At 33.8% G+C, this 70,689-nt stretch overlaps 10 protein-coding genes and 1 long non-coding RNA gene across 11 annotated transcripts; 5 read left to right on the top strand and 6 right to left on the bottom strand.

Annotated features, from left to right (window-relative positions):
* Positions 1-3,083: 3,083 nt before the first annotated feature.
* On the bottom strand, positions 3,084-4,721 carry LOC108212252 (serine/threonine-protein phosphatase 7 long form homolog). The gene is made up of 4 exons (XM_064090113.1): positions 4,626-4,721; positions 3,843-4,535; positions 3,674-3,753; positions 3,084-3,585 (listed from the first exon to the last, which is right to left on the bottom strand). Exons 1-4 carry the CDS (start codon positions 4,719-4,721, stop codon positions 3,084-3,086), a joined length of 1,371 nt encoding a protein of 456 aa, XP_063946183.1.
* Positions 4,722-14,346: 9,625 nt separating this feature from the next.
* On the top strand, positions 14,347-17,007 carry LOC108213347 (agamous-like MADS-box protein AGL12). The gene is made up of 7 exons (XM_017385130.2): positions 14,347-14,708; positions 14,840-14,933; positions 15,605-15,666; positions 15,764-15,863; positions 16,001-16,042; positions 16,604-16,645; positions 16,733-17,007. The coding sequence occupies exons 1-7, from the start codon at positions 14,527-14,529 to the stop codon at positions 16,826-16,828; spliced, it is 618 nt and encodes a 205-aa protein (XP_017240619.1). The 5' UTR covers positions 14,347-14,526; the 3' UTR covers positions 16,829-17,007.
* Positions 17,008-17,160: 153 nt separating this feature from the next.
* LOC108213480 (GDSL esterase/lipase At1g71691) lies at positions 17,161-19,053 on the bottom strand. The gene is made up of 5 exons (XM_017385280.2): positions 18,704-19,053; positions 18,414-18,538; positions 18,018-18,257; positions 17,621-17,870; positions 17,161-17,529 (listed from the first exon to the last, which is right to left on the bottom strand). The coding sequence occupies exons 1-5, from the start codon at positions 18,954-18,956 to the stop codon at positions 17,309-17,311; spliced, it is 1,089 nt and encodes a 362-aa protein (XP_017240769.1). The 5' UTR covers positions 18,957-19,053; the 3' UTR covers positions 17,161-17,308.
* A 12,158-nt stretch (positions 19,054-31,211) lies between these two features.
* Positions 31,212-33,204, top strand: LOC108214055 (GDSL esterase/lipase At1g71250). The gene is made up of 5 exons (XM_017385837.1): positions 31,212-31,527; positions 31,898-32,025; positions 32,213-32,455; positions 32,555-32,810; positions 32,885-33,204. The coding sequence occupies exons 1-5, from the start codon at positions 31,248-31,250 to the stop codon at positions 33,109-33,111; spliced, it is 1,134 nt and encodes a 377-aa protein (XP_017241326.1). The 5' UTR covers positions 31,212-31,247; the 3' UTR covers positions 33,112-33,204.
* Positions 33,205-38,110: 4,906 nt separating this feature from the next.
* On the bottom strand, positions 38,111-39,493 carry LOC108213897 (uncharacterized). Its single transcript, XM_017385682.1, has 3 exons — positions 39,106-39,493; positions 38,535-38,818; positions 38,111-38,450 (listed from the first exon to the last, which is right to left on the bottom strand). Exons 1-3 carry the CDS (start codon positions 39,472-39,474, stop codon positions 38,288-38,290), a joined length of 816 nt encoding a protein of 271 aa, XP_017241171.1. The 5' UTR covers positions 39,475-39,493; the 3' UTR covers positions 38,111-38,287.
* Positions 39,494-41,704: 2,211 nt separating this feature from the next.
* Positions 41,705-42,254, top strand: LOC135151063 (uncharacterized). Its single transcript, XR_010289531.1, has 3 exons — positions 41,705-41,808; positions 41,898-41,938; positions 42,046-42,254. It is a non-coding gene; the product is annotated as an uncharacterized LOC135151063 (long non-coding RNA).
* Positions 42,255-43,919: 1,665 nt separating this feature from the next.
* LOC108212655 (uncharacterized) lies at positions 43,920-45,423 on the bottom strand. The gene has a single exon (XM_017384377.2). The coding sequence runs from the start codon at positions 45,235-45,237 to the stop codon at positions 44,044-44,046; it is 1,194 nt and encodes a 397-aa protein (XP_017239866.2). The 5' UTR covers positions 45,238-45,423; the 3' UTR covers positions 43,920-44,043.
* A 4,213-nt stretch (positions 45,424-49,636) lies between these two features.
* Positions 49,637-51,537, top strand: LOC108213765 (succinate dehydrogenase [ubiquinone] iron-sulfur subunit 3, mitochondrial). The gene is made up of 4 exons (XM_017385556.2): positions 49,637-49,912; positions 50,277-50,515; positions 50,626-50,835; positions 51,143-51,537. Exons 1-4 carry the CDS (start codon positions 49,802-49,804, stop codon positions 51,360-51,362), a joined length of 780 nt encoding a protein of 259 aa, XP_017241045.1. The 5' UTR covers positions 49,637-49,801; the 3' UTR covers positions 51,363-51,537.
* A 2,573-nt stretch (positions 51,538-54,110) lies between these two features.
* LOC108210946 (PLAT domain-containing protein 3) lies at positions 54,111-55,140 on the bottom strand. The gene is made up of 2 exons (XM_064090112.1): positions 54,870-55,140; positions 54,111-54,310 (listed from the first exon to the last, which is right to left on the bottom strand). Exons 1-2 carry the CDS (start codon positions 55,138-55,140, stop codon positions 54,111-54,113), a joined length of 471 nt encoding a protein of 156 aa, XP_063946182.1.
* Positions 55,141-61,396: 6,256 nt separating this feature from the next.
* Positions 61,397-62,191, top strand: LOC108210945 (NDR1/HIN1-like protein 13). Its single transcript, XM_017382409.2, has one exon. It carries the CDS (start codon positions 61,397-61,399, stop codon positions 62,189-62,191), a length of 795 nt encoding a protein of 264 aa, XP_017237898.1.
* Positions 62,192-62,313: 122 nt separating this feature from the next.
* Positions 62,314-64,139, bottom strand: LOC108210944 (ethylene-responsive transcription factor ERF057). The gene has a single exon (XM_017382408.2). It carries the CDS (start codon positions 63,412-63,414, stop codon positions 62,455-62,457), a length of 960 nt encoding a protein of 319 aa, XP_017237897.1. The 5' UTR covers positions 63,415-64,139; the 3' UTR covers positions 62,314-62,454.
* Between the last annotated feature and the right edge of the window lie 6,550 nt (positions 64,140-70,689).

Below are 70,689 nucleotides of genomic sequence, written 5' to 3'. Positions count from 1 at the left end.
ACAGAGAGTAAATGACTGTAGCCATTTGAATATGTTTTGGACTTTGCAATGATAAAATGGTGCAGAGAGATTCGTCCTCTGTAGCCATGTGAAATTATTGTGGCCTTTTGCAATGATATTGTGGCCTTTTGCACTGTAGCCATGTGAAATTGTTGTGTTCTGCCCTTTGCACTGTAGCCATGTTAATGGTTCAGTACACCCATGTGAGTAAAGTGGTGGAGGTGTGTGAAATGCTTCCGGCCATGTGAAACTGCATAGATTCCCTTACTGTAACCATGATAAAAGTAAAGTAAATGGCATAGTGGGGGGTGCTGTAGCCATGTGAGGCACTACATTGGCAGAGATTCCATTATTTTCTTCAGCAATAATGCTGAGTGAACATGTGTATGAAGGGAGCCTACTTAGGAAATTGGGGTTATAAATAGTGGAAAACTTGTTCACACTTTTTAAACAAATCTTAATTACATGGAGCCAATAGGTGAGGTTGTTCAAGGGGATACGTGCTACTGTGAAAGGCTTGCCGTTCATAGTCATTATCGAGGGAAAGGGCCTAATGCTGGAAGAATGATGTCCCGGTGTCCACTATGGCCAAACGGGTGCGGATACATGTTCTGGATCGATGACCCACTTGAGCCGCGTGCTAGTGCAGTGCTTACTGAGATGACTAAGGAGATGAGTGACATGATATGGGATCATTACTTTGCGAAGGAGAGGATTAGAGAGAGGCATGATGAAGAACTTAAATCTGTGAAGGGGAAAAAAATGGGGGAGGGTTGTTCAAAAAAGGGATAAAAGTTGATGTCCTGGCAACGTGCATGTACTGTTGTTTTTCTTATTATGTTAATCAATAATACATTGTCCATGTCCTTTCCTACTTTGCGAACTCAGTCTTATATATTAAGTTATTTACATTTTAATATTTTAAAGTGACCTCTATGTAATTTTCGCCTATAAATAAGTTATCCCTCATCATCTCACTTTCATCACTAGCTCAAACACATTATATCATTTATGGATTCCGCTGCTGTCGATAAGTGCTACTGTGACAAAGTCCTTGTTAAGAGGGTTTGTCGGGACAACGGTCCCGACGTTGGTAGACGGATGTTGCAATGTCCTGACGGCGCAACTGGTTGTGGTTACTTACTATGGCTAGATGATCGACTAGACAACCGTTCAACTGTGGTCATCAACAAACTTGCTGAGGAAATAAGTGACCTCAAATGGTCGCAGGCAGCGGAAGTGGCAGAAATGGAGACGAAGCATGCCGAAAGAGTAAGAAGAATGAGGAAGACCATGAAAGGTGATGGATCTCGATGGGATGCTGAGGATGTGTGATGTTATTCATGTTATGTGTTTGTCTTCCAATGCTGTTTAACTTATGCACATCTGTCTATCTATCTTTATAACTGTTCCAATTGTTGTTTGCTCGTGTTACGTTTGTAAGTGCCCACTCGTATGTTTTAGTGGCATTTTAAGTGGTATGTTGATGCGTACTATGTTTGTGTGGCTTTGTTAGCAATGACAAACAATAAAATTCATGTTCGCCCCCCAGTCGGGCGAACATACAAGGGCTTGCCTCGTATCACTTGCGTTTACACTCCTCGCTTTTTTAATTACCACAAACTCAATTATCATACTACTTGACTTGCCCATTTGGATCTTGTGACTCACCGTTTTGGATGTTTAACACGCAACTACCTGTTCTATACGCTCGATTATCTGTTTTTTCTATCGTGATTATTTTGCTAGTATTTTAAAAAAAATTGATTTTTTTTTCAAATTTTATTTAATTGAAAATTTTAATTTATTATTTATAAATTAAATTTTTCCACACCATTTAAAATATATTTAAAAAATTTCTAAATAATTAAAAAGCTCTCGTGCCTTGCACGGGCTATAAGCTAGTATTTTAAAAAAAGGTGGTTAGTTTTGTAAAGAAGTTGTTTAGGGTGGTTAGAAATTTGAAGGAGCCTCATTTATTATGTTATGTCATTTGTTATGTTATCATGTAAACGGAAAGTGCTAACATTATACAACAATATGAGTGAACAAAATACATAAACATAATAAAAGTACATAAACCGTTCTACCCGAATAAAAGTACATAAAGATAAACATAATGCATTATCAAATGCATAATAAAAGTGCATACACATAAACAAAGTACATACGAGGGGAAGCCAAAAAGCCTACTTCTTCGTATGCCCGAAGAAGTGACTTCCAGTGTGACATCTACGACCCTTCCCCTTCGCAGCTCTAGGTGGCTGCTGTCTCTGCTCATGCTCGGATGGCTCCTCATGGTCAGACTCATCCTCAACCTCCGACGGCTGTGCTGCTGCTCTCGGTGGACGCACAGGTGCGTACGCCCAGGGGCTACTATCCCCCGCAAATGCAGCAAAAGCGGGTAAAGGTGTGGTAAAACCCTGGCCGCTGGTGGACATCATCGGAGTGAACGTGACAGGTGGACTCCCGAATCTGTATGTACTGCTCCCAAAGGACGGCTCCTGGGTGAATGGGGGAGGTGTGTGATCCTCTAAGAATGACATGTCAGGACGATATACATATGACTCTGACAAGTGATCCTGTGACGGACCCTCATCGTCCTGTGCCTCATCATCCCCTAATCTGCTCCTTTGGGGCCATGCACCCCCCTCAGATGTAGAAGGCTGAATGAATGGAGACCAACCACCAGCCTCAAAAGTACCTGCTCCATCATGACCTGCAGAATGTGAGGTGCCTGCAAGGTGTGAGCTACCCACATGGGTGTAGTAAGTGCCCTCTTCGGGCACTACCGGTGTGACTGGTGGTCGTCCCCTACGCCCTGCAGGAGCCCGTGCCCTAGGTCTGGCAGGGGCCTGTTCCGTAGGTCGACGCTGTACACGAGTAACCATTCCTGTAAAATATGGTTTGCCAGACCCAAATCAGGAGCATAAGGGTCAATGGCACGCTGCATAGCGGATAACTGCTCCTCCTGTTTACAAACATGTATATTTAAGTCAGAACAGTGTACAAAACAAGCTGAGAACATGTATATTTAAGCATGTATATTTAAGCTGTATATTTACCAGTTCCTGTGTCGAGAGCTATGTTCCCTGGAAGGCACCCTCCTGCTGTGGCCAGTGTAAGGGGTTAATGATGATTCGACGTGTGACCCTGTGGAACCATGGCAGGTATGAGGCAGTGCAACCCTTGCCATGCATAAGTGGAGGAGATGCGAGGGCACGCTCCATGCGCGTATCCCAAAGATCAACAAATGGCTCCCTCGCGTACATCCAATCAACCTGCTCGTTGTAGTGGTCGTGCAGCTGCTGATGATTAGGGTAGGGAGAGGAATATGGTACACCCTGCATAAAACCAAACTGCCTCGTCACCCTGTCCGTGTAGCACCACTCGACGTAGGACATGTACATCATGGGGGCGGGAGCCGTCCAACGCAAGTACACAGTGGCCTCCGGGTGATGATCTGCAGGTAAATCAGCATATGGCCTCCATCGAAACTGTCGGGGTGTCAACGCATCCAACTCATATTGTGTCATGCGGCTCTGCGCATGCGGCACCTGACAACGCCTAAGTGGCGCCTTCCACCTACAGTGGAAGTTGGCATAAGTGGTCAGAGGTTATACATGCAACAAATATGAATTGAAGGGAGTCAACAGAAGGAGTGACAACATACCTCAGCGCCAGCGGGTACTCGAACAAGGGTTGACCCCTGTGCCTAGGCGCTAGTGACGGAAAGCGCTCGTAAATCCACACCTAGCGGCAAGGTTAGTACAAGTGCACATGATGAATAAATAATGCAACAATAAAGACGAGAAAGAAAGTTGTGGTTGGTTTAGTATTACCTGTACCAATGTGGCGTAGCCACAGAAATCAGTACAGTTATCCCGGCTAGAAGAACATAGCTTCTGGTATAGGAAGCCAAGAACAGCACTACCCCAGCTATACCGACGCAGCTGGTCCATGTCCCTCAGTAACCATAGAAGGTCAAGCTGCACGCGGTTCCCGCTGCTGTGGGGGAACAATGATCCAATAACGCATAGTAGGTGCGCCCGAATATGGTAGGTAACCTGTACACCATAACCTATATCCTCTGGATCCAACTGCTCCAACCGCTCACAAGACCCGAAGTTATCCACAAGCCATTTGATCTTTAAACCACCTCGGTTAACATCGTCCTTGGCTTCTGGTAATAGCCCAAGAAATTCGCGTACTAGCACGCGCCTTTCCTCCACGGTGGTACTCGCTCCACGGAGGATGAGTGGATCACCCTCAGTGGGTAACCCGAGAATGTGATGAACATCCTCAAGAGTGATAGTGGCCTCTCCGAACGGCAGGTGGAAGGTGTGCGTCTCTCCACGCCATCTCTCGATAAAGGCTGTAATCAAACCCCTGTCGTGCTTGAACTGTCCCAGCCTAAATATGCAATCAAATCCTAAATCCCTGATTGCATCCATGATCATCTGATGCGGTCTGTGGGCTCGAACTTGCTTCCAATACTCCCCAAAGTTTATCCTCAATCTGAAATCAGGGGGTGGCTGAAATAATTGTAGTGCACAAAATATTTGTCCCTATAGGCTACAGACTCATACAAATGTAAAAAAAATTGCACTAAAGAAGGAGTTTACCTCTATGTTGTTCCACACAACCTGAGACCTGTGCACAGACTGTAATGTCAACAAACTCCCGTCTAAAGGTCCGGGACCAGAACGACCGACATCCATCTGCGAAATTAAATTCAAAATATTTGTTATTAAATTTGAAATTGTTTCATTAAATCCAATATTCGAAATAATTTTCATTTTAATTGTAATAATATAACATTGTGATTTTAATTTTAATTGTAATTATGTCTAACTAATTTTACAAATCTGATTTTTTTATTTTATATTATATTTTCATTTAAATTTAATATAATTAAATTTAATTTAAATTATATTATTTAATTTAATTTAATTAAATCTGAATTTTTTATTTTATATTATATTTTCAATTAATTTAATTAAATTTAATTAAATTTAATTTAAATTTAATTTCATTTCAATTTTTTTATTTTATATTATATTATTCGAATTAATTTAATTTAATTAAATTTATAAAAACTCAAATTATGTTGATTATATTTATAATATTAATTGTAATCCCAAAGATTGTACTATATTTATTATTTTACATTATTAATTAATTTTAAATTCGAAATAATTATCTCTAACTATTTTTACAAATCTGATTTTTTATATTTATTGGAATAATATAACATTGTATAATTTAAATTTTTATTCTAATAAAAAAAACGTATTTCCTAAATTTAAGGGAGTCGTTGAGTTTTATTCAAAGTCTTTCTTATCGAACTAACCTATTTAATTTAATGGTGTCAAGTTTACTTTTAAATTCGATAAAAGCTAAAATTAAATTGATTATATTTAATCTACTCTTAACGTAAATAATACAACAATCATCACCAACTACTAACCTAAACTAAAATTAGCACTACCACTACTAATCAACAACAATCATCACCAACTACTAATCTAAACTAAAATTATCACTAACATAAGCTACTACCAAATACCAACTAACAAAACCCATTATAAATTATCAAACAAATTACTAATCAAGCTTGTCATATAATTTGTATCTACTAGCAACTAAGATCAATCATTATCAAATTTATAAAAATACATGCATGCATTTAATTTAATGGAGTCAAGTTTACTTTTAAATTCGATTTAATTTAATTTCATTAAATTCAATAAAAGCTAAAATTAAATTGATTATATTTAATCTACTCTTAACGTAAATAATACAACAATCATCACCAACTACTAACCTAAACTAAAATTAGCACTACCACTACTAATCAACAACAATCATCACCAACTACTAATCTAAACTAAAATTATCACTAACATAAGCTACTACCAAATACCAACTAACAAAACCCATTATAAATTATCAAACAAATTACTAATCAAGCTTGTCATATAATTTGTATCTACTAGCAACTAAGATCAATCATTATCAAATTTATAAAAATACATGCATGCATTTAATTTAATGGAGTCAAGTTTACTTTTAAATTCGATTTAATTTAATTTCATTAAATTCAATAAAAGCTAAAATTAAATTGATTATATTTAATCTACTCTTAACGTAAATAATACAACAATCATCACCAACTACTAACCTATTTAATTTAATGGTGTCAAGTTTACTTTTAAATTCGATTTAATTTAATTTCATTAAATTCAATAAAAGCTAAAATTAAATTGATTATATTTAATCTACTCTTAACGTAAATAATACAACAATCATCACCAACTACTAACCTATTTAATTTAATGGTGTCAAGTTTACTTTTAAATTCGATTTAATTTAATTTCATTAAATTCAATAAAAGCTAAAATTAAATTGATTATATTTAATCTACTCTTAACGTAAATAATACAACAATCATCACCAACTACTAACCTATTTAATTTAATGGTGTCAAGTTTACTTTTAAATTCGATTTAATTTAATTTCATTAAATTCAATAAAAGCTAAAATTAAATTGATTATATTTAATCTACTCTTAACGGAAATAATACAACAATCATCACCAACTACTAACCTAAACTAAAATTAGCACTACCACTACTAATCAACAACAATCATCACCAACTACTAATCTAAACTAAAATTATCACTAACATAAGTTACTACCAAATACCAACTAACAAAACCCATTATAAATTATCAAACAAATTACTAATCAAGCTTGTCATATAATTTGTATCTACTAGCAACTAAGATCAATCATTATCAAATTTATAAAAATACATGCATGCATTTTAATGAGATTGAGAATGGTGGAAAAACCTTGAAAATGTGTGAAATTGATTAATTTGATCCGGTGAAAGTAGCAAAGCAAGCTCCTTTTTCCCCCCTTTTCTCTGTCCGGATCACCCTTTCTTCTACAAATTGAAGCTTGCGGTGTGTGAAAATCTGAAAATTCTTCACTTGCTGGTTGCTGCGGCGAAGATGAAGAAGAAACAAAGGGGTTGGGGTGTTTAAGGGGTAAAAGGGGACACGTGGCCGCCCCTGACTGGGCCGGACACGTCAATGCTTCACAGGTATGTTCGCCCGTGGCAGGGGCGAACACACTTGCCTGTTATTCTTCTGTTCGCCCGTAGCAAGATCTGGGCTGGAAAAAAATTTTCTGCTGTGTTCGCCCGAGAGGTGTTGAATTAGGGTGGTTAGAAATGTGAAGTGAAAAAAAAGGTGGTTATATTTGTAAAGATGATGTTCAAGGTGCCTAGAAATTGGAAGGAGCCGTTTACTGCATCTCAGTTCAGTGGCTAAACTGAATCAAATTCAAATCCATTGTGCTGTCGAAGAAGCAATGTTAAACTAGTATAAAAACGCGTGCGAGACACGATTCATGTTGTATTTTAAATAATACTAGCTTTTAACCCGTGCTTCGCACGGGCGGGTATATAGTTCGTAATTTATTATTTATAATTTAAATTTCAACATCATTTTATTAGTATTTTAGTATTAATGGATTGAATTTTAATTAAATTATATTTTTCAACTGACTATATTTTCTCCCGATTATTTGAAAAAGGACAAAACCTAATAAATATATGTGTGTGTGTCAGAATTTTAATACATTTAATCCGAATTTAGTACACGTAGATTTAAAAATAAAAAATCAGAAAATTCAAATCTTTTACAAATATAGCCGATCGTGTAATACCTTTGAATGATTATTAATTTAATCAATCGAATTTCAACGTAATTTTGTAATTTTGGTTTTTTTGACAACAATAACTTTTAAGATTATGTAATGATTCGTGTTTATATTGAAATAGAACACATTAACGTTAAAAAGATTTATATGAATGTTCTCGTTAAAAAAAGATATTCAAAATTGTATATTTATAATTTTATTTATAACATCATTATAATTTTTTTAATGAAATATTATATGATAATGATTTGTCAGGAGTGTTTTTAGTATTTGAAACTGTTTAACAATATAATACTAATAGATTTACATTTGTAGACTTGTAGTATCAAAAGGAGAGTACCAAATCAAAAAATATAACTAAAACCTTGCCCTACAAATTATACTCATGTTGGCTTATTATAATATAGTAATAGTATAGATTCATGTGTCATCATACTTAATCGAGCGTAAACATTATTTTTAACACATTATCACATTATCATGCACCTCGATCTAACAATCTCCAATTTAGGCCCCTACTTTCAAGACCTAAGTTCAGCCTTGCCTGCTGCACTTGTACACTTAAGTAACCGAATGGGGAAGACCAACAGTTCAAATGATGAATATTTATTAGCCGTATCCTATTACTAAAATAAAATATTAAAGTAAACAACTGATTTCATCATCTTTTGAGATCACATTTAAACAACTTTATTTATTACTCACAATTTTATGATTTCAATCGACGACGCTTCAAGCTAATCGGGACTTCAAACGATGTTAAGGTGGGCTCATAACTCACAGGTTGATGATCCAAATAGTTGAAGATATAGTCCGTGTTGTGCTATTGACTTCAAAGACAACTGGGATGAAGTAGGAAAATATAAACTACTTGGGCCAAATTTATTTTTTTCCGAGTCGCCTAGTTGCGAAGCAGTCTAAAATAATCTTTTTTGGACAAAATTCTCTTGGTCGAAAATAATCACCTCTTTTTAGTGAAAAGGAGAGAGATAGTGATGGAAGAGAAAGAACGATGATGTGATGACATGGGAGAGAAAGGAGCATCATGCACCTACTATTACCGTAACGCATCATTAATAATGGATAATTAATAGTTAAGATATATAGATTTTCGCAATTATGAAAAATAAAAATCACAGATTTTATTATATAAAATAATGATTAATGTAGTATAATCTAGTGATTGTTGTAGTTGTAAATATTGTTTTTGAAACAAGTTTTTTGTTTGTATTCGAGGTTTAATTTGTATTTGATCACTAATGTTTCTAAAAAAATGATCCTTTAATAATAATAATTATCATTACGATTCATTCCATTTTTACTTGTATGATCATAAAAAAGGAGATTATATGATTGCAATTCTCAATTTTTTCACACCTAGATATTACAAAACATTATCGAACTTGTAATTAGAGTCTTTATCAAAAAGAAATCACCTAATTGAGGACGTTAATTGTGCCTTATCTGAGAGCGTTAATTGTGTCTTAATTGAGAGCGTTAATTACTTAATTGTACCTCTTAATTAAGAGCGTTAATTGTGCCTTATAATTGAGGGCGTAAATTGTGCCTCCTAATTGAGAATGTTAATTGTGCCTTATTTGAGGGCGTTAATTGTGTCTTAATTGAGGGTATTAATATTTTATTAATTGTGCCTTAATTAAGAGTTTAGTTGTTTTAATTATGAGTTATCATAATTGTGTGAATATTTTGATCAGCACATGCATATACACGTGATTTTATTAATAATTAATTACTGGATATATTTTTTATTTTAATAATATATATAATCTGTTATATATATCGACTTATATTTTTCTTGTTTACTTTGTTTTATTTTCAGAATTCTTGGAAGAAGACGGGTTTTTCTTTTCGGACATTAAAATTTTATTGTCTAAATTTCCCCGGTCATCTTGCATGTCCGACGGTTAGATAATAAGCTATTTTGAATGAAAAAATTATTACGGTGAATTGCCGATTTATATTTGTGAGATTTTTCTCATTTTCAAAAAAAAATAAAATAATATTGCGCCCAGAAAAAGAAGTTCCTGGTGGGCCATCGAATTGTATCGCACCGAAAACCTCTCGCATAAAGTTCCTGCAATAATATGTTAAAGGGTCTTTCTAGTGTGTGCCCAAGGGCATACATTAAGCACTAAATTTGATGGGTTTAGTGGATTTTGATTGGTGGAGTTTGGTGTAAATGCAGGGGGGCCATCCATATTTATGATTACATGACCAATAAGAATGCACCAAACTCATAAAATTTAGTGCTCAGTGTGTGCCCTTGGGCACACCATAGAAAAACCGTATGTTAAAAGGTTAATATCTGCAACTTGCAAAAGAATAATGCTCTGGATATATGTACATGATGAAGAACAACCTGGTACTTATCCTTTTGTGGACATGATCAAAGCCACCTAGTTTAATACTACTGTATCCATTCCATTTTAAGTGTCCATTTTGCTAAAAAAAAAATCTCAAAATATGTGTCATACTCTTTAACCCATGCAAGTTTTTACTAGTCTCAATATAGTATTAAATACAACTAACTAGTTCCAATATAAAAAAAGTCAAATACATAGTAGGAGTGGTGCTACACGTAATTAATATTTATAAAAACAAGGTGAATAGGTGTGTGAAGATAATGATAAAAACATTACATTAATTGTTTTTTAAGATGTGTGAAATTTGCAAAGTGGACATTTAAAATGGGATGGAGGGAGTATCAAAAGCTTATGTTTTCTTTCAGCAGTTCCCAGCTAATTAAATAGCCCACTAAATAAAAAAGTTAGGTCTTCTCCGATAGCTTCATTTGATCAACTTTAGTCATTATACTGTTCATAACTAGTTCCATTGCTTCAAAAGATTTCCAGAATCTCCGCTTTATGATCAGCAAGCACAAGCACTTCCACGTGTTGAATTCATATGCCGCGCCTCTCCGCGCAGCAAATGATCTCGGGATGATATAGGGGTGTTTGGCCAGGCTTAAAAGCCCGGCTTCTACATTCATAAGTCAAAAGAACTTATTCGTATCGTTTGTGTAAAAGGTCAAAAAGTACTTATAATAAGTTGAGAATACTAGTTTTTGTTTCAGGACTTCTTTCTCAAACACATTAATCACTTATAAGTCTTAATTTGATTTTAACTTCTTTACTTTAAACAATAAACACTTATTTTAAACTCACCCAAACGGCCCCAAGTTTTCCTATTCTTTTTCGACCCAATCGAAATCGGTTCTGCCAATGTATTAGTGTGTGATTTGACAAGATTCTAGTCTTCATTGTTAAGATACGGTGGAATAGAGCAAAGCTGATTAGAACTTTCACTAATGAACCCTGCAACTACTATAAAGCTTGAAAAAATAGAAAACAACTCTCTGAGCCTGCAAACCATGAAAGTGTGCAGTTCATTGTTTAAGGAAAAGTATATAAAAGCAAACCCAACATGGTCACTTCATTGGTGGGTCGAACATGAAAATGCAGTTTGCAAAGCTGACTAGGCTGAAATTTCAGATGATTCTGAGTGCAGCTAACTCTGAGACTGTTTCTCTTGGCACCAATGAGATATCGCCATGTCAGAAACTCCGCGCAAAGTTGTCAGCTGATATACTCCCTCCATTCCTTTTTAAGTGTCGTATTTTGACCGAGTTTGAATTCCAAATTAAGTGTCACATTTATATTTTCAAGACAATTGCTTATGTTCTCAATACAAGTGGAGTATTCTTTTTACCTCAATACCCTTAGCTTTGAAACTCTCATTGAAATCTATTCATGATTGATGGACAAAATTGGAAAATAAAACTTACATTAATGATAGTATAACCTAATAATTGCACATCTTAATAGTTTGGTTATATCGGTCGGTTTGGAGGTAAAAACCGAAACCAAACCGAAAAAATTCGGTTTTTTAAATTTCAAACCGTTACCAAACCAAACCGTTAATAAACCATAAAAATCGGTTTGGACGGTTTAGATCGGCCGGTTTAGGTCGGTTTGGAGAATTCTTGCTCACCCCTACTTGGGTTGAAGACTTATTTGAGTTGCCAAGGCAAGGATATCCTAATTGAATTAAGAGTCTTTCTAGTGTATACCCGTATACCCATCTGCACACACTAATAACTGCTTTTTGTTTACGTGAAAGGTTTTTATTGGTAGAAACTTTTGTGCATTCAGGAGCCATCATTATTAATGAGATTGTAATCAATAGAAATCTAGAACCTATCTAAAATGTAGTTGCACAAGAAAATCTGTTGAATTAATATTCAACAATCGCTCTCACTCGTGTGAGTGAGTGAACAATCAGACTTAACTAATCAATTCTCTCAAAAACCTAAAATGGTGTTAGTAGGTAATACTAACCGGATGATCATATACTAAGTTTAACTCTAACCATGATTCGTATACTATGTTTAACACTCCGCCTCTCATGTAGTTGTACGATGAGCAATTAGACAGAGACAAACAAACTGAAAACACAAACACAAACAATTACTCCCTCCGTCCCCCTGAGTAGTATACATTAGGGGACGGGGACGCGGCACGGACTTTAATGCTCCTGTAGAGTGTAGTTGTGTAATTTATTTTTAAAATTTTCTTTTTCTGAATTAAAGTTTGGATGTTGTATTTTTATTTAGAAAAAAAAATCTCAAAAATAAGTTACGGAACTATATTTTATAAGAGCATTGAAATGCGTGTCGAGCAGTTGAAAAGAAACGTATACAATTAAATGGGACAGAGGGAGTATATTTAAACAATCAGGGTTGAGAGGACTCAAATCCTAGACTCTGCACATTCCTAGATTAAAAGGTAATCTTAATTAGATCATTATATTGATCAGCCAGATAAATTAAGAATTTTTGTGAATGTGCTTCTTCAAGGAACAGGATATATTTTTCTTTACTTTTGACTGTGACTATCATATTGTTGGCAATATACTAGCATCCTCCCCCTTGGGAGTTGAAAGACCCTAGAATGAGTGATTTTTCTGCTCCGAGACACAGTATCCTCCTACATTCACACAAAAATTTGTGATTAATGCCTTTGAGCGGGAAAAAACCGCTGGTAGTATACTGCAACAATCGCTTGTCAAGACCCAGACCCTTCATCTAATTGTTATATTTATATCCTCTATATGATATGGTCTCTTGCATCTCAGGATGTGTAATTTGAAAGCAAGAATCATTGCATAATATTAGTCGTTATATGATCAAATCTCCTAGCATCAACCTAGCTTAAACTCAGTGCATGGTTCTCGAGGGTTACTGTCAATCTTTGCAAGCCAAGATAGCGACTGATGAGCCAGGAACCTGCTTGTTTATAAAATTACTGCGGCGGCTAAGTAGGATATCTCAACAACAGTTGGTGTAGCTGAATTATATTATTCGACCTTGTAGACTAATAATTACCAAAGGCACCTACATCATCCTAGCACTACACAAAAGTGAGAACAACACTAGCATAATGTTTTTCAGATGTGAAAGTGAACTTTAATACTCTTGCTGTCTCCTCAAAACTTTGTAGAAATACATGCAGGCATGATGCCTAAGTATCATTTATTCAGATTAATATATCTCATTCTGTGGTTTGATGTATTATTAATTACTGTTTGTATATGTTATCTTCTACAGTATAATCAGCCTAGTTCAACTTTAATTTTGTTGGTTTTAAGGTTAACTTTGAAGTTCTTCAGTGTGCTCAGAATATACCTCAGCATCGGAGAGAATCAAAATTTCATGAATGTCAGATGTCACATGACTCGCAGATTATGTGATAAGCAGCGGAAATGTAATTTTCACGCCATTTGTCCAAATTGAAATTGTTCTGCTCCCTCTGTCATGTCCAATTCTTTACATTGAGGTTATACACAGAGGTTAATCAAAATGAGCTTTTAATATTTAATTGATAGATCGAGAATGGTGGATGAAAATAGTGGGTGAGAATAGTCTTTGTATAAAAGTTACTAGAAAGTTTCAGAATATAAAGAATTGAGAGGGACATCCCAAAATTTAAAGTGTAAAGAAATGAACAGGACTGAGATATGATTTAAGCATTGCAATGAATGATTAAGTTTCAGTATATTGCCTTCTGGCCCAGTTTTAGGGACAGAAGAAAATCATTATTGTTTTCTGGCTGCACAACTCGCAGGGAGACTAAATTTTTGTGTTTTGTTTTCATTTTGATTCTGCGTAACACATGAAAAATTCGGCTATTTGCATATGCCCGGTATTCATTAAAAGCTTTATCGTGCAGGGCTTCCTTGTTTGATAATATATGTTCTTTCAAGACGAGACTAGACATAAATATTAAACATAATAAAAGGTGATCTGAAAACAAAAGAATAGAATTTTGTTAGTATAAATCACAAGAAAATTGAAGGAGAACTTAGCACAGATTTGACAGCATCTATCCTCTTGGTTATCAGGGTCCCGACTATAAAAATAATGTACATTAATAATAAACAGGTATCTTAATATGATATGTAATGTAATTCTTTTCTATGTTTTAGCATATATGGACAGAGAAAGAAGAAGAGAATTTTGAATAAAGAAATGAAGGGGTAGATACTGCTATGATATGTAGTATATAAAGTCCTTTGTTGTGAACAAATGGTGAAATGAACTTGAAGCTAACATTGAGGAAGAATTAGAGTGAATGCAACAGCCTCGAAGCTAGTTCAAACTAGTGGGAGGTTGTCTGCAAGGGTTAAACACCTGGCAGATTCTTCATATCGTAGAGAGAAATAGTGTGAGAATTGTGAGATATTCATAGTTTTTGTAATTTTAAGATCGATTAAGCATGGTGCGTGGAAAGATTCAGATGAAGCGAATAGAGAATTCAGTGCATCGACAGGTGACTTTTTGTAAGCGGCGAGCAGGGTTTTTGAAGAAGGCCAAGGAGCTTTCAGTCCTGTGTGATGCTGAAATTGGTGTCTTTATTTTTTCAGCTCATGGAAAGCTCTATGACCTTGCTACTAAAGGGTAATTATGAGGCCACTACAAAGACATAATTGCAAACTGCACTATTTTTATTTACTTCTCAAGTTTCATTTTTATATATTGTACTATACATGTCAAGTTTTATTGATAAATCAACAATATTGTTACTTTAGAACCATGCAAGGGCTTGTGGACAAGTATTTGAGTTCTACCCAAGGAGCTGATCCTCAAGTTAAGGATCACCAAGCCACCCAAAAACAAGTTCAGGTCCCTCCCTCCCTCCCTTCTATTACGTTTAAACATATGTATGTTTTCAGATCCAAAGAAATTTAGTCTACAAAATATAGACCAGGTGAATTGCATTTAGATTTCTAGTGATTCATATTTGATTCTTTAACTGAACCAAATAGTTACGGATTCTAAACAATCTTTGTTCAAATTGTATACAATGAATTATGAATCTTGCAGGTTTATAGTATCGATGGTTTGTGGTAGAACATGACTGAAAACAGTTAGCTTGTTATCAAATTATGTTCCTTTCATTGGTACACTTGGAAAATTAATAATAGGCATGATATCGCTTAGTGATTTTTGTTAACGCCTAAGTTTATTGCCCGCCAATCTTTTCCAAAATGTAGAAATATGAGTTAGGAGAACAACTGACTGATGCAATAGATCTAGAGTTTATAATATGTATCTTGTTAACAGTGTCAAAACAGCCCCCTCATTCATCTCATATCTTTTCCCTTTAATAGGATGGGAATTAGGATTTGCAAGACTTACCTTTGGTTTAGTTTCTTTCAGCCATTGGACCCTTTCTAGATTTGGGTTGTGGCCTTTTATTTATATATGTTGAGCCAAGTCCTGATATTCATAGACTATCAGTAGTATCTGAAAAAGTAAATTGACCGAATGCAATTTGCAATACTTACTTCCAGGAAACTAAAATGGAGATTGATGTGCTGAAAAATGATATTGAAATACTGCAGAAAAGCCTCAGGTACCACTTTCAACATCATATAAAACCAGGCAGCTATTATCTTTTATTCGACTGTTTAATGAATAACAGTTACTAATAAGGAGGATGTAATGAATAGGTATATGTCTGGAGGGGGAACAGGAAAAATGACAATGGATGAACTGCAAATGCTTGAAAAGAATCTTGAAGTATGGATAGACCATATCAGATCTGTAAAGGTAAGAACACAGTTGTAGAGCTTATCTTAATCAATTTTTTGTGGTACCCAGGCCTCTGTATTTGGTTCTAGTATATAGTTTATGAAAGTTCTGTACTGATCTCCAATACTATACATTCCTAACACTGCAACATGCAGATGGATATCATGGTTCAAGAAATCCAGCTGCTGAAGAATAAGGTCAGTATCAATAAATACTACCTCCTCGTAGTTATATATATATGTAAACAGTACTGATTACATGCACAAGGATATCAAGTTTTAGTACCTTACTTGTTAAGGTTCCATGAATCGCCTAATTCTGCAAGAACCTTTACTTAACTTGCTCCCTTTAGTTTCTTCTCTTCAGACACTTTGCTAAGTTCATTATGTACTTCAGCAGATCTGATCCCCCAGTTTCTTTGTCTCTATCTCACCCTTCATGACATCTTCGTTCAATATACCTACTGTCTCAAAGGCGGACGGAGTAGGACTCCTGTACTTTGATGGCAGTAGCAGAAAACTTATCTAATATTTTCTTCTCAAGCACTGTACTGTAATTAGTATGTACCTGCTTAAACATCTTACATAAATAAATCAATCCATTAGCTAGTGCTTCCTTCTGTATAATCATGGTATTATGATTTTAGTTCGCTCCTCTTGTAAGACTTTAAGCACAACTAACTATCTCATTATTCTTGTATGACTGTTTCTGCTGATTGTTTTGTTTTAACAATTATCCCCATTTTTTCTTTCATGAAGGAGGAAATCCTCAGAGCTGCAAATCATTATCTCAATGACAAGGTAATGGAGCAAGGACACAATTGTTATAAATTTAAACTTTGAACCCTGTACTGAAATTTGAACTAACCTATTTACCTTCAATTGTAGATGATCAATCAGTATGGGTTTACAGACATGGATGCTTCAGTGATGAATAATATAGCTTATCCGCTGACAGTACAGAGCGAGACATATCAGTTCTGACATACAGATTATACAGACTCTGTAATATCTGTAAGGTTGTATAAAATAAAATCAGCCTAATATTATGTTCAGTGGCTACTTTCGAAAATTCAGGCCTTGTAAACCGAAGCATCATTTCAGTCTTCCTGTACATACAGTATATTTCGAATGAGATGCATCTACATTGTATAGTTATTAAACTAGCTAATCGTTAAATTTTAAATTAGTATAACGCTTTTGGCAGTTTAGAGGCAGGTTACATATCTGAAATTGGATCCAGATATATATTGAAACATCACACAGATGCAAGGAAAAAGTTTGATGTAGATGCATTTACTTTAAGTACCATACAGTAGGAGGAAACCAAAAGTTTTACCATAGAAACGAAGTGAGAACAAATTCTTACTGGTTAGGGAAACTTTCCAGAACTAATAGTAATTTCGAGGGAATCTCATTTTCCTCTCTACTAGAGATACTAATAGATTAGTTAAGGAGAGGTTATCAAAGATTAGCTAGTTGCTGAATGTTCATCGGGTAAGCAACGTCTTGATTTCCAGTAAATGCTTTCCTTCCCATCATGATGTTCACTGCTGCTGTCGGGTGAAATGCATCCCAGAATACGTACTGATTCCTGTTTCGACAGGGCTGCTGAAATGGTAGACATGTAATCTGCCCTCTGTTTCTTCCAATCCCGCAGCATCCTCGGTCTACAACTGAGAATCCTGTAACAAATTATAAATATAATTGAACCATCATGTACAATATAAACCTAAATTAAAAGTTAACAAATTAAGACAGGACAGATTTACTTACCATACAGTCTAGAGTTTCGGATAATATCCTGGAACATATTGTGTATATCAATATAAATAAACTTGGAACCAGGGAGATTAGTGTTGAGATTGTTGACCATTGTCTTGAGGTTAGTATTGAAAGGTAAAACCAATTGATTCACTTCTTCGGAACAGTGACCAGAGTTACTCTGGGACAGAATGCTGGGAATGCACCCCAATAATCCAAGCCCGCCAATAATGACTTTCCTTGCTCCAAGATTGTAGAGTCTCTGTAAAATTTGAACATATAAATCTAATTCACATCTAGTAGCAAATATACAGAGCAATAGTGAACGTGTCTCCGTACATCTTACCCTCACACGCTACAGGAAATTTATGTTACTGACGGAACAGAAACACAAAATTTAGAAACTTACAGTGAGTTGGCCTTTGTACTGCTGAATCAAGAGATCAGCGTACTGTTGAGCATTGAACTGGTTCCGGGTGGGGTAATTGGGCATGAGGTAGTTGTTCAAGTAGTCATTGCTGCCCATTCCCACGAAAAATATGCATTTGGCAAGGGCTTGTGCTACATCAGGTGCTCCCAGATTGTCTGTAATTCTATCAAGTGTGTTCTCGAAGTTCTTAAGCTGCTGATTAAACGGTATTCGACCAACCTATAAATGCATCAACAATAAGTCACTTTTACTATACCATCCTGACCCTATTTTCGAGTGAGACATACGACGTACACATTTATATTAAAATTCAACAGAAGCTTATTTTTATTGAAAAAGTTTTTAAAACTAGGGTCAAATTGTTGGGCTACTCACGAAGTTTCTTCCGGTGATATCGAGTATTCCAGCAGCAGCAGAAGCATAGTTGACACCATGAAGCATTTGATCTTCCTGGGAAGCTTGTGAGTATGCTGGTGTTAAAGGCAGTCCCAAGAGCTCAGCTGCATATTCAGTTGTTGAGAGCAAACAAATGTTACATCCTTTTTAAATTCACCCATTTTTTTCGTTTTTTTCACTAAATTACACATTTTCTTAACCTTCGTGACACACCACATACGTATACTACTCACCAGGACGGAGGGAGTAAGAGACAGAAAAGTTGTTACCTATTTCATCAACCATGGTGTAACCATTGGAAAAGCGACCAGTGGCACCGCCCCGGAAATCAATCCCATAAGGATAATAATTAGCCTTGGCCAGGGAAGCCAGATTATTATTGTTCCCATTGTCTATCAGAGAGTCTCCGAATACGAACATCGCCGGCACCATCTCTTTTCTTGAGGAAGCTACTTCACCAAGTGCAAGCCTCAGCATTATTAACACAAATAAGCAACACAGTTTCCTCATGTCTCTGACCATATTCACTTGGTTTCACTATGTGTTTTGGGAGTGTGAGAATGACTTGTAAATGTGGCATGGAAGATTAAATAGACAGAGGAGGAGTGAATGCACTCAACTGTAATTTTCCATTTGTGTAAACAGAGTGCTACATGCATATTTATGTTTGCCTGCAAGCTACGATTTCCAAGTTGGCGACCTTTGTAAGAATGAGGTTTTCTTTCTTTTAGTTTTTCGATGCATGTTGTTTGGTCTAAAAGAGTTTGACTTTCACCCTTTGCTATTAAATGGGTAATTCAACACGCTTGTATGAGGAACCAAAATCAAATAAAAAAAGAAATTTATATCCAAATCCGTATTTATAAAAATCCAATTTCCAGATCTGACTGATCATATTTGAAATTGAATACTATCCAAATTCATATTATTTTGGAGCAAATACTTTTCTTAAAGGTATTAAAGAAACAAGTTGGATCAATTTTTTTTTTTTTAATCAAACAAGATTTGAAATATGATATCAGGGGCCGTTTGAGTAAATTTAAAAAAAGTGCTTCTTGCTTAAAGTAAAGAAGCGGAGTAGAATGAAAAATAGATTAAAACTTATAAGTGATTAAATTATTTGAGAAAGAAATGGAAACAAAAGTTAGCATTCTCTGCTTTTTATATGTGCATATTAATTTAATAATATATATATAGGGATAAGATCAAATAAAAACTTTTTTAAGTTACAAACTTACAAACTTTTTTTTATTCTCCCATCGTGTTAATCCTTAGTTATATAAAGTATCCATGTTGAAAATTCGTCAAAAAACATCACAATTTTTAAAAATAACGCATAAATAAATCGCGTTTTCAACACATTTATAACTGGGGTTCAACATCGGGTGTTGAACACTAATTATCATTGTGTTGAATATATCTAAAAAGATGTTTAAACTATACCTCTGGGGTTTGGGTAGGGTCTAGAAACATAAATATTAGTTAAATAACATGTTTACCTTAGTTCTTACATTTAAAAATTGGTTTATGTACTTCTCCACCACTATTTTAATCGATGTTCAACAAAATATGTTAAAAAAATGTTGAACTCAAGTTATATATGTGTTGAACAAAAAAAGTTTGTAAGTTTGTATATATATATATATATATATATATATATATCGTTTTGAGTAAAGTTCTATGGAGACCACTTTTATTGGAGACCGTGGAGACCACTTATGTTCTGCAAGTGAAATATTGCATAAAAACATTGCAAAACGTATAGTTTTGCACATCATGTTGTACAAAATCATTATTTCACTTTAAAATCTTGAATATTATATAAGTTTCCCATATAGAACGTTACAAAATGTTATATTCTATGAAATATATTTAGTTTGCAGGACATTGTTCAACTTGCAGAACATACATTATATACTTATGAAACATAGATGATCTTCAACAATTTTAATGAATACATGATATTTGTTGAACATACTTCACAAAATAATGTATTTTATAATGTTTTGATTGCAGAACATAAATGGTCTCTACGGTCTCCAATAAAAGTGGTCTCCATAGAACTTTACTCAATAATATATAAAGTATGATACTCACTTAGTTATATCTCAAAATATCATACTTAATAATATATATATATATATATATATATATATATAAAGTACCTTGGATATGCATAATGGTATTACCTAATATATTAATAAATGTAATATATTAATATGTATCATGTTATTATCGTCGTATATACAATAAAGAAAAAGTCCAAAATGTAATTAATTTAAGCCAAATGGGCCTCAATGTCATCTTATAGAAAATGGCCCCAACTGTCACTTCAAAACACAACTTCAAGTTGAGTTTTAATTTTTGTGAGGAAAACACGACTTAAAAGTTGCGTTTTCAGCTGAAAATACGAAAACATGACTTGAAGTTGCATTTTTGTTAATACAACATGCCGAAGCTCAGATATAACCTGCAAATGAGAAGAATGCGAGGGATTGTCCCCCCGATTCACCTCCGGTGTGAGAATAAATTAGTGGTTCTAGGTAAATGAGAACTGCAAGCGTAAAATGGTATGTGTGTTTGAGGGTTTAGAATCAAGTGCCTGTTATCTATCACTGCCGGGGCTTATAAAGGAGGATCCCCCTTTTGTAACGCTCCCGCCCAATGTGGGAGGGAGGATTTAAGGCTGAGATCGTGGGATCATGCGCCCGTTGCAATCCTAACATTTGATACTAATTTAAATAGCTGGGGCTGAGCCGCCTGGGCCTTATTACTTGGGTCAGGGCGCCGGGCCTCCAACACAACACGAAATTGCATTTTAAAATGACAGTTGGGACATTTTTTCACAAAATGACAATAGAATTTTTGCTGCTAAATAGTGACACTTGGGGCCAACGCTCTATTGAATGCGAATATATTTATATCCCGAATTATTCTTAAAGTCATCATATTCGAAATACAAATTATATCCCATTTTTCTTTTTATAATCCTCATGAGCTTTTGAGTTCTTCAAAAGCGAGGAGCCTGAGTTTATTGAATACCCGATTTTCAAGATGTGAACAGGGAGATTCTTGCAACCTGCATTGAGGACGATGGCTTATACAGTGAACGAGGTCCGTTAAAATACGACAGTTCGTATATTTAGTTCTATATCAAGCTCAAAAGAAATAAATCCCATTTGAGTGATGAGAGATCAAACTCAAAAGATGATGCCCATTCAATAGAGAGGTCAACGAGATGGAGAGTCTTAGCTGACGAGGGAGAGGCCAACCAGATGGAGAGTCTTAGCTAAGGGTAAGAATGAGCAAAACCGAACAAGAAATCGAAACCGAAACAAAAAAAACGAATAAAATCGCACCATTAAAACGAACCATTTAATAACCAAACCGAATAAAAGCCGAACGAATAATATGGTTACAGTTTGGTATTAAAATTTTTTAAACCGAATATAACCACAACCGAACCAAATAAAATTATATATATATATATATATGTGTGTGTGTGTGTGTGTGTGTGTGTGACATTATATTATATAACAATAATAATAATATCTTAATTTAGTTTTGTAAATTGTATTATAATTTTTTCTACATGGCCCAAGTTTATTTGTAACCAAGCTCATAATTACTCATTTACTTGTTAGTAGTCCACTGCCTTTGGGCTTTGCAGACTCGGAGTTGGTCTATTACATATACAGAGTCTCAAAAATTTCTTAGTCGACTGCTTTCTACTTAATTAGCTATTCTGTTCTCTCTCGATTGCTCGAGCTGCTGACCTGCTGCTGTCATTCTGTGCAAACTAAATATATATGTTGAATGGAGCACACCGGAGACACTTTAAAAGTCACAAACGAAGAAAGTTTAGAAACTACAAAAGAAGTATATACTTATACTCTTATATAGTTGTATCATTTATGTATCCATATATTTTTCTTATGTTATGTTGAGATTTAATTGTTGAATATTTATAATTTTTAGAATCCACTAAACCTAAAGGATGATAAAGATGTAACAAAGCGGAAAAAGAGAACTTCACAAGCATGTGAGCACTTTGATGGAATATCAACTAAGGTAGCGGGTGGGGAGAAGTAAAAATGCAAGTACTTTACAACTATAATCTCTTGTAACGCACAAGCAAATGGTACGTCTTATATGATGGGTCATCTAAAGCATAGTTGTCCTCGATCTCCTTTACGTGTTGGTTTAGATAAAAATTAAAGAATTATGAACTTTTCAAAATTATCCAAGGAAGAGAGGGAGAAGGTTGGTAAGAGTCATAAAATTGAAGCCTCCACTTCTAATTAAGAAAGATTGAGAAAAAAAATTGCATTGATGTGCATTAAAGATAACATGTCCTTTAGTATTGTGCAACATGAGGGGTTTGTTGAATTAATGAATACCGTCCAAATTCATATTTATTTGGGACAAATACTTTTCTTAAAGGTATTAATGAAATAAGTTGGATTAGTATTTTTTTATTAAAGAAGATTTTAAATATGATATATATATATATATATATATATTGAAATGTCCTCACTTAGTTATATCTAAAAATCATACTTAATAAATAAAATATATATTAACTACCTTTGATATGCATAATGGTAATAAATAATAACTAATATATTATTAGTATTGATAAATATTTATATATTAATATGTATTATGTTATTATCGTCGTATATAGATATTATTGAATAAAGAAAAATTCCAAATAGTTACCATTTCAATCAAATGGGCTTCAATGTCATATTTTGAAAAAATTGCCAACTATCACTTTAACACCCGACTTAAAGTTGCGTTTTTAACTAAAAACACGACTTGAAGTTGCGTTTTCAACAGAAAACACGATTTAAAATTTCTTTTTGTTAACACAACACGAAGTTGCCAAGGAAGACCATACCATTAGCGGAAGGGTGGTTTTGCATTGAAACGGTGCAACGCCCATTCCAGACCTGCAATCTTTTAGGGCAACACTTGCTGATAGACACGAGACCAGCACGCGACCATAAGGATATTCTGCTTACAATAGCAATACTCAAGAAAAAGACAATGGGCTGATATGGGCTTGACTAATGATATTGGGCTGCTTGAATGGACAATGCTGCGTTGGGTGTAACAAAGCCCACCCCCCCTCCTACCTCAGGCGTTGAAATCAGGGTAGCGAGCCTCTGCGTCAACCCAAGTTGCATCTTCTGTTGGAAGGCCCACCCACTTGACAAGCAGGACCATTTCACGGGTATGTTCTTGCGTTTGGAAAGGCCTCTGTCCAGAATCTTCTCCGGAGTCCAAAACATCAGAACGTCCTAATTCGTTCTTCCGAGAGAGGTTCTGAAAGAATGATTTCCCCGCAGGAGTTGACCGGGGAGGGAAGACGTTTCAAATTGACAGTTGGAACCAATTTTTCTGAAAATGACAATACAACTTTTATTGATAAATAGTGACACTTGAGTTCAACACCCTATTGAATAAGGATATATCTATATCCCGAATTACTCTTAAAGTATCATATTCGAACTACAAATTATATATCCCATTTGTCTTGTTATAATCCTCATGAGCTTTTGAGTTCTTCAAAAGCGAGGCGCCTAACTTTGTTGAGCACACGATTTTTATGATGTGAACAAGGACATGCTTGTAACCTGCATCGAGGACTATGCCTTATATAATGAACGAGGTCTGTTAAAATATGACAGTTCGTATCTTTAGTTCTAGATCAAGCTCAAAAGAAATAAGGTCCATTTGAGTGAGAGATCAAACTCAAAAGAGATGATTCCCATTCGAGGGTGAGGTCAACCATATGGAGAGTCTTAGCTGACGCGAGAGAGGCCAACCAGATGGAGAGTCTTAATTAAGGGAGGTTTAAGCTGAGGAAAAAACCTAACTTACACAAAAGCTTGTTGATTAGATGGATAGGTTTAGAATTACCAGAGATATGGATAGGCTTAGCTGAATAAGACTATAAGAGGTTTATATCTAAGGATGAGACTGACTCCAAGAGATGCCAACACACAATTGGGGCACGGCTTAAGTCTGTTTGTCTTGGTTTAAGCATTTTCAAGTTTAATCTGAAAAATATTTGTTTGTGTAATAAGTCAGAAACCAACTTAAATCTAGAAAGAAGTCAAAAATTGACGTAAAGCCATAAGTTAGTTTGAGTTACTTTTTTCACTAAATTAATTTTTTGAAAATTTTTTTATATAAAAATTACTCATAAAAATTAAACTATTCAATAAAACACTTTTATTTCTATTATTATATTTTAAATAACTCATAAGCCATTAAAAATTTAAAATTATTTATTTATTTTTTTAAAATCCCAGCTCATCACATAACGCATGTTAAATATCACCAAAAATGTCATTAAACTCGTTCTCATCAGATCCAACTCTAGATAAACCCAATCATAACTAAACAAAAACATAACAAAACACTGCAAAAAGAGAGACAAAACACAAACTCCAAGAGAAGAGACGCACAAACACCCAAAAGATTGTGTTTTTATTAAGAGGAAATTAACGAGAGTAAAAGATGACGAAGGGGTTGGGGCTTTTCGCCAGAGAAAACCAGTGAAAGTCCCTCGATTTACTTGAAAATGATGTTTTAAGTAAACATGATTTAGTTAATAAAACTTTTGCAAATAGCCTTGCTAAATTTTCCTTTTTATTTAAAATCATTATTTCGATTCTTTAATTGCCAAACACTCACTCATTTTTGCAACAGCATATTACGTGTTATACAAACAGCAATGCTGGAAGACAGTAAATTAAGACGATTAAACAATTGTCAACTATGAATCTCATAAGTGTCTTGCCGTGTACTAGGAAGTGTTTTGTCACTGACCCATTTTTTTTTTGGTCATAGTTTTCGATTAAACTCGTGGGCTCTTTCCAAAGGATCTCGATCTACTCATCAGCATCTGCAAGAACATTTTTAAAGCAATGATCATATTTGAAAACGACTTATTTTGGGTGAATTAACTCCACAAAATTAAGGTGTACTTTTTCTTATTTACTGTCTTAATTGTTTATGTGATCCGTTCATATCTGTTGAAATTCATTCTCATTTTCAAAAAAAAAAAAACTTGTAGTGACCGGAGTATTTGACAATTAAAGCTATTATAACATCGGTTTTTCTATGATGCGCTGAGGGCACTTGCAAATCACCAAATTTAATAAATTTAATTCATTTTAGTTGGCTACTATTTATTAATAATGGAGCCCCTCTTGCATATATAAACCCTCCACCGATTAAAACAAGTTAAATATATCTTAACATGTGCTCGTTGACACATGGTAGCCAAACCTTTGCAACATCACGCATATTGAACTATGTATAAGTGATTCATTTGGTATGAAATATTATGAAAATTAATAACGTGTTGATGATAAAATGATATGATAATAATGTTTTAATTAATTAATAATGTTAATAATAAATAAAATTTCTCGTACTCAATATTATTAAGTTATCGAACTTTTAATATATATTTCAGACCGTTCTGCTTAACTTAAAAAAAATGATTTATTTGTTAAAATAAAAAATAAGATTATAAATGATAGATGAACTTAAGTTATAAGTTATTAAAAGTGTTTTTTCGCCTAAAATCCAAAAAAAGCATTTGTGCTTCCTTTGCTGAACGCTACATAAGAATAAAAGTAACTTAAAAGGCTAAAAAAAAGCGTAGAAACCGGTGTCAGGCTCTCCATGTTTAACCAAATCTGGTAGTAAGAACTAAGAAGCCATGGATATAAATGAATTTTTTTTTAAAGTTTTCATATCCTTCACGGCTTACGCGGTTCTTAATTTTCTCTTTTTTAAAGTTAATTTTCAGCAGGCAGTGGAAAGTGGAGTAGTCCACTGACCGCTGCATGTATATCTCTGCGACTCTGCCTCCTCCATGCACTTGATAAATGCCTCTCTTGGAATTAGGAAACAGAGAATTGTATTCGTAGTACTATTAGGTAGAAGTTGGTAGCTGAGGGGATGAGTAGAGTAGAGTATTATCTGAAGAGTGCAATGAGAATGGACAGGCAGTAGTAAAAACAATCTCTGCACTATCTTCTATGCACACCATGTATATGCAACTGTCCGTAAATTAATGTACCCATAGTTGACCTAGCTTCTGATCTTAAGCGAAGGCTCCTTTTGAAGCACTAGATTTGGATAAAAGGAAAAACAAAAAATAGGTTTAAGTTAATTTTTATTTTTAAGAAAACTTATAATCGGAAAGCTGTACTGCAAATTCATTGAAGGTTTAATCAAGGTGTTTTTTATGATTAAATTTATGTGCGATGTCACGTATTGGAAAAGAAAAAACATTCTTAAATCTTGAATCCTGGTGAAAAGATGATAAATATCTTAAAATTTTTATAATTAAAGATTACTCCTTCCATCCTTTTTTAGTTGTCACATTTATAAAAAACACATATATTAAGAAAAATTAAATATCGAAAGTTGTTTACATGTATGCCATTATTTATTGTATAAGTGCTAAGTCATAAGTGTATATATGATGGTAAAGTCAAATATTGGAACTAACAATCAAGGGAAAAATATGGAAAAATATGCATTGGAACAAGAATATTTTTTGTATAAATGCTAAGTCATAAGTGTATATATGACGGTAAAATCAAATATTAAAACTAGTAACAATCAAGGGAAAAATATAGAAAAATATGCATTGGAACAAGAATGAGGTACAAACATTAATATTTTTTGTGACAACTTAAAAAAGCAGAAGTATACAAGGGTTAAGTTCTATGGTTATGATTATTTATGTAATATAAAGTCCATAACGAAATCAAAAGAATTCATAATTAATATCAAATATTAGTTATCAAACTTTTTTAGTATGTGCCCATGAACACACAATAAACGCTCTACTTCCTATGTCCCTAAATATTTTTCTCATTTGTCTAATATTTTTGATTTTACATTAGTATTAAATATAAAACCTTCACTGTATTAAAGTACTCATAAATACGAATCCAACAAGATCACTCATGACTATATTTTATCTTATAGATTAGACGCAAATTAGTAATTTGTCTCGTGTTACGAACAGTGCCGACATTTCAAACGGGAAACGTTTTCAGAGACGGAAGGAGTAACTTTTATGAGTTTGATGAAATTTTATTGGTCTTCCAATCACAAATATGGATGGATCCGCCTGCATTCACACCAATTTCAATAAAAATCCACTAAACTCATCAATTTGATGTTTATTATGTGCCCTTTGACACAAATTAGAAAGACCTGGAGTGTGATCATGCAGGTTTGAGTATGTAATGTATTTTATCTACAATTCGATCACTTGCTACTTGTCCAGTTAGTTTTGACTTTTTTATAAAATATAAAAAAAAGAAAATTTTATTAAGATATTAGAATTACAAAATTATATATTAATTATATGATTAATATAGATGAATGATATGCATTAATATATTTATTGTGTTGTTATGTTCATACTAGATGACCTTTAGCTTTTCGTATGACTAACTTAATTATTAGCAATCTTCCCGTCTCTATTTTTTAAACTTACATTCTACTGGCCTATATAAAGTTTTCTTATATTTTGTTTAAAGAGATAGAAATAAGAAGATGTTCTTCCTCCTTATTAATTAGCTCTATCTCAAAATCTCTTATATATTATATATAACATATTATCAACACGAGCACCAAAGCTAGATAGTACTATTTCAATTAATTAATAACACTATTCATAAGGCGTGGCAACCAAGCAAGCTTACATACTTGCACCTAAAGTGAAACTTACAGCCACTATTTGTAATACTGGTTACTATATGGACTAGTTGTTATGTTTTGATACTACTCACAATTTTGTCTCCTTAATTGTAGAGACAATCTTTAAAATATCGCATGTAATATAAATGTTATATATATAGCATAATCAATTTTATGATTCTAATACAATGATCACTGGTTGCTTTATTTTTATTTTATTCATTTATATAATCGCATGCGCGCGTGAAAATGTGTTTGTAGAATATATTGTCCTGAGAATCATTATATTGATATATTATGTGGTACATGTGCATTTGTTGTTACAAGCCTTATATAGGCTAGCAGAATGTATGTTACAAGAAAATAGAGAGCTAAAAGTTGCTAATAATTAAGGTAGTCATATGAAAGGCTAAAGTTCATCTAGTATTACATAACACTCCTCTTTAGATGACTCATAAAACACCATGCCTTATTAAAACCTTACTAAGAAAAACCTTGTGGGAAAAACGCTAGTGAAGAAAAAAGAGTACATGTTTAATAAAACAAAGAATGCATTATATCTCCCCCTCATTATAACATGACTATGAAAATCAACATAGATCTCGAAATTTACGCATTCCACTCTTATATACCAACTTCTCGAATAAAGATGTAGGAAGTGCTTTTGTGAACAAGTCTGCTGGATTTTCACATGATCGAATTTGACAAACATCAATTTCACCTCTTTGTTGAGTTCATGGGTAAAGAAGAACTTTGAATCAATGTGCTTTGTATTATCACCTTCAATGTAACCTTCTCGAATATGAGTGATGCATGCTTCATTATCCTCAAATAAAATAGTAGGCCTTCCTTTATTGACTAAAAGACCACATGATTCTCGGATATGATGGACCAAAGACCTTAGCCACATGCATTCCCGACTAGTTTGATGTGGTACCAATTTAATTCAGCATGATTCGAATAAGTTGATGCAAGAGTCTAATTTGTAGATTGCCAAAATATTGTGGTATCAAAATATGTGAATACATAAGCCGTTTGAGATCTATACCTTTGTGGGGATTAGATCGATATTCAGTATATATCTGCATAACCAACTAATTTCATTTATGAGTCTTTAGAATAAATTAAACAAACCCATATCCATTATTCCTCAAAGAAATTTAAATATCTGTTTCACACATGTCCAATGTCTTTGAGTTGGAATAGAACTATGTCTTACCAACAAATTAACTGAAAATGCGATATCAGGACGTACGTGTACAATTGGCAAGATACATTAGCACACCAATGGCACTAAGGTATGGTACTTTAGGACCAAGCAGTTCTTCTCACTTTTCTCTTGGGCGGAATTGATCTTTTTTCTTTTCAAGTGAGGGAACAATATGTGTACTATCAAGATGTGTTATCCATACAAATCGCTTAAGGATCTTTTGAATATACGATGTCAGGTGGACAAAAATTTCCTTTGGATAGATGTTCTACTTGAAAATCAAGGCATAGTCTGGTTCTTCCCAAGTCTTTCATTTCAAATTCTTCCTATAAGTATGCAACCGTCTTATCAAGTTCAACACAGGAGTTCCAATGATGTTTAAATTATTAACATAAACTGCAATTGTGAATCTTTCTTTTCTCCTCTTAATAAAAGCATATGGACAAATGACATTATTAACATATCCTTCTTTTAGGAGGTGCTCACTGAGACCATTATACCACATTCGGCCACATTGCTTTAACCATACAAGGATCTATCAACTTGATTGAGTATAATATTCAGGGTTTTTAATTACATGATTCAGGCATTTTCAATACTTCAGGGAAATAATAACTCCATACATAAACCCAGCTTTATAACAAATATTCCCGGACTAAAGGGTCAAAACATGATAAAGAATTTAAAAAGTTCCAAAAATTATTAACTTTATTGGTAACAAACCCGAAACCCGAAATTGAGCTTCCTTTTCTGCCCTCAAGTTTTGCCACCTTTTATATTTTTTTGTGTTGCTTCGCATATTTATATTAAAAGATACAATCAACTCGGATGTGTGGTTCTGATGTAATGATAAACAACACACAAGCGAGATCGACAATTATAGTTGACCAAGAAAATGTCATTTGACGTTATTTGAGATGCTCGGTGGTGACCCGTTCATCAAACAATCGACATTCTCAAAAGGCGAAGATAACAAGCTGCGATCGTGAAATTTGGAGATCAAAGGCACGACCGTGTGTGAAAGTGAAAGGGCAATAGTGACGAGAAAGGATGATGATGACGATGATTGTTTCAGTATCGGTGAGAGTATGTGAGACGGTTTTGGAAAGGAAGGGCGTTAACCGTGACGCTAATTGAGCGTTCGTGTCTTAATTGAAGGTTTAGTTTTTAAAAAAAATATATATATATAATTGAAGGTTTAGTTGTTCCATCTATGAGTGACCCTTATTGTGGGAATATTTTGAGTCAGTCAATAATTCAAGTACCTATGGGCTTGCCTTTTTGTTTTAAATTTGTTTATATTTTATTTATTTATTTATTCCGATGTTTGTTAACATTGTTCATTTAATTATGTTAATGTTTTCGATCATCTAATATTTCTAAAAAACAGAAGTACAACGGCACTAAACAGAATAGGAGCAAGATATATATGAATTGTACATAGTCTACTTGGTTCAAATCTTGAAATGCGAAAATAAATGAAGAAATCTTGGTAGATATCTAGTCCGCATTATGATTTATGCATTATATAGAACACCACACTATTTTGGGCAAAATGCCTGATCCTTCACATGTATTGTGCTGTATTCTTACATTATTGAAACAACTTTCTCCACTAAAACGAGGCCAAAGCAGCAGTCTTATATAAGACTTCCACAATGGACTGACTCATTTTTCATGTCCTAGATCATTAAAGTAAAAGAACATACTAAAAAAAGCAACTTTTCCAGGTTTCTTTTGTTTGCATGAGGCTTGGCCGTTTGGAATGGATAATCTCTGGATTATAAACAACTCACCTCTTATGGACTATAAATCTTCATATCTCATAACAACTATTCTTCATCTTCAAAAATTAAATGTCAAGAAGAAACCAGAAGATGATGGCGGATTACGACAGAGTTGTGGGGGTGGCCGTGCTCATGTTATTTCTGCAGTTGTCGATTAGTGTTGATTTAGTAGGAGCTTCACCACAGGTTTCAGCACTGTTTGTTTTCGGAGATTCGATTGTTGATACTGGCAATAACAATTTTCTGAATTCTATTGCCAAAGCTAATTACTGGCCTTATGGCTGTGATTCTCCGTCGAAGTTTCCTAATGGCAGATTCTGTAATGGCCAAACAGTCGTCGATTTCTTGGGTAATATTAACTTCTTTCATATGCAAAGCAAATTACTACAATCTAATATACCGAAAAATTCATTTGGTAGCTAAGTAATGTCAGATCAAATTACTGTCCTTGATCCACATGATGGAGCTGGTCTGCCCTCATTATGTGAATACATCTTTTGTTTTCGTCATGTTCATTATGCAGAAAGAAAATTTATTACCAAGTAATGTTACATAATTATCAGTACTAGTCAATCCACAAGTGCTAGTTAAATTTGCTACAAAAGGCTGAGTTATTAATTGCACTATCAGTACTATTTGTTGCAATACTTTTCACTTGTTCCAGATATAGTGATTCTGTAATTCGCGAACCAATTATATGTATAATGGATTTGATGCAGGAGGCATGCTGGGAATCCCAGCACCTCCGCCTTTCGCAGATCCAGCAACAACGGGTGCCAGACTTAGTGGAGGAGTCAGTTATGCCTCAGCAGCCGCAGGCATCCTAGACGACACTGGAAGACACTATGTAATATTACTCTATACTTTCTGATGTTTTTTTTTTAAAATTCAAAATTCATCAATATATACAAGGCACTGTCTTAATTTAGTCTCAGAAATTTTACAAGCAAAACCGCTAACTTCACCGATCATTTCAGTATAAGAATGCTATAAAGAAAATAATTTTGTGGGGGTGAAATGATATGTAAATGCAGGGCGATCGCTTCACATTGAGCCAACAAGTAGTGAATTTTGAGACGACCCTAGACCAGCTTCGGACTATGATGACTCCAGCCAACCTCACTCGATACCTTGCAAAATCTGTAGCAATCATGGTGTTCGGCAGTAATGACTACATCAATAATTACCTCATGCCCTCCCTGTATCCTTCCAGCTTTCAGTACAGCCCCTCTGACTTTGGCAACCTTCTTCTTAATCACTATGCGCGGCAAATTGTTGTAAGCAAAACCACTTGATTACTTATTCTCACTCTTAGAGCTAGTAGCATAGCTATGCAGTAGGTTTATTGCTATAAATTTCAAAATTGAAATGTGCAGGCACTTCAGAGTGTAGGGCTACGTAAATTCTTCCTGGCAGGAGTTCCGCCTCTTGGATGCATCCCTAGCCAATTGGCCACAGGCCGAGCTCCCCCAGGAAGGTGTTTGGATTATGTTAATCAGATGCTTGGTACGTTTAACGAGGGTCTTCGGTCATTAGCAGGCTCACTAAACAGAGACCACCCTGGTTCAGTTTTTGTCTATGGCAACACCTATGGTGTGGTCGGTGACATGCTGAATAATCCCCCTAGATTCGGTAATAATTATATTATGCTCTTGAATTTTTTGTTTGGTAATATGATTTCACTAAAAAAAACATGTGCAACACAGGATTTCGGGTGGTAAATGCGAGTTGTTGTGGATCAGGGCGAAATCAAGGACAGATAACTTGTATGCCTATGGAGGCTCCATGTTCCAACAGGAACTGGTATCTGTTTTGGGATGCCTATCATACTACCGAAGCTGCGAATTATGTGATGGCTTTTAGGGCTTATAGCGGTCCACCATCAGATTGCTTTCCTATAAATATCCAGCAAATGGCTTCAATAAACCTTTAACTTGTTCTTTCAGCCTGCTACTTCAAAACATCAGTATCCAAGTTTTATCTTGGATGAAACTGGAATATAAATAAACTTTTGTATTCGTCTCAACTACTGATCCATATTACTGAAGCTCCCCTTACATTAAGCATCAAAAACTTGCCATTGCTTGTCAAATAGTTTATTTTTACTCTGATGCAACGACTTTCATAAATTAATACTAGCATGATTAAGAAGTGAACATATTGTCTCACGGTTCCAACGCGGATAATAAGTGATAACGTACTAAACCACCATCTTCAGAATATTTTCTAAGATCCTCAGCCTTTCTTTGTTAGCTTTGTCCAGCATGTACTTGTATAGAAAATCTATCGTGCTCAGCTTGATTCCTCTGGCCTCCAAATACTTTCCGAACTCAACTTTCAAATTCTCGTTAAATTCACTGAAATCAGAAGATAGTTTCATGTCAGGACTGATGAATTATATTCTCCAGAAGTGAAATTTATATTCATATTAGACTGAATACCTCATATGGACTCCTGCATTACAGTCTCCGTCTTGAGGGTCTTTCGCTGCATAAACGGTGATTCCATTTGGGCGTGCACCACATTTCAACTCAACTTTCTTCGATTGGGAGTTGATAGAACTGACCACAACAGTTAGATCCATACTAAATGAGCAGGACTTTCTTTCATTGTAGCCGTAGTAGCGGCTCTCTCCAAATATAGTAGGATTCTCCACTGTGACCTCGACAAGTTCACCTTCATACTCCTGGCTTAAAACTATTGAACTACTCCCAGGATAATCCTCTTTAATGGTAAAGGGAAAATCAACCGGAATAGTCACATCCTGCAAATAAAAAGTTCAACATATCAAATGGTTTTATATGAAAAAGCAATTCAAAGTACTCCCCCGTCCGTCTTGTTTGACTTTTTATGGTCAAATTGACCAAATTTTGATTGATAATTTATAATTATTTTTAATTCATTTTTAAAATCAAAAATATACATTTCAAAGTAGAATAAATTCAGATTCTAGTAATATATTTTTCATAATTTTTTCTAATTATTTTATATATGTAAATTTCAATCAAAGTATTGTGAATTTGACCATAAAATGTTAAACAAGACAAATATATTGAGACCGAGGAGGGAGTGATGGAAAATCATACTGAGGCAGAGAGTGCCATGAAGTTGTTAGCGAGGCGTATCTCCCTTTGGATTCCTTTGAGCAGTTGTTCATTTTCCTTCGACTTATCATCATCGTCACCTTCTTTGTCGCTGTTGTTGCCATCGGTTTCAGAAAGGGCCTCATCGTTGCTATGGTCATCATCATTAGTACCGCGGCCATCATCACTGCTATTGCTATCGTTTTCATTACTTTGAGAATCATTACTGTGGTCATGATCGCCTTTATCTCTTTCAGACGAGTCATCATCCTTGCCTTTGTTAATCGACTGTGACTCGTCCATGCCTTGACCTAATTCATAACCTGGAGGCTTACCATATGATTTACGAAGCGATTCGAGTTCCCTTTGAAGTATTTGGACTTGTGATATAAGATTATTCACCACTGATTCATCCAAAGGCCTCTTGGCATGAAACTCATTAACCTCTGAACTCAAACAAGGAGAAGAACAAAACTGACGAAGCCAAGGCACCGACGCACCGGGAACAATCAGCTTCCCATGAACTTGGTTTCCACCGTTAATGACTCGAGATGCTGACCTACGAAGGATGAGAAACAGAGCCATTTTCTTAGGGTTGAAGAACAAACAAGACTCGTAGATAGATACATCTCCAAACAAAATGGTTACGTGAATTTATATACTACTGTAAACACTCCTAATGCAACTTAAACAAACCTTGGTAACCAAGTAACATCCAAATTTGTGTGATTATCAATTATCCTCTGATTAGTTATTACTTATCGCTTTCAATAAATGGAGATTATATTTAGGCAGAAAGGAACAAATCAATTCTGATTATGACTTATTAGTGCACTGTTAGATTACTTAATTAATACTCACTCCGTCCCTTTTTATTTGTCCACTGTGCAAAAAACATATATATTAAGAAGCATATAAATTTGTTTCCATACTTGCCCATATTTATTGCATAGATAAGTGAGAGCAAGTTATAAAGTCAAACATGGGAATAGGGCTGTAAAATGATCCGGGTGATCCCGGGTACCCCTCTGCTCAAGTACCGGATCATATTATTTTTAGCTTGTCCAGATTTGGGTCCGGGATCATTTTATTCGGATATAAACCGATCCCGGGTATTTGAGATTCGGATCTGAACCGGATATGATCCAGTATCGTATTTTCAATTTTTTAACCGGGTAGTTTATGATCCATCGAATATGAGCCGGATATGATCCACTAACATCATATCATTATTATTTCAGTTGTTCAAATAATTATCATTTAGTCTAAGTAAACATAATATTATAAAGTATAATAATTTTAAATTAAAACCTATAGTTATATATTGGTATATATCATTTATTAAATATATATATGAAGATAATAAGCATGATCGCATTTGATAAATCATATTTTATGAAGATATAAACTTAAATAAGATATTACAATTTTATAAAATGATGACTTTATTTGCAAATATGATGGTGTTATAATAAAATATGTATATGAGTTTAAATCGAATATGAACCGTGGATCATATTCGGTTATTCGGGTAGGATCATATCATGAAAAATTATATGAGACCGAATCTGAGCGGGTATAGGTGTGCTCGTATCCGGGATCATATATTATACGGGCTTAATTTTTCCGCCATATTTGGATCGTTTTCAAAACGGATATGAGACATGTATCATTTATTCGAGCCGGATATGAGCCGAGACACCGGATAGTCCGTATCAGTTTACAGCCCTACATGGGAATTTGAAGTGCAGGGTAAGATTAGGAAAAATCTTTAGAAATATGATTTGAAATTTTAAATGTGACAACTATTTACGGACAAATTTTTTTACAAAATGGACAACTAAAAAAGACGGAGGGAGTATTAATTTACTGTGGCAAAAATTTTAATCAATTTACTTTAATATTTCCTCTAATTTATAACTTTCCCTACATTTTTTCCTCTTTGTTGTCTCTCTCCTTTTTATTCTCTCTTTGTTGTCTGTTTTTTTATATATTAAGATTAAGATTCCTGTTTTTTTTAACAAAACTAAAGATTCCTGTTAGAAAAATATATGCGTGTCAAACTCTTCCCCTAGGTAAGAGTTTATTAAATATGAGGAATCTTAATTTTTGTTAAGATTTTTGTAACTGAATACAACTACATGCAATCATATATGCAACTAAATTCCTGATTTCAAGTTCTATTTTTCAAATGTCATTTTCGACCTCATATTTGGAATCGATCGATTCCAAATATGAGGTCGAAAATGACATTTGAAAACTCAAAGATTCCAAATATGAGGTCGAAAATGACATTTGAAAACCGAAACTCGAAATCAGGAATTCAGTTGCATATGTGGTTGCATATGCAATCACCGTATTTTTGAAAATATTTTAGAGAATGTAGTATTTTTGAAAATAAGATTGAAAAAAATTGTATTTTTGAAAATAAAATTGAAAACTTGGTTATGAATAAAAAAAGCCTTTTATTTTAGTCGTGCGGATATACGACGGCTTAGTTTTCGTGAGATCGATTAAAACAATTTTTATTGTGTCTCCATTGTAGGGGGATGTTTCCTTTATTAAAAGAATCAGCCACAATAGTGTTCATATTAAAAGGCTTAATACAAAGTAACATTACTATCCCACAATTAATTTTTGTGTTGCGTAATATTGAGAGACAAACTATGTGGGTGTTTGTTTGAGACTTTTAAGTCCAGCTTCTGGATTATAAGTTATAAGCACTTATTCGTACCGTTTGTGTAATAAGTCAAAAAGCACTTATAAAAAGCTAGGAATGCTAGCTTTTGTTTCAGTACTTCTACTTATTTACCAAACACTTTAATCACTTATAAGTCTTATCCTGCTTCTAACTTCTATTCCACTTATTTATTTTAAGCAAGAATCACTTATTTTAAACTCACCCAAACGGCCCCTAAATGGGTGTTTGGGAGTCCTTGCTTCTTGCTTATTTTGACAAAAAACCAACTTCTGCATTTTGGTGACCGTTTGGAAAAGAACATGAGAGGGCTTATTCTTGGTTAAAGTTGAAGAAAAAAAGAATTTACATTCCCTATCTTTTTTTTCTCGTACTTCTCTTTTCACTTCTTTGTGGTCATTTATATCGTTTTATATTTTAAATTAATTTGTCAAGTGTCTATTTAATATTAATAATTCACATTATAATAAATCAAATTATCTTTTTGAAAAAACAGTCTTATAAATTAAAAAAGCGAACCAATAAATTATGTATTAGCTAAACACTTAACTAACTTATAATTCCGAATTTACTTATCACTTATAATCAACTTCTCCACTTTAAGCAATAAGGGGTGAGGTATCATTTCTGATATCATGTGTTTGGTTGAGTGCTGGAATGAATATGATTGAATTAAGATATGTTATGAACTATTAATTATAATTAATTTAAAATATTATTAAATTAATACTTATATATATTTTGAGTTATAAATTTATTTTGTATTAATAATTTACATGAAATAATATAAATATAGATGAAAATAAAAGAAAAATATTTGATTCCTGAAACCCATGTCTCGTACCCACCTCCCTCTTTGGGTATAAAAATCTCATACTTTATGGGTATGAGGAATGGGTTTGATGGAATAAATTTTGCAACCAAATACCAGGTAGGTATGAGTTTATAATGAACAAAACCCATACCAAAGCTCAAACCAAACGACCCCTAAGTAACTTCTTTTAAGCTAAGGCAAATACCCCTAAATATATTCTGTACTTGAAAGCCTTGCCAAGTTTTAGGTGGTAGAAAAAAAAGCTACTCTATCCATCTCATATTAATATTTCATTGACACAAATCACAGAAATTTCATACGTTGTTATTGTCGTGTATTGATTTTTTCTTAATAAACAAGACTATTAAAATGAGAAGGTGGGAGTAATTAATCAAAGACAAGGAGAGAAAGTGTAATGCATATTCAGTGCTTCAATGAAGAAACCATCAGAACCATAAACTAGTTTTAACTGAAGAAAATAAGCCTGTGCTTAATCGTCCTTGACCGGGCCAAGTTATGCGTCCTCTACAAACTTCTTAAATTTCCCCAAGCCCCTCATGTTCTCTCTTTTCATCTTGTCCACCATGTATTCATGAAGCATATCTGATGTGTCGTCGTCAATTCCCCGAGTGACCAAATACATGTAGAATTCCGTTTGCAGACCCAATGGCAATCGTCTGAAATGCAGAAGAGTTTTAGAGAACAAATGTCAGCGAATAATACATGAAATACAGCCACTGAGGAATGACACTGATACTTACTCAAAAATGACTCCTTCGCAATTAGGTCCGTCGCTAGGGTCCTTGATTTTATCAATTATCAGCTGGCCATTCGTTGCAGTACAGTGAAACTCGGATACTATACTGCTGAAAATCCGAGAGAAACTAACTTTGACGATTACTTTCAATTCGTACTCATCATCACAGTAACATGGGGAGAATACTTCGATCTTGATAGTTTCTTTCTTATAAGCCTTTTTCAGTGTGACTTTGGCCACGCCAGGTTTATCACATTCAACTTCGAATCCACCAGGAAGAATGTCAGCCTGAACTTGGAAAAAGATATAAACTATAAATCTCAAAGGAGGAATTCAAAAAGGATTTAGTAAGAACTTATTTTAAAAAAAGTCACTGAAGCAGTAGTATTATGTTGTTTAATAAATATTTTGTGATTTAACCACAAATTTAGAGGGGTCACATGCAAGTTGTATAAACGGTAGCATAGATAGTATGATCAAATATAGAATTATAAAACTTTACGGACTAGGTTTATCCTCGAATTTTATAAATCAAAAAAAAAAAAAATCTTTAAAATCCCAATTCAATAACTGACCCGGCTGCTAGTCTCATCTTTCGACATCGCCAATTCAATTTGTTTGAGTAGAGGATGTTTCTCCTTGACAACCACAGTTTTTTCTTCCCGAGGAGACTCCCTGCTCTCCTCCTTCGCTTTTCGAAGAAACTCGATTTCTTCCCTCATGGAACCGAGTTGTGAGAGTATGTCACTGACGAGTTTATCCTTATCAACTGCAGGCTGCTGGTTAATGTTACTGACATTGTTGACATCACAAGAGAACTGACGAAGCGAAGATATCGCAGTAGGAACAAGCAAGTATCTGCGCTTAGCAGCATTGGAGAACAAATGAGTTGCGCTAACAAGACACTTAGCAGATCGGCCAAGGAGGAGGGTTGCTGCGGCCATGGGAGAAGAGTAATGCAAATGGTTGCTAAGTAATGAAATACGGATAGGGATGGATTTCAGGGGTTTATATATTACTGTAGGAGTGATTTAGTAGAACTTGGTGACCAAGTAATTTAAAAATGTTTAAGATTGACTCCTTATACTTATCTCTAATCACTCTCATTTATCCTTTTAAAAGTTGAATAGTTGCATAATATTGCTTGATTTTATGGTATTTTTTTGGTCAAATTATTTCTCAACCTGTTTTTTAGGAATACGGATCTTCTGCTCAAAAATAAAATCAATATGAATAATAGACCCGCGGCTGTACAAATATGTAGACTAATTAATTTAATCAAATCATCATTTGAAAATAGTACTTTTTATATTTTTGGAATCTTTGGTTTATGAAATACTATTTATTATGGAATTTTTCATATATATAGGACCTTTTTTATTTCAGCTTTCCAGTTATCATCAAAACTTCTTCCAATTTTTTCGCAAAGACACGTACTCCCTCTGTTTTTTTTATATGACGCTTTGACTTTTGGCACACACTTTTAAGTGCTTTGACCGGGTAGTTAAAAATATTATTTTTTAAAATTTCTTTTTCTGAATAATAATATATGATCAAAACTTTTATTCAGAAAAAAAAAAATTTAAAAATAATATTTTTAACTACCCGGTCAAAGCACCTAAAAGTGTGTGCCAAAAGTCAAAGCGTCATATAAAAAAAAACAGAGGGAGTATCATCTATATAATCACTAATCATACTCCCTCCGTCCCCCTGAGTAGTATACATCGGGGGACGGGGACGCGGCACGGACTTTAATACTCCTGTAAAATGTAGTTGTGTAATTTATTTTTAAAATTTTGTTTTTCTGAATTAAAATTTGGATGTTATATTTTTATTCAGAAAAAGAAAATCTCAAAAATAAGTTACGGAACTATATTTTATAAGAGCATTGAAATGCGTATCGAGCAGTTTAAAAGAAACGTATACAATTAAATGGGAGAGGGATTATTAACCTGACAAGTACAATCCGGTGAAACACTGAGTATAAAAGTAAAAATTTAGCAAAGCTAAAAAAACATTTTAGTAAAAAACAGCTATAGAACAACACTTCAATTAGAATTTAGAAAATCAAGTAGTGGATCCTGCAAACGAACTCTTTCACAAACATACATACTAAGGGCCGTTTGGTTGGGCTTAAAATAAGTGCTTCTTGCTTAAAATAAATAAGTGGAGTAGAAGTTAGAAGCAAGTTAAGACTTATAAGTGATTAAAGTGTTTGGTAAATAAGTAAAAGCCCTGAGACAAAAGCTAGCATTCCTAACTTTTTATAAGTGCTTCTTGACTTTTTACACAAACGGTACGAAATAAGTGCTTCTAACTTATAAACTGAGAAGCTGGCTTAAAAGGTGTTGCCAAACAGTCCCTAAATATCACTAAATACAAATGATGGATGGTTTTAAGAAGAATATGGCTTTTTTTTTAGTTGTTTGAGGATAATGTCCCCAAACTATTTATTGCTAATGATGCGACTTAATAACATAAAAAATTATGGATATGACCCTTTATTTTAAAGTTAGAGGATACTTTCTCGAAAATGTGTATAACAAAACATTGTGATTAAGAAATTAGGGGATGCAAACTAGATTAAACTCTAAAAATTACTATGCAAAGACAAAATTACTTCACCGACTCTATCCAACCAAATTAGAGGAGTTCACAATTTGGCTCTATTAATTGCTTGAAGCGGATATATCATATTTTTATCGGTGCATCAGCTTCTACCAACGAAAATAGAATTTGAAAATAGATGACTCGTTTGTACGTTACCCCAATAATCTCGTAAAAATTGGACTCAAGTTAGACAATAAAATTTCAGGACTAGTTTTTCAGAGTGAGTCTGATTTGATCTCATGAACAGATATTGGAACTGTTAATTTTTCTTCAATCATGGCGAGCGCGTCCCTTCTCCGAACTGTTATATAAGAAATATTGATGACCAGAATAGATATTGAAGTTTTAAATTAGAGTGATTGACACTTTGCACCCCTTATGTTTAGGCGCTTTTTCGATTTGGTCTCAAACAATTTTTTTTGGCAGTATGCACCCTAAAATTTGAAAAGCGCTTCGCTTTGCACCCCTTTGACCACTCTCCGTTAATTGACCGTTAAAATTAACAGATTTTAGGTTTTCACTTTGCACCCCACAATTTTAATTTTTTTCATGAGTATTTACCAATTTGCAGCTCAGTAACTATTCCTCCTTCGAGGGAGTTCTATACTGCAAACCTCATTTTGATCAATTGTTCAAGATGAGTGGCAGCTTGGATAAGAGTTTCGAAGGTATTTTTTCACTTTCTTGTTACATGTTAGCATGTAATCCATTTAGCTTGATGTATCTTACGCTCATTTACCCCCTTGGATTTCACTAGGCACTCCAAAAACGACCAGAGTGAACAGATCTTCTGAACAGGTAGTCGAACTTCCAAGTCACCTCTCCAACACATTTTTAAATTGGTTTGCATGCATTTCAAAAATGTATCGATGTTTCCATTATTGATTACATTACACAATTCTCAGGGCCATAACAACAACAAAGTCTCGAGTATGTTTGGTGAGACTCAAGAAAAGTGTGTTGCTTGCAAGAAAACTGTTTACTCTTTAGAACAGGTATGAGTTTATATGTGATCAAAGAATTTTAAGCTCATAGTGGCTCATTATTTTTGGCTGTAAAATAATAGTTGGGAGCTCGGGAGTCTGAGCTCTTATACCATGTAAAGTGACTAATTCTCCTAAAAACCTACTGGAAAAAAAAAAATTCTCCTAAAAACCTCAAAGTGTTAGGAGGCGGCTTACCAGGATCATATTGTTATTCTAACGGTATTTCACGTCTAAACAAATAATTTTGCACTATTCACTTGCACATCGACAGTTCATTTTTTATGTTTGCAATATAATGTAATTCCTCTTGAAGATGCTGATGGCTGTTACTTCAGGTGGCCGTTGATGGCACTTGCACATCCGAAGTTTCCTTCAAACTTGAAGTATTTGCACATTTTAAACTTTTTACATGATTATAAAAGTCAAAATTCACCCTTTCTGAATGCCAAATTGTCCTGTATTAATGTTCTATATAGATTTCAGAATATAAGAGTCTTCAGGAAAATATTTTTTTTGAAAAAAAATATTTCAAAATAATCATGAAAATAAATTAAAATTGTAGGGTGCAAAGTGAAAACCTAAAATCTGTTAACTTTAACAGTCAATTAACGGAGAGTGATCAAAAGGGTGCAAAGCGAAACGCTTTTCAAACTTTAGGGTGCATACTGCCAGAAAAAATTGTTTGAGACCAAATCGAAAAAGCGCCTAAACATAAGGGGTGCAAAGTGTCAATCACTCTTTAAATTACTATAATTTAATGTTTGATATTAAATTTGAGGAATGAATTAAAATATTATTGGCGTTGTTTGGTTCATGGGTATGTGAAAATAGGTATAGGGTTTGTCCAGTCCAAACTGATACCTGATATTTGGATGGAAAAAAATAAAATTTGAAACTCCTACCTTAAACCCCCGAAGTATGGGTTTTTGATACCTAAGTAGGGAGGTGAGTATGAGCCGGAGGTAGATGAATTCATTTTTGTTTTTTTTTGTCTTTATTAAGTAATGAAATATTAATTTTTGATACAAAACTGAATCAATGATGCAAAAATATATAGCACTCATAATTTTATTAATATTTTTAATTAATATAAATTAATAACTTAGTTTTTACAAAAATTATATATGTTGATTCCAACACTCAACCAAACACACATGATATTAGATATTATAACTCAAACCCATACCCGATATTCCAACCTCATACCACTTCTCGAACCAAACGACAACTCAAGTTGCTACAAGTGTTGGATTATTTTGGTCTTCGGTTCTCTACATTGTAATTTTTATTTTTTGAATTCAAAGATGAAAATTTATTACAAGTTCAAATCTTTGACCAGTAGCACATCGATAAGAAAAGAAGGTGTACAGAACCACTCTTCTCACGACCAGCCATAAAATTGGCTACTCTAGCTACAGTATAAGCTGCTAAATTCGCTTCTCCTAACAAAATAAACAAAATAGAACTGCAAGTACTTTAAGATTTCCAAACAATCTGCTATTGTAGAAGTAAGAATCATCTTTGATCTTATTGCGAATGGCTTCGACCACATCGATTTTAAATAGGCAGGAAAACGCGAGTTGCACATCTAGAAGAGTGCACTTTAGTTTTTTTTACCTTAGTTTAGATTTTTAAATTTTATTTGGATTGTGTCCTAATTGTGATATTTTATTTAATTTCATTAATGTAAGTTCAATTTCTGAAACTTAAATATTTTCCTGAAATTATGGTGAATTATTAATTAAGTATACTCAAATTTGTTCTAATATTTGGACACTTCATAATCTGATATGTTAAAGGAAAAAAGAAAAACAAAATTCGAGGAACACGTTAGAATGACAAGAAAAAGGTCTGCTAAAAGGCAATTTTCGCCAATTTAACAAACTTTAAAAATGAAACAAAAAAATATATTTAAAATTAGCACTTTTTGCCCTCGGAACCATTTTCTTCGAGGTAAGCTTTCTTTCTTCTCTCAGCCCTGTCCAACAGACAAATGAGAAAGAAGCACGTGGCATAGACCGCTTGAACCTTCCAGCTAGTCTTCGGCAGTTGACGCAAAACAGCCCTGTGGGACACCGTCACATAATAATGCAACCCAACCGCAAAGCCCACAAACGTCTGGCCCAAGCTCAATACTTTCAAGCCCAGCCCAGTATCCATCGAAAACACCAAGACCACGTACATGAGCAATAGCACAATATACAACACGTATGCAAGTGTTTGCACCACCTGTATGTACACGTATATGGTCGGCGAAGCCACGTAAAAAAAACCGAGTGGCTCAAGACCGGTGATTAAACCGGAGATAGAGAGTATCGAAAAATAAATGTAGAGATATATTTGAATAAATATTAATAATTTTTGGAGCGAAAAATAAGATTTGAAACGGTTGAAAATTAGCGAGACTAAAATAAACGGGATTATTATGAATGCACAAGAAACTAATGAAGCGATGGCTGGTGCATATTTTTTACCCACTATGGGTTTGACTCCATTGGTGATTTCTTTGTTGGCCTTTTTGAGATACACTTTGGAGGTTGATGAGATTTTTTCCAAATCTGGTAATAATGTTTCTTGGAATCTTGAGGGTAGATCGGTAAATTCGGAGATTAGATCATCATCAGTGACTTGTACATCAACCCATATGGGTTGTATGGGTTTTTGGATGATGGGCTCTTCGTGGTGGACAATGGGTTTGGATTTGAGTGAAGTAGGTTTGGTTGAGTTTGATGGTTTTGAAGTGGAGTTGAGCTTCTTGGTCTGGGATTTTATAATGGGCAATGTGGAATTGGTGATGGGCTTGGTTTTGTTCTTGGGTGATGAGGTGGTGGTTGTGAGGTTTGGAAGAAGCTTAGTTTGGTTTAATTTTGAACTGAGTTTCATGATCGTTGGTTTGGTGGATTTTGTGGTTTGGTTTTTTTTCTTGAAAGGAAGATCATGAGCATTATTGTTTTCTTCTTGAACATTGCCAAGGAGTCTTCGACTACTCTGGCTAAAATGCGTTTTATAAAGAGTTTGAGCTTGAGCACTTGTGAGTTGAATATGAGAACAAGTGATGAAAACACAAGTTAGGGCAAGAAGATAAAGGATGGGTCTCAGAGATTGAGCCATGGGTAGGTGAATCTATACAAATTAGTTGCAGATGTGGATGTATTAAGAGAGGCTCAAGTGTGATGCAGATTTTATACAAGTGATCAGAGATGAAAGCATGTTGTAGCGTTGAGGACAATTGGTAGCATTATTAAACTACACTAAAGTTGGTACGTAGACGTAGTGGCGGAGATGTATGTGAATGGAGCAAGGAGAGTGAGTGGAGTTTGGAGAAGACTTTTAATGTCATCATATAGTTAACTAGTACAACCAAATCGACTTCTAATAGAAACAATTCTTGTTTATAGTTTTGTCAAAGGGCTCCCCAAATGACCTAGCTACGAGCATCTTTAAGATACTATAAGCGTGTTTGACAATAGCTTTTAAACCCGGTTTCTGGATTTATAAGTTAAAAATATTTATTTGTATTGTTTGTAGATAAAGTCAAGAAATACTTAAAACAAGTTAGTATTACTAGTTTTTGTTTCATTACTTCTACTTATTTCCCAAATATTTATTTCGAAATAAAAAGCAAAGATGAAATCCATATTGATAATAACTGAGTTGATAATATTGTTGGAGAAACTCATGTTGTTAAGTCGTATTGGAATTCAACTCATACACCAGAGTTTATGATACAATTTACAATAATGAAAAAGTGGGTGACATGCACCCCTGGATACCAGCAGTTTGACTTGTACGATGGTTCATTGAACTGCACAGCTTCTAATTCAAACGGCCACAACGTGTTAAATCTATTGTCCAAATAACTCTTTGTCAAACCTAAGCATGCATGCCTCTACATGTTTACGATGGAGATCTGGCGGAATAATATTTACCTAGCGATGGAGATCTGCCAGAATAATAATGAACTAAATGTGATGAGAAATTGAGATTATGAGATTCAGATCGAGTTTAAGTAGCGGTAGTTAAAATGGTTGACAAAGGTTGCACACCACTTAAATCCTCGTATCCCATTATCAAGCTTGGTAGTTGCATTAACAAAGTATTATATATAACCAAGAAGGTATTTGAATATTATTTGTTTATGAGTTAGTAAATGGCTGCACGCTGGATTGCAGACACCCGTTGCAAAACACTGATTTAATAAAAGGCCTTTCTAACGTGGTCATAATGTCTCAAAATTTTCGTTGTGCAAAATATTTGTATTTATATTTAAAATAGTATATTTATCATCATATATGAAATAAAAAATATTATTTGTATCCATCTTCAATATGAATACGGATTTAGATATATAATATATTTAATAATTTGTTAATAATACAATTTTTATGTATTATTAAATATATAATTCAATGTAAATATTTTAAATACATATATTACATGTATATTATATATACTATGTTATATTAAAAAAATTCATATTTAAACTCTTATGTTAAAAATAAAAAAATATTAAGTAATTTTTCTATTAAACTAAAAAAATTGGATAATTTAATATTATAAATGAGATCATTTGAATTGTATATGTAAGCTAAATTTTTTATAAACCACAGTTGAATAAGCTAGAAATTTTAATTTATTTTAATAACTTGTTTTTTTCAATATGACTATAAAAATTGCGTAGATACTTAAAAATAAGTTATAAATTCTTTTAATATATTAATAACTGGGCGAATAATCGCGCTTCGCGCGATGTACTAAAAATCTATTTTTATCAATTATAATAATATATAATTTGATGTAATAAGATTTTCTCTAGCGTCAGTATCGATCTTATAACTTTTTTTTTTTTTTGAGAGAAGTATCTTATAACTTTTGTTTGATATAATTTTAATTGAAAATGAAGAAGCTAATGACCATACAAATTTGAAATAATATATATGGAAGTTAACTAAAAGCTTCTTAACATAATCACATGAAGATATTAAACATCTTCAATCGTATAATTGTCTTGTTAAATGATACCTAAACAAAACTACATCTTGCATGCCAATAAAAACTAACTCATATTCTAACTAATTAATAATATTTTTATCGCAATTCATAAAACAATTTTTAAATTAAACACTCTAGATAAATTAAAATGATTCCATACAGAAAATCTTAAATAGTAACTTAAATCAACTTTTTTCTCGTAAAACTAATTACACCGCCCACTAATTTTCTTTGAACTAACTAATTAACTAAAACATGGAAATATGTTAAATGATTAAAATATTTTGACCAAAAAAAGACCAAGAAAAACACTATTATATTCTGTGGAAAACCAAAAGCTCGCAACTGATGGTAATTAATAAGCTATAAAAATAGAGAATAAATATAAAAAAAAAAAAACAAAAAACGTCATACATCCCAGGGAGCATAACTCTTCCTTGAATTGTGAACTCTTACCACCAAGCCAATCGTCAAACCTCTTTGTAAGGCTAAAATATGATTTACCTTACTGTAACATAGACCATAACCGAGCAAGTAAGAAAAATCAAGTAACCAATAGGACTTGCTGCAATTACACAACACTGCAACACCACATAAATGATAACAGGGCAAGCTGAGGCTGAAATCTGATATGATTTCTAGTAACCAATTCTGCGAAAATACCTGTAGAAGGGCTTATCAGGATAATTTTATATTCTAACATGACCCATTACAAAACCAGTTAAAGCTTTAAAACATGATATTGCTAAGAATAAAATTTACTCAGCAGTCACCGTGCGCCTGGGGAATATTCTCATAGTCTCCAGTAGTGTCACAACAATTGCACGATCCAGAGGGACACTATTTCTGCGCTGGTTTCCTTGATACGCTCGTAATCAGAATCGGAGAGGTATCTGCCAGCTGCTAAAACCTAGACATAACTGTAATGTTGTTGCTGTAATTATTCATTAAAATTAAAAATCACAGACATAAAAGTCCAATTATAGGAGGCATAGATTGTACTTCGATGATTGCAAATTTAAGCTCCTATACTTGTTTATTTGAAATAATGTTGCTTGCTCACCTCTATTGTCATGGAGGATTCCTCTTTAATTTGCAGTCTAATGCCATTCTCCGGAGCAAGCAATTACTTTGAGGACCTTCATCCTACTCTCCAGGTTTGGCTGTCTAGTTGACAGCTTTACGACTATCTACACATAGATCATAAAAAAACTAAGATCATATTGTTCGCTTGAGTGTAGAATGAATTATTTTAAATTTCAAATCTATCTTACTATTGACTTTACAATTGTTGCGTAATTCAGTACCACGAGCCACAAATTCCTTCCCAAAACGTGATGTGAACATTGTGCCCATTTATTGAAGTTCTGGAAACTCTCCGCATCTTGTAGAAGCATATATCAAGCTCGAAACCGCCTCCTCCAACTATTCGGAACACGAACATCCTCTGTAAATTCTATGAAACAAATAGGAGCGCAGGCATAATATTCTGAGGATATTCTATTAACAATCAAAGCCCAAGTGTTACTCAAGCTGCAAACCCTTCGGATTCCTTTTTGTTTGATTCCGCGACGGGCCTTAAGCGTGATGGAGGTTTTGCTGTTGAGTGGTCGGTTAAGGAGCAGTACAGGTTGGAGGAAGGACTTACCAAGCAGGTAGTTTTTCCAAATGCATCAACCTAAATCAGATTGCCAACAACTGATATGCATCAATCTCACAGGAAACAAAAAAGATTGTATAAATTTCTGCATGCATATGCTTCGAGCTAAAATTAAATATCCTAGTCACGGGCATTTTACACAACAAAGCTTATTTTTATATAGTATATGTAGCAGGCTGGCCCTTGAACTTCCTTGCATAATAAACTCATCAAATATGGAAGGGCTAAGGTTCCTAAAACGGTTGTAATTAAAATAGAGAAATTATAATAGTTGAGAACTCACAAGAGACATGAAGTTTAAGAGACTTTTTATTGTTTTTTCTTGTGGAGCTATGAGAAATGAGAGAAAATGGAAACATGATCTGAGAGGATGCCACGTAAACCGCCCTGGATTTTCCTTTATATATAGGTATATAGATAGATAGATATAGATAGATATAGATTATTAGACATAACAAGCTATAAATTTAAAAAATTATATAGTAAAAAAATTGGTCATAAATAACATTTTGTGCACTTGATTCTTTTAACTTGAACAAAGAGGTCATAAGATTGTCGGTGGTTTTAGCAACGCCTGCTTACCAGAGTACTGGAGTCTTTTGCATGTTTACAGAAGGAAGGGGAACAATTGCCAATTGCAGTCCAGGCCCAACTTAGAAAACAAATGAAGGCCCAAATCTCGTGGACATAGATGCAGATGAAAACAGAGGTGACAAGTCACAAGTAGGTTACTAAGCTCTCTTCTGATACTTACACGTGGAGCTTCATGCATGCAATACACCAACACGTGTCCATATACTCAACCTCCTTAAATCCCCGCCATATTTCCAATATATTATCATAAACCAGACTCCTAACCAAAAGATAATATGTTGAGGGAAGGATATATATGGGAAAGTTATCAAGTTGGTGAAGAAGAGCTTAAATCTCAAGAACAGAAACTTCCCCATACTGCAAGGACATCCAGCTTCGCAAGAGCATGCAGAAGCAGCGGTTGAATCACATCAAGATGTAACGGCCAAGATGAGATCTTTGAGAAAAGAGTTTAAGATTTATAGATGGAGCCCTGATTATCCTGATCGAAAGCCTTTTCTCCAATCTTACTTTGTGGACTTGTCTTCCTGTGGCCCCATGGTAAATCAACATTCTCTAATTTTATTTTTACTTCATTTCAAGTCCAAACTGATTCTGTTTCGTATGAAAATTAATTATATAGTCATACTGTCCCCAAAAAATCTCTCATAAACCTTGTATTTATTCAATTTTGAGTATAGAAACTGATTATAGAGTTCATTTGGTTCCTCACAAATTTTAATGTTCCCTTCAAATATATATAGAGATCTCATGTAAATTTTGGATTTTATACATACAAATTCATGAACTTGTCAATAAAATCTAGATTGCCGAAATATTTTTTGCGTAAAAAATTTTCGCCCCTCCAATTTTATTTTTTTGGTTACATCCCTGATTATACTTTTATATTTATGGAATTGTTTAGGTGTTGGATGCACTGCAGAAGATCAAAGCAGAGGAGGATTCAAGTCTGAGCTATAGAAGGTCATGCAGAGAGGGGATTTGTGGGTCTTGTTCGATGAACATAGATGGAACCAACACAGTGGCATGCCTCAAGCCTATTGATACAAACACTTCCACACCCACTTATATCACTCCTCTTCCCCACATGTTTGTTATCAAAGACTTGGTGGTTGATCTCACTAATTTCTACAACCAATATAAGTAAGACTTCATTTTGGACTCTGTCTTTTCTTTTTTTATTTTTTCCAATTAATTGAGATGTCAATTCTGGAAAAGGAATTTACGGATTTGATTATCACTATATCCATTAGGTCTATTGAGCCATGGCTGAAAACGAAAAAAGCCGCGCCAGATGGAAGGGAAAACAGGCAAACACCTGCAGAAAGGAGAAAATTAGATGGTCTTTATGAGTGCATTTTATGTGCTTGTTGCAGTACTGCTTGCCCTGCTTATTGGTGGAATCCTGAAGAGTTTCTTGGACCGGCCGCGTTGCTACATGCTTATCGTTGGGTCTCGGACAGGTTTGTTCATAATTAAGCTGCAATAATTCTCAATATTAAGCAGATATCAAGGGGCAGGTCGCCTAGTCATGACATTTCTCGATAAGTAGTCAGCTTCTACTTTTGTTGATTTGTTTATGTAAAAAGTGAAAAGCACTTATAAGAAAATGTTAGTTTTTGTTTCAGGACTTTTAAATAAACAGTTTAATCACTTATAAGTCTAAATTTACTTCTCAGCACTTTTTTAAACAAACTAGGCTCCGTTTTCTAGCTTGTATTAAGAACATGTTTGAGATTTCTGATTGTAGATTTTCGTATTGTTGTACAGCCGAGATGAGTATACAGATGAAAGATTGCAAGCGTTAACGGAGAATGAAAATCGGCTGTATCGATGCAGGACTATCCAGAACTGCACTGCCACGTGTCCCAAAAGCCTTAATCCGGCTAGAGCTATTAATAACATGAGAAAAATGCAAAAGCTTTCTGTTCCTCTTCTTCCTCTTCCAGCTGACAAGATTAAAGTTGCTTCCTCATCAGCTATGATATGAGAAATGCTAAAACATGTTCTTTACTCGATCGATAAGGGGAAACTAGCGTATGTGTAAAAACCCGTGCAGGGCTCTTGTTTGTAGTTTAAATTCTAGTCTAAATTTGTTATTTATTCTGTTTAATAATTTAGATATAAGTTTTGTTAATTTTTTTTATTTTTAAATATATTTATTATATCATCAATATTTTTTTTATAGTTCGAAACTGAAAATCAAGAATAAATATCTAAAATAGCTTATGTAATCAAGCAACAAAAAAAACAGAAAAGGAGGATTAAAAAAGTACCTGGCTTCCAAAAGCAAAGGAGTGCCGGACCATTTGGCCTTAAGAGCAACTTGTACATTTATAAGTCTTCGAGTTTGTACAGAAACATTAAAAGAAGATACACAAATAACAGTATAATAACGATAATTGTTATAAACCCAGATCTAAAATGAGTCTCCATTTACTAAAACTGGGTCGAATTTGATTGATTAATGGCGAACAAAGGTTGCCCATTTATCAAAAACTCGATAAAAGTTCATTTTATACACTTGGTTTGAAAAGATAACTAAAGCAACTTGCACAATTCTAATGATTTTAATTCTGTGATTATTTATTTGATCACAGTGAGTTGATGATTCAAACTACTCTCATATCAAACACTTTACATGCATGATTCATTCTTAGTTTCCGTAGACAGACACTTTACATGCATGATTCATTCTTAGTTTCCGTAGACAGAGCTCACTAAAAACAAAGATCAAATTAATCGATCTTTATAAGTAACTAAAAACAAAGATCAAATTAATCAATTCTTATAAATAACTAAATTACTGAATTTAAAATAAATAAACAATGGATAACAAAGAAAGCTAATTAATCAGAACAGAGACAACTCATATTCATATACATACATATATATATATATATATATATATATATATATGTATATGTATCAAGAACATACTTTCGGGGAGATGAAGTTCTTGAGTAATGGAATGAAAAGTAAAAAAAATGTCTAGCTACGGAGCTCGCCGAGATGGAGAGGAAAACATAGGGCGGTGGTTCAAGTGTCTGTTTTCTGTAGTGTTTGCTTTAGTTTGTAAAACCAATGTCCATTAGGAGATAGAATTCTAACAAAAGAGACCTTTTTTAAATAACAGTCATAGTAACGAAACAAAACTAACCAAACCAAAAAACATGAACAAAAACTACAAATTATACACAACAGTAACAGTCTAGTAACGAAACAAAATTGACCAAACTAATAAATATGAACAAAAACTAGAATTACAAATTATACATATGTTGGCTTATTATAATATAGTATACTCCCTCTGTCCCTCTCATTTCTTTACAGTTTTTTCACACTGCTCGACACGCATTTTAAGGCGCATATAAAACATAGTTCTATAACTTATTTTTGGAATTTTTTTTTCCTGTATAAAAATTTAAACATCAAATTTTTATTCAGAAGAAAAAAAAGCTCAAAATAATTTATCGAACTACGTTTTACGAGAGCATTAGAATGCGTGCCGAGCCCCCGTCCCCCAAATGTAAACAAATGAGGGGGACGGAGGGAATAGTATAGATACAACATGCCCTGTTGGCAGCTGACCTTTGTCCGCCCAAAAGGAGGGATATTTATTGTCATTGAGAATACAAATGTTGCACTCAAATTGGATATAAATTGAATAATGTAATTTATTTATCTCAATCTTTTATAAATAATATGATAAATAAATAGATAATTTTAATTGAGTGATTTATATGATTATAAGTGGTCTCATTATTAATAAAATGAGTGAAGGCAATCAAATATTAGCAATTAATATTGTGAAATTTTTTGAAAATTTTCGAGCACCTAATATTTTTATAACATTTGTTATAAAATGATATGGCAGTTTAAATGATTGGATTTATATAAACTCTATTTTAAAACGAGGTGACATCGATGCTTTGGTAGTTTTGAATTATTTAAATCGAAAAATAATGTAAATAGAATGGCCTGTTTTTGATATTTCATCTAGGGTGCATTCGGTTAACCAAAATCGAATTTTTTTTCCGATTAACCGACACTGAAATTTATCATAAATCTCTATCGAACAACGAACCGAATTAATATCGCTTTTATAAAATTTTCGGTTATTACCGAAAACCTAATTTAACTTGCTTGATTCGATTTTCGGTTAACCAAACCGAATGCTCACCCCTTATTTTACCTTTAAAAATATGATATTAACCTTTTATATTCGTTTTTATACCCAACTTCATATTCGTAACATTTTCTCCTTTCTACATAGGAGAAGCGAGGATATATTTACTCAAAATACACAACTCGTTGAATCGGAATAAGAAAAAAAAAAAAGCTTTGTTTCTGTTATGTTGTGTTTCTATTAATTACGTTGTGTTTCTTCTTAATTACTTGGCAAGAAATTTGAGGAAACTTGTTCCCCCTGTATTACAGACTATTCCATATTACAATCAACCAGTAGAAAACAGAGTATTAATATTATAATCAACCAACAGAAAACAGACATTTACACAACTTATACAATCATTTTATTCAACTAATCCCAAGGGTCCTTGTCCAAAACCCCATTATTCTCATTACTCAAACTTTTATCTATAATGTAAAAATTGACTAATGATGCACATAGAAGGATAAAATACAATGATACGACACAAAAACAACTTTCCAGTGAAATCCTAAGAACCACACACTCACGTATCTACCCTTCAAACCAAGAAAAGTCCAACCACACTCATACATCTGCAGTCTCACCAACATAAGTCCCCAAACCCTTCAACATTTCACGACCAACATCGCATAAATCTCGAATCGCCGTAAGTTGATAGGGTGATCTATCAAGAGCAATCCACTGCTCCACGGTGAACAATTGTTGAGCACAAGGAATATGTGCACCAGTAGTAGTCACCTCCAGGGGCGGAGCCACAGCCAAGGCTGGGGTGGGCTCCAGCCCAGGGCAAAATTTTTTCCCCCCAAATTTTAATATTACTCAGCCCAAATATTTTAAGGCCAGCCCACTACATTTTGTCCGAACCCATTTAATCTTTCTTGCAAAACTTTCAGTTAGGACGGAAAACTAGGTTTCAAGGAGGAGAAAAGAATCAACAAGAAGATCAATTCATATTTTTTTTATTTAAAATTTATATTCTTGCCATTTAGGTTTTATAGTTAAAATATATTTGAACTTTTTCCTCTATCCTTTACCGGATATATGTAATGACAAGTTTAGAAAAAAAGAGATGAAGACAGTTTATGGTAAAAGATGAATATTATTCTATTAAAAATTGAAGGTTTTAACTTAAATAATAACTAAGAATTACTCAAATTTGGTAGTTAGTTTTTGAGAGAACACTATCTTGTATATATTATAAACTGGGTCTTATTTTAAATTTGTTTTTGTTTGATCGTGTTTAAATTTTATAATTATGTTGTGAGATAAGTTTTTATTACTATGATAATGTTGCTAGCCTAAAAAACAAGTAAAAAAAAAAACCTTCAGAAAGTAGCCCAGGTAAAGTATAATTTCTGGCTCCGCCATTGGTCACCTCAACATAGTTACAGTACCAACCGTGACCTGATCCACTTCCATCTGAAGTTATGTTCATCAAACAAGCTGGTCCCGAAAGACACGGACCTTTGCCGCTGAAAATGTCCAGGTTGCCTCGCTCGAAGTAATCGTGGTCCGGACCCATCAAGCCTCCCCATGTCTCCAGATTGTTGATACGGACTCCGTACCCGTCTGCTGCGTAGAGGGTCAGCGTCATTTTTGAATCGGTGCCGCCTTTGATCGTTGAGCCTGTACGGATATACACAGTGTACACGCATTCGTCGTCCTGTCATGCATATTTTTTAAATTAATTTCAGTTCATTCGCAGCCAGCTTAATTATGGAAGCAAGATAAATTCTTAAACATGGTAAGACATATAAACACAGATATCAATACTACCGATTTCCGAAGATAATTTAACTTACGGATCGAACGACGGAAGCCATGGCCAAGAAGATGAAGAGATAGGTGCAGAGATGTATAGTTTGTTCCATGATTTTTTCTGTATTTCTGTTTCTCTCTTTATGTTGTAGTGTGGTCTATCTTGCTGTCTGATTTGTAACATATGTTGTGAAATAGGATGAAGTTTGGGAATATGCCATTTAGGGGTGAAAATGGGTTGGGTTGGGCGGGTTTTTAAAAAAAAATGACCCAACCCAATTAGTGCGGGTTAATAAAAATTTAACCCATTAACCGGAAAAAATTTATATAACCCAACCTTACCCAACCCAATTAATTCGGTTTGGGTCGGATTGGTTTGGGTTAAACTTGCGAAAATAATAATTAATAAAAATTTAGTCATTCATCGGGATAGGAAAAAAAAATATACTCACTCGCACGTCGATAGTTAGTAACAGTCGGCATACATATATTTATAGTTACTCAGTTTCTATGAATCATTCACTAATATTAGTCGATGCGTAAGTTTTTAATTGAAGAGAGAAGCCTATTACATTAGTGAAATATTTGAACAATAGTGAAATAATAAGAAATTGTTGTATACACCCTCAGTTACGGACTCTTATTTATAAGTTGTACATCAGTTCATTAACAGATCATTAACCATGTTCAAATTCCAAAAGTCATCATTTACATTTTATAGTTATCGAGATATTTAAAATTATTCATATTATTATTGTAAATGTATAGACACACCCTAGATAAATCAAATTTAGGTTATAGATTGATCGGGATAAACTTAAGAATGTAAGATAGATATGTAAATATTATACACACGTATATATATAATCGGGTTGGGTTGGGTTAGTTAGGGTTAAAATCTGTAAAACTCTGACCCAACCCAACTTTATCGGGTTTTTTAAAAATTAACCCATTTATTTTTCGGTTTTGAACGGGTCGGGTTAATCGGCCTAAAAAAGGGTTGGTTTGGGTTGGGTTAGCGGGTTGAACGGGTTTATGTTCACCCCTAATGCCATTTATCAAAAGTTGTTAGGTAGTGACTAGTGATAATTGTACCATTTCTTAAATTATATCGAGAAAACAAAAATGAATAAAATTTATAGATTCTGTAAACATCAGCACAATTCATAAAGTATACGGTTGGTTCGAACTACAAAGATCTCTAACGGCTTGCGGAGAGCGCATTAAAATCCGAAAATTCGATTATTCGATATTTCAATTAAAAAAATCTGAAAATCCGAATATTGTATCCAAAAACCCGGAGTAAATATTCGATCCGGATTTTTTTTAAAATCCGGATTCGGATCTGGGTCAGGATCATTATTTTTTATAAAACCGCATATTCAGATTCAATCCGTTTGTTGACTTCTTTTCCAAAATATAAAATTTCCATGATTAATATACTTATTAAAAATATATAGTGCAATACATGTTAATGATCCCAATTATTATGACTGATAATACTAGTATATATATATAAAATGATTCATTACGTTTGATTAAATTTAGTCAATATGATAATCACAAATATCATTTATAAGAATTATTATAAAAGTTGAATTATATATTCTACTAAATTTAAATAAAGTACAAGAAAAATTAGTTTATAGAGGTTAAAATTTAAATTTTTGATTTTTAAGTTGCTTCTAATCATTTATAATTTTATTTCAAAAAACAAATCCATTTATAAATATTAGACACTCTTAAAAAAAATTCAGCCTTTACTGGTAGCCAAGATGACCCCTTAGTTGATTGCATTTAGCTCATCCAATAACATATTAGGTGCAAATGACATAAACTTAGTGGATGCATCGATAAGTTTACCATCATGATCACGAGCCACCACGCCAACCCCTCGTGTATTATTACAAATTAAAAAGCTGACATCAGCATTCAACATAATGCTATCACTATTTGGAGGAGAACACCGATCTTCAGTTTTAGTTACTCGAATGACAAGTTTCTTTGAAGTCCTTAACTAATGAACAACACCATTCAAGCAATGAAGATCCCATAGGCAGTACGTTGCAATGAATTCATCTAATTCTGACATTCCAAATCTATCATGAAATGATAATAAACAACTCAAACTTCTGAATAGATAATATATGAGCAAACTTGATTAAAAAATCTCTAACATTTGGAGTTAAACAATATTTAATTTTATGCTATAAGCCACATAGATTCCACCTTATGTTATATAAAGATAGACTTTGTTGTATGATACCTTCAATTCTTTTACTATTTTCTTCTCCCTATAATAAGTAGATAGTAATGTGTGCTTTGGTGGAAGAACATCGCCTATAATCTCAAGTAACAAATTAAAAGATTTCTCACTATAATGGGATTCATTTTTAAAGCGCAACAACTTTGTGGTGAAAGATAGTTTTTTGTTGTTGGTGCTTTCCGGATATATTGGTGTTCCACATCACTAATTTCTTTGTAAAATTCGAAAGCATTCGCATTAGGTGGTTCTTCTACTCTATTAGTACAAGTATGGGTGTAACTAGTACTAAAAGGTTGGGATCCAACATCTCTTAGCATCTACCGGTTTTTCAACTTCTACTTGAACACCATTTTTTTTTTTCGTAATGATTCTCCATGAGGTGTCCAAATTTTATAACCCACACAAATTTCATTAGCTATCAAATGATATCTAACATTTTCAATAGTCTCCCATATTCCATTTTTACAATTAACAAATGGACACTTCATCAAACCTCAACTACACCTTTATTCCCAATAGCAAATTTTATAAATTGCTCAACACCCAATTTATATTCGGGAGTAAGTTTATTCGGTTACTTTCTAATTGATGATGCACCCAACTACTAGTGGCGGATCCAAGAATATATTTCAGTGGGTTTCTGATATAATGTATATATCATTTTTGTACTAGTGAGTCATACTCCAATAGAAACTACGAGAATAGAAACTAAATAGAAACCAATGCGATTAAGTAGAATGATGCGGGTTTTGAGACCGGGGATGGACCCCGAGATGGGCCTAGACGGGGTCTAAGTGAGGCCTAGTAGGGCCGGGTCGGGGCCTAGTGGGACCATGGTGGGGCCAAGGTTTGGCTCTTCAAGACTGTTTGGAGCCTGTCCAGGACCTGTGGGGAGCCTTGGCGAGGCCCTAGCGGGCCCGGGTGGATTGAGTGGGGGTGAGGATGGGCCCTAGGTGGGTGATGACATATAGGGGGTGGGTGAGGTCATTTAGGTATAGTTTACTTGGTTTCCATTTTGGTTTTTATTTTAGTTGTTTCTATTTGAGCAATTGCATATATATATATATATATATATATATATATATATATATATATATATATATAAATTATATGTATGTATATGTATTAATACTTAACAAAATATGTGACTGTGAGTCACCAAGCAGGAATAGAACATTGCCATTGAAGCTTTAGTCACAGTCAGTTTTTTTCCAATTTAGGGGAAAACATCATTTGTTTGTTTAATTATTTCTATGTTAACAATTAGTTTTGAGTTTGGGCTTAAAAATGCAATGAATTGTGAACTTTTAATTTTCTTTCAGGGGTTCAAGTCCAAGCTGGGTAGGGTCCTGTCTATCCACTCAAGCTAGTGTGCATCCGCCCTGCTAACTACGAGCATTGGTCGACATCTATATATAAGTATGCACAAGCAACTTAAAACAATATACACACATATATACACACATAAACATTTTATACATCCAAGTTCGCCCTCCACTTCAATTTCAACTGCACCTTTAATTTCAAAATTACACATTTTATACCTTAAAAATTAGAAAATATATTAAAAAAGGAGTAGTTAGTCTATACCTTAGCTTAAAAATATTTTCTCTTCCACAAATGTTGGTGAAAGACCAAATATATACATAATTATGTTATATAAGACTTGGTGAGAGACTATAACAATTTAAAAAGTAACATAGTCATTTCCAACAGACGTCGGTCGGAAATGAAGATACGGCTCCACCTCATCCCACTCAGTCAATCACCAGTCGACAACAGGCTAAAATCTGGCCAATTGTTATAAACGCAGCCGATACGGTCAGAAATGACCAAAGGCGGTCGGAAATATGTTTGGCGGATTAGTGACGCGGGGTCCATGTCACCTGAAAAACGTTAGTAAACGGGACCCACACCCACTTATAACCGATCGACCGATATAGGCCAGTCAGTTACGGGGGTCGTAATTGACCTACTCTTTTCTGACTGACCTCGTTTGATCGGTAAGTCGGTCGGAAATGACTGTTTTTTTCCCGACCATAGTGATCGGTTGGTTTTGACCGTCGAAAATGTCCGTTTTTATTGTAGTGTCTATAACTTTCGCACATTCTATAAATCTATACTATACTATAATAAGCCAACATGGGTATAATTTGTAGTCGTACAAATTTTTGGTTTGGTCATGTTCTTTTTGGTTTAGCAATCTTTTTATACAACTAGAAGTCATATGGATATGGAGGTCTATTACTCTTTTTTTATTAAACAATTTCAATTACTAAAAACACTCATCATGTATTACAAGACAAAAACTTTATTATTATCCTCTTAAATATAATTTATAATTAGTTGAAACTACTATTAATAACATATATTAATACAAAAAACACTTATAAATAGATATTTGATCAATTCATTAATACTAAGATAATTTTAAAATTTAAATTATAAACAATAAATTATGAATTATATACTCGTCCGTGCTTCGCACGGGTTAAAGGCTAGTACTTCATAAATCTGCAACCAATATCTATGTTTTGATTTGGTTCTCAAAAATAATTTGAAATATATAGGCAACTTGCAAGGACATATATAGTCTGATAAAGCAGTGTAAGTCAAAAAATTTCCTCTAAAACACACGCTTGACTTTTGATTTAACAAGAGTAAAGTGCATTTTGTGTACTTGCACTTTAAACGATACACCATTTACAATACTATACTTCTAAAATCATTACATGCAATGTCACAGCTCACAACCCGATATAGTTTATGCAGTCCCGTTTATAATTCTTAACGCCGTTAACAGACGAAAGGGTATTTGTGTAATTTCACCTCCATAACGATTCTTTTATGCTTCTTTTGCCTATTTAACGAAGCTGCAAACAACACTCCCCCCCCCCCCCCACACACAAAAAAAATCATTTTACAGCCTCACGCAACCTTAATTTTCCAATAGTTCTCTCATATGCTACCTGGAAAATTAGGATTACGTTAGGTTGTAGAATGATTTTTTTTTTTTTGGGGAGGGGGGTTGCAACTTCGTTAAATAGCGAAAAGAAGCATAAAAGAGCCGTTATAGAGCTGAAATTACACAAATACCCCTTTGTCTGTTATAATTATAGACGAGATTGCATAAACTGTATCGGGTTATGAACTGTGATATTGCATGTGGTGGTTTTAAAGTGCAGTATTGCAAGTGGCGTCTTGCTTAAAGTGCAGGTACACATTATGCATTTTACTCATTTAACAATTGACAAGTAGATTTAATTGAAATAACTGTTTGATCATAAAAAAAAAGGAAAATAAACATTGAAAAGGATATAAACAAGAGGGTATTTATGTATGTAATTAATAAATTTAAATATTATGCTAAATCTGAGTACATGGTGTCGACCAAATCTAAAAAAAGAGTAAAATATACTTTATAAATGACTCATGACTTAAACTTGGATAAATTTGTTTAGAAATTATATTCGAAAGCTGATTAATTTTCACTACAATTTGCTACATGTACCTGTTTATATTATAGATAGATTTGAAGCCTCTCGACAATTTTAAATAAATTTTGACACTTTTTTTGATATATATTATGGTTAAACGACCAAAGTTTACAGAAGGGGAGGATATATATAACATGAAGGGAAAGGAAATGGGATTTGCTTCATTGTTGGGAAACGGACAATTACATGGAAGAATGTAATTTCCAAACCAACCTGGGAGCCAGATCTCCTATTCTCCTGCATGCAACCTGAACCACCACCTCCATCTACCAAATTTTATGTTCTTATTCGCTAACTTTCTTCATTATCTGCACCGCTCCTAATCTTCCATGGAGGAGCGAGTCCCGTCTGCAGAATGCAGCACGGAATATTTTGCTCCTCCGCCTCATTCTCCACCACACTCTCCACCCTCATCACCACCTTCTCATCATAACAGCATTATACAACCATTACCCATTCCTCCTGGATTGAAAACATTTGTGATTCGAACCCCAAGAGACCAAGTTTATCGCGTGCCCCCACCAGAGAATTCCAAGATTGTCGAAAGCTATATAAAGAAAAATCAGGAGAAAAAGGGCCCTGGTAACTGCATTTGGATTTTACTTGGCCTTGTCATATTAGGTGTTTCCTTGGGTCTGTTCTTCGGGGTCGTTGCTGCACTTTACAAGCCTGAAATCCCAGAATTCGAAATCACTGATTTCAAGGTTACTCAGAAGCACCCCAAGCAAGAGTATGAAATCACATTGAATGTCAAGAACCCAAATGCCAGGATGGAGGTTTCCTACGGAGGAGATCGATATGGATTACTCTCATTCGATCAGAAGAAAGTTGCAGATGGAAAATTCGAGCCATTTTCTCAGGAAGCCGAAAAATCTAGCAACCTAACCATAAACCTTAAAGAACGTGCACAAGGGCAACTGCCAAGTGAGATGGAAAGTAGCATGAATAGCAACAAAACGAAGAAGGCGGAGTCTTTAGGGTTTAAAATGTTTGTCACTGCAACGATTTCGAGCTGGGCCAAAACAAGTCACAGGGAAATCACAGTCCCATGTACTTTCAAGGTAAATACCTTGGCCAAAGATACGCGAATTATTTATCAAGATTGCAGTACGGAGGTCCAGTAATATACATGCTAGCGGAGATCATTCTATTTGCATGCCATTATGCTGTAATGGAGTTGCCTAATAGATTTATTGCATTTTATATGATTTTGCTATCCCAGTTATGCATCAGGACTATTGGATGGTTACTTTATGTAAGAATTTAACTTTTTAATGATTCAAGAAAACAAAAACAAAAAAAACTTAATACTAGACCTCTGGGAATGACAAAAATTCCATTGCAGAGGCCACTAAACTATGCAGAGAAAAATTAAAAACATATTTTACTACAATAAAGAATACAGAGCTTCCCAATCAATTTCCATGGATGGAATCTCCTGTGACTTAAAATTCTCCAACTCATCAAATCTTGGCTCAGCGAAATCCAAGTATGTCAATTCGGATTCCGGGGATGACCCACCTGACAAATCTTGACCTGAAAATATTAAATTTTGATTGCTTGTATCATCTACCTTAGGAATGTCAGCTTCAGCTGGGACTGAATCCACAGCAGCTTTAAGGGGCGTTTTTGATTTCTTGTCCTGAGGTACATCGGTTAAATTTTTACAAATGGCCTCAAGCTTAGCATCAATACAAGAATGGAGTGATTTGTAATGTGGGTCCAACTTTAGAGTGGGAAAATTTAGTCTAGCAAAGTCACCCCTCAGCTTATAAGCAGCTCTATCATAAGCTAAAGCGGCTTCTTCAGCCGTGTCATAGGTGCCAAGCCAAAGCCTGGTTCTGTTTCTTGGTAAACGAATTTCAGCAACCCATTTACCCCAGTGTCTTTGCCTAACTCCCCTGTAAAGCTTTTTGGGCTTTGCTGGAGTCTGACCTTGTTTCATTGCCACAGGCTTGAGCCCAAGAAAATTTAGGGGCTTTTGGGCTGATGAAGAATTTGAAGCCCAGTAGTTTTGGTGTTGCTGGAGGTGGAGTTGAGATTGGATTTGGAGGATCTGAGATGGAGTGAGTTGGTTTAGTCCTAGTGAACCAGTTTGATCAAAGTTCATTTGGGTGGAAGTTGAAAAATCTTGAGAAAAGATTTGGGCTGGGCTTAAAGAAGGGTCTAAATTACAGGGCTGTGAAGAGAAAGGAGAAAAAGAATTTGAGGTAGAAGGTGCAGTAGTATTAGTAGGAGGTGGTGATGGTAAAGGAGCACTCTTCATAAAAGGTTCAAGTGCTTTCATAAGCTGATCTTCACTAGATAAGTCTGGGCTGCTATTGTAAAAATTCATAGCTGCTGCCATCAGTACTTCTAAATAATAAACCTATATAATATGCAAAGGTAAAAACACAACTGAAAAGAAAAATGTCAGAGGTAACAAGTATAAAATTGTGTACAAAGATGTTATAACCTTAGAACCTAGAAAAAGAAAAAAGTGGAGATAAAGAACCTGTTTCTCTTGTAAAAATTAAGGAAACGGGTTTTGCATAAAGATAAAGAAGGATCAAAGAGGTTTGTTGTAAAATTAAAACCTTTTTGTTATCCTCGTGCAGAAGAAAACTATTTATAGCCAACTTGAGGGATACAAAAAATAACCCCTCCTAGCTGCTATCATGAAAGTAAGAAATGATTTTACGAATATGCAATTATGCATGAAGAAAGGAAAATTATCTTTTATATTTCTGAAACTCCTGGCTTTCAAGTAACTCTTTGTGGGTTGTATTTGATTCTACAGAGAGAGAAAGGGAGAGGGATGGAGGGAGAGGGAGAGAGACAGAGAGAGAGAGAGAGAGAGGGGGGGGAGAGAGAGAGAGAGAGAGAGATGTAGAGAGGGAGGGAGGGGAGAGAGAGAGAGAGAGTGCGTGTGTGTTGTGGTAAAAATCAAGAACATAAACCCATAAATATTCAACAATGAAAGACAGACAATTACAGAAAGGGAACTAAGAAACGGGGAAACAGGGGAGGGAGGGAAGAGAGAATGAAATAGAAACACTCAGATATAGAAGTGGCCTCACTTTGTTTGTTTCACTCTTGCAGAAATTGTGATGTTAGCTTTCTCTTATAAAGGCCCAAAGGCTTTGACTTTCTTGCCTGCAGTGTTGACATTTTAATTAAAGGACCCCAAAGCTTAGCTGGCTGCTGGAGGATGGCTGTGTTAGATGGCAAGGTGTCTTGTAGGGGTGATCACGGTTCGGTTTGGTTCGGATTGGAGGTAGAACCGGAACCAAACCGTACATTAGCGGTTTTTTAAAATCTCAAACCAACCCGTGACCCGCAAACCAATTAACCCGGACCAAGCGGTGCGGTTTTTGATGGTTCGGTTAAGCGGATTGATCGGTTTATGACTAAGACTTATAATCAGATGAGGATTCATGAATAATACTAGAAAATAAAGTATCATTTTCTCTCCATTTGCACAATTTTATATAGTTAAATTAAAATACAAACTTTAGTCTAATAAAATGCATAAGCTTGAATCGAAATCGAAGTCGTGGATCACTGAATTGATATGACTTGTAGAGTTGTAGTTGGTATTGACAAGATAAGTAACTAAACAACAAACCAACAAGTATAAATTAAAAAATTAATATATTTATATAAAATTAATATTATATATATATATATAATATTAAATATTTATATTGTATATATATAAATATGCGGTTCGGTTTTATAACGGGTTGGTTTAATATAAAACCGAAACCAACCCACAAACCACAGTTTTTTAAATTAGTCGAACCGAAACCGTAAACCTCATTTGGTTTGGATCGGATTAACATCGGATTGGTTTATGCGGATTTTGCGGTTTAAACCGGACCGTGATCACCCCTAGTGTCTTGTGTCAAATTTCAGGAAATTATCGACTTTGGAAAATGCTAATTACTCTTGTCCCACAATATATGTTACTTTGATTTTTTTACGTAATTTGAGTTGCAAATAAATTATATGTTTATATATTATTTTTCAATTTTTTTTTCTGAATAAAAATATGGATGTTATATTTTTATTCAAAAAAAAAGTTTGAAAAAAAATGTATAGAAATATGTTTTATTTGCACATCAAATTAAGTGCAAAAATTCAAAGTGACACATATTTTGGGAGAGAGAGTAAAGAAAAACGTATTGGATCTATATAGTTTTAATACCGCTGGAAAACAATAACTAGACCAGAAATAACCGAACTAGACTTAAGTTGCGACGTACTTCATTTTATTTTACTTTACAGGAGGTTTGATTTTTTAGCCTTAGATTTCAGTGTTTTCATTATATTAATAAAATTAAATTTTTAATAACTTTTAAGAAAAATATATCATAAATATAATTATCAGAGAAAAATTGAGGATATAAATTTTGTACATTCAGTCAAAAGACACATAAAATTAAAATGTATTATGTTTCCACTGCTAGTTTGTTTCCTCTTAAAAGATTTACACGGAAATTAAGTACATATTCTTCCAAAATAAATAAAGTAAATGTAAGAAACCAAACAAATTATATGAAGGAACTATAATGCAGATAAGCATTTAATATTTCTGAGTATTTGGATGTTGACAATTACAGTAAACATAAAAAATTAATGAAAATATATTAATAGGGTTTGAAGTTTTAAAAATCACGGTATAAAACTAAAACTATTTTATCAGTATAATATTTTTATTAGAGTGGTCTATAATCATTATGTGATAGATAGTCCGATCCAACGAATTATGTCAGAATGTTGTACTAAAATTTTCTTTGGACAATAAATTGTAGAGTATTAATTTTTTCATGAAAATACTTTTTTTTTTTATATAATTTTTATCGTGGAGATTGATCTATTACTTTTTGATTTAAATGATGATCCAAAAGATTAAATCATTTGAAAATTTGTATATATGTATTTAGTCTTATTAGATATATAGGATGTACGGTTGAATTTTTAATTAGATTTATAAATATTGTGAATTTGAGGTTCTACCGTGTGACTTTTAGATTTATCTTTTTTCCTATAAATTTTATCCAACTATCATTAACTTATATAATGATATTATTACATATTTTTAATTTTAAATGATATCATTATATGGACGGTTTGTCTTTAAATTTATCATTCGTCATTGAAATTTTAATAAAACGTTAACTAAAACATAACTATTTACTAAATTATTTGCGGTACCATTTTAGTGTTGATTTTAGAAATGGCACCCGATCATCTTTATTAGATATTAATATTTTTATTATTATTAGATATATATTATATAGTAAAAGAATATAAATACACTTCGAAACTTATCATAATTTTGGACACAATATTACATGTGCGTTGATTACATAGTTGTATAATTTATTAATATTTTTTTAAAAAGATATATGTAAGTATAAAACTTTAATTAACAAAATAATTAAAAATTAAGTTAAGAAAATAAGTGGTCAAAAATTTAAATTGTGTACTCAAAATCAAGTACCTCATTCAATTTGAGATGTGATGAATATTAAGTAAGCTAACAATTAATTATTACAATTTTTCAGTATATATAATTATCTGTAAAATTTTGATCAATTTAAATATTAAAATTTAAAATCGAATAACTAAAGAGGGAGGGAGGGAAAGGGAGGAGAGAACATAAATAAGGTATGAACACAACATTTCTAGAGATCAGCGGAATAGGTTCCTACTGTAAACTATTTACGCATACAAAATGAGCACATGTACATAATTGCGATAACTCGAAAGTTGGAACAAGCAGAGTACTGGAGTACATCAACTTGGTTACGATACGGCGAAACATAGGCGTTAGAAAGAAGCTAACACTATCTGGCCATTATCGGATCCTGGACCAGTAAGAATTTGGGGTGGTTTCGTTCGCGAAGTGCTATCAGATTTGGATTGAAGTATCGGATAAGATTAAGATGTTATGAGTTTAAGATATCTATTTGATGTCAAATTGAGTGCTGTAATCAATATATTTAAATTTGAAAAATAGTTGTTAATTTATATTTAAAATTTCAAAATTTAAAAGTTATTATTATTATATTTTTGCATCAATGATTATTATTGTATTAAAAATTAATTTTTAATTACTGAAATAGAGACAAAAAATCAAAAATAAAATTAATTTCCACACCTCCGTATCATACTCACCTCCTCCCTCGGTATCAAAAAACCATATTTTGAAGGTTTGAGGTATGGTTTTGAAGTTTAATTTTTGCAATTAAACATGGTTTAGAATGAAAACTCATATCTGTATCCAGATACTCGTGAACCAAACGAACACTTTGTTAGAATATAGGATCCTGGAAAGGGCCTTTCTCTAACACCTTGAGGTTTTAGAGTAACTGGTTCCTTGACATGGTATCAGAACAATTTATAGTGGCACGAATGGCAAATTAATGCTTCAAAGATGAGCGCCCGAGATCCACTCTTCGGAAAAGGCCTTTCTCTAACACCTTCAGGTTTTAGAGTAATTGGTTCCTTTCTCTAACACACTTAGCTTCCTTTATATGAAAATAATTATTTACGTTCAGTAATTTTCCGGTGATAATATATTAATATATTAGGAAAGAATTTCTCTTAAGATGGACTAAAATTTTAATTTGTAACGCAGATCTAAAACTATTTAAATTATAATATTAATAAGATAAAATTACACAAAAATGGGGATGTTTATACCTCGAGGCTCGTGCCTCGTAGCAACCACTTGCCCATGCAATATTCATAATTCTATGCAAATGGAAGCGTTGGTGGTAGTGGACTAGTGGTGGCCAAACCGGCGGTCCGGGGCGGGCCGGGCCGAATTTTTATCGGGCCGGGTTATAGAAACATGATTCGTAACCGGCCCGTTTGATTAGGCGGGCCGGTCCGGTTTCGGGCCGAATTCGTCCGAATCAGCTTGTGAACCGATTCGTGGGTTCACGAGTTGAAACAGTTCATTTTTATTTATTTTTTAATTTTTTGTTTTATATTTAAGTTCATTTAATCAATTATTTTTTAAAAATAAATTCATTATTCTGTAAATGAAAGAAGTCAAAAAAAAATCGAGACAGGACAAAATTCAGCGTCAGCCTTAAACTCGCCTTAAACTGCGAATCATTCGCAATTCGCGAATCAGAATTGATTCGCGAATCACGAATCGATTCGCGAATCGCGAATGATTCGTGTCTTTTCTCGGATTAGTTTGTGTTCAGTTATCTTATATTACTATATTTTTTAATTAAAATAAAATAAAATAAAATAAAAGAGGATGGTACCTCGTATAAATTTAATTAATTAAAATATATTTTACAATTAATTTGAGAAGACTCCTCTCTAAAAAAACGGAACAAACTACATCGATACATAAAAAAAAACTACACTAGACAAATTTTAAAATTACAAAACTAAATTAATCTAATTCATTTATGAACCGTTCGGCTCGTTGAACCGTTGAACAGCTCGTTGACTCGCGGTTCATTCGTTCGATTCGTTCGTTTGAACCGCGGGTCGTTCGCATTGTCACCAACTCGTTAATTCGCGGGCCGGTTCCGGACCGGTTCCGGAATCTGATATTAGGATTCGTATTCGCTTCGTGAAATATAACGAGTCGGTCCGGGCCGAATCAAGCCCGTCCCGAATCGAATTTTGACGAATTTTTTGCCGGGTCGGTTCCGAACGATCGGTTCAAAACCGCTCGATTGGCCACCTCTAGTTGGTGGAGACGAAGTCCCATCCTTAAATCAGCCCTACCATCTAACCTCATTATAACACGTCTTCTCCAATCCCATTACTAGACAATATATGAACACTAGAAAAATTACAAAGTACTTTCATATATTTTAAAATCAGCTATTAATGGGGATTTATCGTTATATGGACTCATCTCGATCCGATTATTGTTTTCTTCAACCTAACTACGTATCAATATCCCCCTGGACCTGCCTTGGTTTGAGGAGACTCCATGGAGTATGGAAGCATCAACCATGTGCTCGAGAATAAGCATCATACAAAATGTCAACACTGAGATTCTGGAGCACTGGCTCCAAATAAAGTATGTGTTAACGGGGATTTGTTCTTGCAATGTATCAATTATATTATTAATAAATATTTGATCGCATGCATCATACTTATTTTTAATTAAATTATATATTGATTAATTTATATGAAATTATATCCAAAAAAATGTTATTATATTAAATTATATGGCATCCACTTGATTGACATTTAATAAAAATTAAAGATTATGATTAGATAAATTATTGAGATTGAATTACTGAAATGAGAATGTGACGTTTTGGCAAAGCATCATTTCCGATTTTTTCGATAAGAAGTCTAATTTTAACTTTTTTAATCTATTTGTGTAAAAAGTTAGAAGTATTTGTAGAAAACTGAGAATGCTAGCTTATATTTCAGGATTTCTAGTTCTTTTCCAAATTATTTAATTACTTTCAAGTCTTAATTTACGTCTAAGAAACATTTTTTTAAATTTACATGAACTCCCTATATTTAGTTAGAAAATCTGAATATCACAAAAATGGGTATAACATTATTGAGAAAAACTTAATTTAATTATAAATCTATTTGCAAAATAAAATATACTTTTATCATAAACAAATGATGCAAAAGCGAGATAAAAATCCTTGGATAACCCATTTGATGTATGAGAACGAAAAAAAAAAAATCCATTTGAAAATTAAGCTAATAAAATAATTATCATGTCAACTCTTACACATGCCACAGCACTCCATCCATATCCAGTTGACAATTTTTTTAGTCCATTAACTGTATGTATAGTGTAATTCAGAGTTTTTAGTCTCTCTTCTACGAATCTCATTACATGCATGTACCAATAATAATGATAGAACTGGGAGATGGCAATATATAGACCGGTAGGTGTAGACTAGTCGTGCAACGAGCGGCAATGGAGGATTTATTAAGTGATGGGCACCAAAGAGATATCCTCTCAATTTTTATTTTTCTTCGCAAATGCAAGAAAATTTCATTAAGTTGAATATAATACAGCCCGGACAAACCTCCAACTGCCGATACAATCCGGTGGTAAAACAAATAACACACTACAAACATTTGTTTCCTGGTCCTTTAACACATCGAATTTAAAAATTCTTGAAGCTAAAAACGAAATCAAAGACATCCCAAGCGATCTAAATTGCATCAACATCTTTGGAAACAATAACATCGCAATTGACCATATCATGTAAAAATCATTGTTAGCCCAATGTTCAGAAACACCAATCACATAAACTGAGATTAGAGAAACGACACTTTTATTTTGCTTTTTAGTATTTGAACATAAAAATTTGTGAAAATTATTTAGTCTCAACAAAAATTTTAACAAATAGACAACTAATTTCATTTATACGTTATAAATTTGAATGATATTCAAGTTTATGAATCAAAATATTTTTTCTCATAATTAATTTTGTTTCGGTCTCAAATAGCACTATACAAAAAGCATGCCTCCTCGTTGTAGATGGTTTAGCTTCGTCAAATAACTTTGTTTACTGCTCTAAGGGTCAATATGAACTTGACTGTCTATTGAGCGAGCTTTTCTTGAACCGAACCAGAATGAAAAATAACTGTTATTTCCTCTCCCTGTCACTTATTT

This window comes from Daucus carota, chromosome 3 (assembly GCF_001625215.2).
Source record: "Daucus carota subsp. sativus chromosome 3, DH1 v3.0, whole genome shotgun sequence".
NCBI classification, from domain to species: Eukaryota; Viridiplantae; Streptophyta; class Magnoliopsida; order Apiales; family Apiaceae; genus Daucus; species Daucus carota.
The sequence above is the reverse complement of the archived record's forward strand: the minus strand, read 5'-3'. Positions and strand labels throughout refer to the sequence as shown.

Bases quoted from the DNA above. Each gene is read 5' to 3' on its own strand.
- LOC108212252 (XM_064090113.1), bottom strand. From the start codon at position 4,721: ATGGATGTCGGTCGTTCTGGTCCCGGACCTTTAGACGGGAGTTTGTTG. The intron at 4,536-4,625 runs GTAAACTCCTTC...CAATTATTTCAG, and splicing joins TTGTGTGGAACAACATAGAG to CCACCCCCTGATTTCAGATT. The intron at 3,586-3,673 runs GTATGTTGTCAC...CTTCCACTGTAG, and splicing joins GAGTACCCGCTGGCGCTGAG to GTGGAAGGCGCCACTTAGGC.
- LOC108213347 (XM_017385130.2), top strand. From the start codon at position 14,527: ATGGTGCGTGGAAAGATTCAGATGAAGCGAATAGAGAATTCAGTGCAT. The intron at 14,709-14,839 runs GTAATTATGAGG...TTGTTACTTTAG, and splicing joins TATGACCTTGCTACTAAAGG to AACCATGCAAGGGCTTGTGG. The intron at 16,043-16,603 runs GTCAGTATCAAT...TCTTTCATGAAG, and splicing joins TCCAGCTGCTGAAGAATAAG to GAGGAAATCCTCAGAGCTGC.
- LOC108213480 (XM_017385280.2), bottom strand. From the start codon at position 18,956: ATGGTCAGAGACATGAGGAAACTGTGTTGCTTATTTGTGTTAATAATG. The intron at 18,258-18,413 runs GTGAGTAGCCCA...ATGCATTTATAG, and splicing joins ATATCACCGGAAGAAACTTC to GTTGGTCGAATACCGTTTAA. The intron at 17,530-17,620 runs GTAAGTAAATCT...AATTTGTTACAG, and splicing joins CCGAAACTCTAGACTGTATG to GATTCTCAGTTGTAGACCGA.
- LOC108214055 (XM_017385837.1), top strand. From the start codon at position 31,248: ATGTCAAGAAGAAACCAGAAGATGATGGCGGATTACGACAGAGTTGTG. The intron at 31,528-31,897 runs GTAATATTAACT...GATTTGATGCAG, and splicing joins AACAGTCGTCGATTTCTTGG to GAGGCATGCTGGGAATCCCA. The intron at 32,026-32,212 runs GTAATATTACTC...ATGTAAATGCAG, and splicing joins ACGACACTGGAAGACACTAT to GGCGATCGCTTCACATTGAG.
- LOC108213897 (XM_017385682.1), bottom strand. From the start codon at position 39,474: ATGGCCGCAGCAACCCTCCTCCTTGGCCGATCTGCTAAGTGTCTTGTT. The intron at 38,819-39,105 runs GTCAGTTATTGA...TTCCAAGTTCAG, and splicing joins AAGATGAGACTAGCAGCCGG to GCTGACATTCTTCCTGGTGG. The intron at 38,451-38,534 runs GTAAGTATCAGT...TCTGCATTTCAG, and splicing joins TGCGAAGGAGTCATTTTTGA to ACGATTGCCATTGGGTCTGC.
- LOC108212655 (XM_017384377.2), bottom strand. From the start codon at position 45,237: ATGGCTCAATCTCTGAGACCCATCCTTTATCTTCTTGCCCTAACTTGT.
- LOC108213765 (XM_017385556.2), top strand. From the start codon at position 49,802: ATGAGATCTTTGAGAAAAGAGTTTAAGATTTATAGATGGAGCCCTGAT. The intron at 49,913-50,276 runs GTAAATCAACAT...GGAATTGTTTAG, and splicing joins TGTCTTCCTGTGGCCCCATG to GTGTTGGATGCACTGCAGAA. The intron at 50,516-50,625 runs GTAAGACTTCAT...TATATCCATTAG, and splicing joins AATTTCTACAACCAATATAA to GTCTATTGAGCCATGGCTGA.
- LOC108210946 (XM_064090112.1), bottom strand. From the start codon at position 55,140: ATGACGCTGACCCTCTACGCAGCAGACGGGTACGGAGTCCGTATCAAC. The intron at 54,311-54,869 runs GTTTTTTTTTTT...AGCCCACCCCAG, and splicing joins ACCTGGGCTACTTTCTGAAG to CCTTGGCTGTGGCTCCGCCC.
- LOC108210945 (XM_017382409.2), top strand. From the start codon at position 61,397: ATGGAGGAGCGAGTCCCGTCTGCAGAATGCAGCACGGAATATTTTGCT.
- LOC108210944 (XM_017382408.2), bottom strand. From the start codon at position 63,414: ATGGCAGCAGCTATGAATTTTTACAATAGCAGCCCAGACTTATCTAGT.